Below are 72,089 nucleotides of genomic sequence, written 5' to 3'. Positions count from 1 at the left end.
TATTCACATCCATATATCCACATCTACATGCATACATCCATTATCACGTCCTCATTCATACATCCACATCCACATACATACATACATCCACATCCACATACATACATACATCTACATCCACATTCCCATTCACATCTATACATCCACATCTACATCCACATTCATATACATCCACATCCACATCCACATTCATATTCACATCCATATATCCACATCTACATGCATACATCCATTATTACGTCCTCATTCATACATCCACATCCACATACATACATACATCCACATCCACATACATACATACATCTACATCCACATTCCCATTCACATCTATACATCCACATCTACATCCACATTCATATACAACCACATCCACATTCCCATTCACATCTATACATTCACATCTACATCCACATATATACATACATCCACATCCACATTCCCATTCACATCTATACATCCACATCTACATCCACATTCACATCTATGCATATACATCTTCATGCATACATCCATTTTCACATTCATACATCTACTTTCACATTCATACATCCATACTCCCATCTCCACATCCACACATCCACATACATACATCCATTTCCACATTCATACATCCACTTTCACATTCATACATCCATACTCCCATCTCCACATCCACACATCCACATACATACATCCATTTCCACATTCCCATTCATGTAACCCCATATGTCTTCACATCTAATCTTTTACATCACATCCATTCTCGCCCTATCACAACCCATATACATCCTATTCTATCACATACACTTCTTACCTCATCCCATACACATCTTATCACATCTTAATTCATCTTATCACCTCTTATCACTTCTTATACACCTCTTATCACATCCTATCACATCTCATATCTTATTTATAGAATACAAGAGAATTCTTATATTTGATATAAGATCTCTTTACACATTTACTTATGCATAAATTTCATTTAAGGAGATTAATACTTCCGAAGAAAAATCAATCTTTTATGCATCTTCCTATGCATAAATTCATGAAAATGACACTTTTGAATTAAAATTCAATCTTTTATGCATCTTCCTATGCATAAATTCAATTTAGATGAGAATGACACTTTTGAATTAAAAATCATTTTTTTAATGCATCTTCTTATGCATAAAGTCAATTTGGTAGGAATTACACTTTTAGAAATAAAGAATTTCTCTTATGCATCTAAGTTATGCATAAAATCCATTTATGATGAAAATCACACTTTTAGTATAAAAAGAATATCTTTTATGCATACCTCCATGCATGAAATCCAATTATGATAAAAGTAACACTTTTATAATAAAATAATCAACTTTTATGCATACCTCTATGCATGAAATTCAATTATGATAAAAGTCACACTTTTATATAAAAATTTTCCTTTATGCATACTTCTATGCATGAAAATTAAAAATGATAAAAGTAACACTTTTGATATAAAAAATTTTCTTTATGCATACTTCTATGCATGAAAATTAAAAATGATAAAAGTAACACTTTTGATATAAAAATTTTTCTTTTATGCATACTTCTATGCATGAAAATTAAAAATGATAAAAGTAACACTTTTGATATAAAAATTTTTCTTTTATGCATACTTCTATGCATGAAATAAAAATGGTAAAAATAACACTTTTGATATAAAAACTTATCCTTTATGCATGATATTAAATTTTAATTTCTCCATGATTATAATGAAATTCTTTCAATTAATCTAGGATGATAATTCCTAGAATATGGTAGGAAGTCCTCTTTTTATACTTTGAATGAAATTATTTTATGCATAATTTTTATAAAAATTTTGCCATAGCTCCGCTGCTATGACTGATAAATCTCAATTTTTCTAAGGGATAAAGCTTATCATTAAGGAAATAATTAAAATAATCTCTAATTGGATCCTTAATCCATAATGGATTGAATCATCAATATACATAAACTAAAAGCATAGAAAAAAGCCATTAATTTGGCCTCAAGCATAGCTTAATCTTGGGTTAAGGAAAAGCTTTATGAAAAGCTTGATTTGGATTGAGAATGGGTCATGAGTATGACCATTTCTTAAGTGAGAGAGAGAATTTACATAAAAATCATTAGAATTTAAACATAAATGAAAATTAACCTCAATAGCATTTATTAAATAACTCTTCACTACTATTCACCAATAAACTTTTAAAAACAACATACCAATTAAGCTTCTCAAGCTTGAGAGGGGTTGAGAAGAGAGAAACATTAAGAAATTATAGAAAGATCAATATTCACTAATTACCTTACAACTTGCTTGATTCTTTGTTCACGGTAGAGGCCCCCAACCAATCAATTGGTTAAGTATGTTGATGGAGCCACTAATGGGGATTGAAGAAAGAGGGAAGCTCCAAAAACTAGTGAATTATTAAATGAATTCACAGTTCTTGGCTTAGGTGGAGTAGAGTAACGATGCATAAACACTATCCATTTTTCAACAAGGGGGAGGCTTCTATTTATAGGAAAAATTGAGCTTCTAACCAAACAAACTGATTCTAGAATTTTCTAAATCAGTTTGGTCAATATTTGACCATTTTTAGGTCAGTTAAGCTAACTTTTTGGAACTAGACTTAAATGAGGAGAGAGGAGAGATGAAATATCTCAATTTTTATGAGTTTAAAACTCATTCAAGCATGTGAAATATGCACCTCCTTTAAAGAACTCTCTTTCCTTACATATGTGTCATAATGGAATCATTTTAATATTGCTCATAGTTTTTTACTAATAAACCTTGTACATTTTCAACTCTTCATCTTATGTGAAATATGCACATCCTTTAAAGAACTCCCCTTCCTTACATATGTGTCATAATGGAATCATTTTAATATTGCTCATAGTTTTTTACTAATAAACCTTGTACATTTTCAACTCTTCATCTTATGTGAGCATTTAAGGGACTCCCCTTCCTTACATATGTGTCATAATAAAATCATTATTCCCAAAATATCTCATATTTTTAATATTGCTCATAGTTTTTTACTAATAAACCTTGTACATTTTCAACTCTTCATCTTATGTGAAATATGCACCTCCTTTAAAGAATTCCCCTTCCTTACATATGTGTCATAATGGAATCATTTTAATATTGCTCATAGTTTTTTTACTAATAAACCTTGTACATTTTCAACTCTTCACCTTATGTGAGCATTTACTCATTTTTGGGTATCTTCTTTTTACAAATTTGGATTTATCTCTTCCCTACACATGGATTGATGCTATTGGCCCATAGGAACCTTAATTGGACCATAGTCTAAAGATTTCTGAAAATCTAGACCCTTAGACTAAGGTTCTTTATACCTATTTCCAATTAATTCCAATTGCACATTGGAAAATTCTTTTTGAATTTCTGTTTCAAGGGAACTCATCTGAATTATAAGAGATATTTTTCTATCCAAAAATATTCAAAATCTGAATATTCTCTCTCTAGAATAATTTTCCTCTCTCTAGGCTAAAATAGTTAGCAACAGGGTCTTTATATTTCTGAAGAGGGTTGATTACAGGGAAAGATACTAGACATCAAAAAGGGGGTTGGGAGAGGAATCTTACATTGCGGAAAGCTTCGAACTTCTCACGAGGAAGCGCCTTTGTGAAAAGATCGGCGAGGTTGTCCTGTGTTGGCACATAGGCCAAGCTGATCTCTCCTGCTGAGAGTCTCTCCGAGGTCTCTCCCTAACATAGTGATAATGCACCTCAATGTGCTTTGTGCGAGCATGAAAAACTGGGTTTCTCGCAACTGCCAATGCACTCTGACTGTCAGTGAAGATAGAGGTGGCAGACTCCTGTCCAACACCCAAGTCAGCCATAAGCCGTCTGAGCCACACACACTCAACCGTAGCTATGAAAGCTGCCCTGTACTCAGCTTCACAACTAGAAGTGGCCACAGTAGGTTGCTTCTTGCTCAACCAAGATATGCATGAGCTACCGAGCATGAAACAAAAACCACTTGTGGACACTCTTGTGTCATAGCAACCAGCCCAATCTGAGTCCGAAAAAGCATGTAAATCTGGCGGCAACGATCCCCCCTTGGGATAAAACAACCCAAGATGTATGGTGCCACTCAAGTAGCGAAAGATGCGTTTAACTGCCTTCCAATGCTGAGACCCTGGGCTATGCATAAACTTGCTCACCTGTGAGACTGCAAACTGAATGTCCGGCCTCATAATGCATACATAAATGAGGCAACCAATAGCTGTCTGATAGAGTGTGACATCAAAGTGATCTCCAACATCATGAAGACTCAACTTCAAACCTATCTCCATTGGAGTAGCAATAGGCTTGCAGTCTTCAAGGCCAAATCTCCGCAACAATGTCTCAATATACTTTGTCTGACACAAAGCAATACCTCCATCACACTGCTTAAATTGTATCCCCAAATAATGATGCAAATGCCCCAAATCTGACATCTCAAAAGAGGCATTCAAATCAGTCTTAAAATCAGCAATATGACTCTCATTTGGTCCTGTGAGCAGCATGTCATCGACATAGAGAGCAATGATTAGATGTACACCATCCACACGTTTAACATACAAAGTGCTTTTTGTTGGACTATTCTGAAACCCATTTGCAGTCAAATATGCATGTATCTTTTCATACCAAGCTCGTGGAGCTTGCTTTAAACCATATAAAGCCTTTTTCAACCTGCACACTTTGTTTTCCTGCCCTCTTTGAACAAAACCACGAGGCTGCGATACATACACCTCCTCATGCAAATCTCCATTCAAGAACGCAGTCTTTATGTCCAGCTGATGTACATTCCAACCATTATGAGCTGCCAATGCACAAATGCTACGAATGGTAGTCATACGACAAGTGGGAGCAAAGGTCTCATCAAAATCAATGCCCTTTTCTTGAGCATAACCCTTTGCAACAACAAGTCTAGCCTTATAGCGATCAACACTGCCATCTGGCTTTCGTTTCAACTTAAAAACCCACTTACATCCAATGGCCTTCTTACCAATAGGCAAATCACACAAAGACCATGTACCATTCTTCATTATAGCATCATATTCACTTTGCATTGCAGCCAGCCAATTTTTTAATTTTTGTGCCTCATCAAATGAAAGAGGTTCTTCCTCTTCACACATACTAGACACAGCCAAAGCATAACAATCTGATGCATAAGAGGCATGCTGAAAACCTGAACGAGTACGACTAGTCATAGGTGCATCAATCTTACTATCACGCAAGGTTTGCACCAGCCATTTAGGCATACCTCTAGCCTGCTCATTTTCAGCCCTATCCTCATGAATTACATCCTGTAAATCTGCATCAGAAATAGGCTGATTTATGATGTCGTTTGAAATCTGCATAGGCTGAATATTTGCCTCATTAGGACTTACATTTGAATTCCCACCTGTAAACAGAGGCAACAATGTATCAAATATAGCCCGTGAGCTCACACCTGTCTCTTTGGTACATGATAACAAAGGCTGCACAGCATCTTCCACAAAAACAACATCTCGACTAATCAAGATACGCTTAGACTGCGGATGATACAATCTGTAACCCTTGCTCTCAGCACTGTAGCCAACAAAAATGCATTTGACAGCCTTATCATCCAATTTTCTGCGTTGTTGCACAGGCACTAAAGCATAGGCCAAGCAACCAAAGACACGCAAGTGACCAATAGAAGGCTTCTTGCCATGCCAAGCTTTATATGGAGTAATAGACTGCAAGGCCTTAGTGGGACACCTGTTGAGTACATATGCAGCACACATGACAGCCTCAAGCCAAAACGCATGTGGCAAAGCTTGGCTCTTGACCATACATCGTGCCATCTCCATAAGTGACCTGTTTTTCCTCTCAGTAACACCATTTTGCTGAGGGGTATATGGCACTGTACATTGGTGTTTTATCCCACGACTAGCTAGAAATGCATCAAACTCTTTAGACATGTACTCCCCCCCTCGATCAGAACGGAGGGTGCCCACACTACAATTGGATACATTTTCAACCATAAGAAAAAACTATTTGAAGCACAAAAACACTTCGGACTTTGCCTTCAGTGGATATACCCATGCATGCCTTCAGTAATCATCAATGAAAGTCACGAAGTACAAGTGTTTACCAAATGACGGAGTTTGCATAGGCCCACATACATCACTATGTACAAGTTGCAATTTGCGAGTGGCCCGCACAGAACCATCCTTTGGAAACGCAGAACGCTGCATTTTGCCCAAAATACAGCCTTCACAAACATGTTTCAATGGTGCCTCAAGAGGGGGCAATGAAGCAACCATATCAAATTTCTGCAAACGCAGCAAACTAGCAAAGTTCAGATGACCAAAACGAGCATGCCATAGTTTTGCATCTGAAACTGCCTTTTCATCAGAAACTGCATTTGCTGAATCTTCCACACACTTGTCATAAGAATTGAGCCTATACAGCCCACGAAACAAGGTGCCAGATACAATAATCGTATCACCAGAAGTCAAATCATGAACAGTACATCTGTCATCCACAAATTTGACTACAAGTCCAAGTCTAGCAAGCGCAGAGACAGACAATAGATTCTTCTTTATCCCTGGCACATACAAAGCATCTGAAAGTGTGAAAGCGCTGCCATTTGTAGCAGTAAAGCATAATTTTACCAATGCCCTTCACTGGGTAAGAAGCATTATTGGCACATGTGACAGTATTCCCATTAGGGACAGCCTCAAGAGAAGTGAACATATCACGATGCGAGGTAATGTGCTTTGTAGCACCACTGTCAAAATACCATACATGAGAGTCAACAGAAACTGCCAAACATACATCATGTATAGATGGGTCATACTGGCAATACACGCTAAACGCCCATTCTGTATCCTGCACAACATTTGCAGAATCTGCATTTGTAGAAGCATCCGCTATTGTGGCTGCATTTGACTCTTTCTGCTTTGCCTCTTTAGCCTTTAGCTTAGGGCAATTCTTAATGACATGATCATTTACCTTACAATAGTTGCACCTGGTCTTTTTCTTGCCTTTATCAAGAGCCTTCTCAGACTTATTGTTGCTACCTGTGGAAGGAGAAGAAGTTGCAGACCTACTAATAGGAGAAGAAACAGTGGAAGGGGCTGCCTTACCACTTCTTCTCTGCTGCTGGGCAGCAATAAATGCTTGATCAACTGCACACTGCCTGGCCCTGTTTTGCCTGAACTGCGCTTCTTGCAAGAGCTTGTTGACTAAAGTATCATACTTGACAGCATCAGGTCTGTCCTCATTAAGAAGTCTCCACGTGGAAGCAAAAGTCTGATATGTCTCAGGTAAAGCATCAAGAACAGTCTGCACAAGAGAATGATCAGGAATAATCTCACCTGCAGAAATCAACTGTTCTTTGAGATCTTTAATCTCAGCAAGAAAAACATTCATGTCATCATCTTCTTGCATAATTTTCAATTCTAGCTCTTTATGCAGGTAAGCGATTTTTACCTCGTTACGACCTGCATACAAACTAGCTAGAATATCCCAAGCCTGTTTTGTAGTTTTAGCTGAATGAATATATGGGGTGATGTTATGTTTGACAGAAAGTGCAATCAAGGCATGAGCATGCGCATCTTTACCATCCCAACGAGCTTGTTCAGCAGTGGGTAAAACAGCAGCAATAGTAGAGCTGCTAGAACCTGCAACATCCTCAACAGATCCTACATCCACAGAACCTGGACGTACATCCATACCCTGCACAATGTTCCACACTCCTTTTGCAACCAAAACATGCTGCATCATGTATGCCCAAAGTGGGTAGTTGCTATCTCCATCCAATTTGTCATCAGCAGATAACATGCGAAATACATCATTGCTGTTATCAGCCATGGCCACTGACTGAAACTGATGCAAAAGCTACCTGTAATGAAGCAAAGACTGAACAGAAAACAACTCGTGCTATGTAGCACGGTCCACAATAGAGTACGTATGCCTGTTTTGCAGAAAACTGCACTGTCGAAATTTCTGCAGAAAATGACGAAAACACCTGTGCAGAACTTGAAATGCAAAAACGGAGCCCGAAATGACCTCAGATGCGATTTCTGAGAACGCAATGCCCTTCGGGCTCATTTGCAGAGTATAGGGACCTAGAAGCGCTTGTGAAAGCTCACCTCAATCGGAGAACATGAGTTGGAGGGTGCTGACGGTGTAGCCCTGGGAGCCGATGCCTGCTCTGATACCAATTGTTGGAATTAGGGTTGCAGGAAAGCACACAAAGCTTGGAGAAGCAGAAGCAAGAATGCACACAACACAAAGTGTATTAGATTGTGTCAATGTACAAAAGATAAGATAGCCCTAGAAGGATGGGCGTATATACAAGCTGGGGGAAAAAACCTCCTAAAGAGGGAAAAAGTGCCCCGGTGATCCTAAGTGTGTTCACACACATCACTGCCTATATATATATGGCAACACTTCCAAGCTCTATTTTGCAAAACTCTCTCTTTTTTTTTCGAACCTTCAAATTGCCAAAGCCCGCATCAAGCGATAGAAGCATTCCAAATCTTTTGGACCACTTATTTTCGCTTAGTTCGGGCTCTGCCATATAAAGACTTCCAAGCATTCTTCAGAATTGTTCCAGCGTTTTTCTCAAATATCACAATGAGTAAAAGTGTTGAGGGACGACATGAACTTGTTGAAGAAAGCCCAAGTGAAAGACTCTTGAATGCTATTTTGCAAGATGGTCATGACATGAAGGTATACGTAGATGCAGTGGAGATATTCAATCCAAGGTTTGTTCTTGGAGATGTTTTGATGAAGCTTAAGGACATTCTTGAAGAGGAGTACAAACAATTTGAAATGTCAATTGAAGCTCATTGTTTTCATATCGGAGACAATGATTTTTGTCACCTTACCGATTTTACTCAGCTGTCAGTGGAGAAAGCCAAAGTTACAAAGAGGTTCAGTAGATTTTCAAATAGAATCTCTTTCACATGCCCTTCATCCATTTCTTGTCCAATTCATAAAAAGCCTTGTAACCTTATCCCCAAAGATGTCTCCTTTCTTTTCTCTCTATTTTTGAGAGCAGAAATACAAGATAAAGAGCAAGAATCAGAAATTGATGCAGAGAAGGAGGAAGAAAACTTAAATGTCACCACAGTCTCAAAGCTAGTTAAAAGTGAGATTTTAGAAGAGGAAGAAATTGATGTTCAAGCTGAGGAGAAAGAAAGTGCAAATCTTGATGTTGCTGAATTTAGGGCTTTCACTGTTACTGAAGAGCCCTTAGAGGAAGCAAGCATATCTAAATCCTCTGTTACTGTTCCAAGCCTTCCTTTCTTCTATATCAATGAAAAAGATTTTATTCCTTTGTCCTATCTTCAATGTCTCTTCAATATCAGGGAAGACTACTATATTGCAGCAATTTCAGAAGCTTGTGAGGTGACCAAAGACTTTATTGATACAGAAGTAGAGTTAAAGGAAGAGTTTTTGGCACTTGATTTGCAAACATCTGACCACTCATTTATCCCTGCTCCTGATGCACTTGCCTTGTGCCTTAAAAGAGTGGATGAGGAGAAACCTTCCCTTAGAGATGAGGATTTTGAGAACAGGCTTATTGAGTTAGGTGTAGAGTCTTTTGGCAGAGATTTCAAGCTTCAGGTAGATTCTGATAAAGTGGAAAGGGTTGGCTCATGCAACTTGATGAAAGACAAAGTAGTAAGTGAGGATGAGTTGCAGAAGGTAGTTTCCTTTTAATCTTTTGGAAAATGTTATTGTGATTGTAATTTTTTTAAAGTGAGGTTTTTATCTTGCAGATTGAATTGCTTGATAAGGATGATTTTCTAGGAAGAGCTAAAGGCAGCAGAGTGAAAGCTACAGAGACTAGGTCAAGAAGGCCTTCATCTGCTCTCATGCACGACTTACCTACATTGGATAAGGCTGTGTTTTGTGCATTCCACATGAACTTCTCTGAAGATGCTGAGTTGCCAATATTTTCCTTGAAGGTGTTGTCAAGGTTCATGGGATACACTCCCCTTCAAATAAATGCTAACAAGGTCTTGCTTCTAGAGAGAGCTGCTGCTCTTAGAATCTTTGGATATGCTGCAGGTTTCAATGCCTCAAGAGCAGGATACTTTGTTTGCTACTCTAGCTATGCAGCTGCAGCTGAGGAGTCAGATATCAATCTTCTTGGAGGTTATAGAAGGAGAAAATTTTTGAGATACAGAGGTGACATGCCAAATAGTCCCAAGAGAATCAAAAACTAATGTACACACAATATTTTGCAAGGACTGATTATAATTCAGCAAATATTTTGTAAGAGGTACAAATGTGTTAGTAAATCATTAGTCTCTATCTTGAGGTGTTTGTGTAGTTTCAGATTGCTGGTTCTTTGATCTCATCCTTTGTAATTGCCTCTCCTATAGAACCAATTGAATAATTCTTCAAGTGCATTGCTTCTTCTTTGACCACCTCCTCTTCTGGTACATCTGAAAAAGGAAGTTCTCGCTTGATAGTGAGACTTTTCCATTCCTTGTGTGTTCCATGTTGCAAGGGGTCCTTCTATAGCAAAATATGGTCCACCAAATTCCTTTTTGCATCTTTCTATGCATAGAAAACATTTTTAATAAGAATAAGACTTTTATAATTAAAAAAATTTCCTTTCTCCATCTTTCTATGCATAGAAATCAAATTTAATAAGAATAACACTTTTGTAATAAAAAAATTCCTTTATGCATCTTTCTATGCATAAACATCAAATTTAATAAGAATAACACTTTTGTAATAAAAAAATTCCTTTATGCATCTTTCTATGCATAAAAATCAAATTTAACAAGAATTTCACTTTTGTAATAAAAAATTTCTTTATGCGTCTTTCTATGCATAAAAATAAAATTTAATAAGAATAACACTTTTGTAATAAAAAATTCCTTTATGCATCTTTCTATGCATAGAAATCAATTTTAATAAGAATAACACTTTTATAATTAAAAAAATTCCTTTATGCATCTTTCTATGCATAGAAATAAAATTTAATAAGAATAACACTTCTATAATTAAAAAATTCATTTATGCATCTTCTATGCATAAAAAATAAATTTAATAAGAATAACACTTTTGTAATAAAAAAATCCTTTATGCATAGAAATCAAATAAAATAACTAATATCAGTGATATCCATGCATATCCATATATACATGGAGTAATTAGAATATTTCTTTTAGATCCAAAAATGGTGGGAATTACTCTTTTGGAATAACATAAAAACAAACTTTCTTTTCACAAAATTTTAGAAAATTTTTCCAGAACCTCCTTTGTATGGCTGACCATTTCTCATTTTTATCTTTCTTTATTTAACTTAATTAACCCAATTTAGAATTATAGAACTCTAATCTACACAATTTTCTAAATTCAAGAGAGTAAACAATAAGAAGAGTTTAATTAATCACTTAGTTAATCTTTCTAAGATTAAGAAAGGTTGGAATGTAAAGAAGATAAGGGGGTTGCCTTTCATCAAAGGCATAGCATTTGAATTTAATTCAAATGCAAACATTTGCAAAACATAAAAATCAAGAAAATCATAGATTTTTCATTAAAAATTCGTAAACAAAGTAAGAAAATTAGCTTACATGGAGGAGGGATACATGTCCAAAGAATTTGAAGGCTTTTTTGTAAGATCTCCTTTGGCTTGAAGGATTGAGGGTTCTACTCTTGTTTGAAGCAAGAGTGGCCACCAATTCACTTTGGAGAGGATTAGGCCAAAAACAATTGAATTATTAAAAAATTCAATGGATAGGAGTAGAGTAACAGTGCATAAACACCATTAAGCTTTTAAAAAAGGGGAGGCTTCTATTTATAGGAAAAAGTGAGCCTCTAACCAAGAAAACTGATTCTAGAATTTTCCAGATCAGTTTGGTCAATTTTTGACCATTTTGGGTCAATTCAGCTTACTTTTTGGATCTAGTTTTGAAACAGGAGAGAGGAGAGATGAAAATATCTCATTTTATTGATTAAAAATTGGAGATAATGATGAGAAAAAGGAGCCTACTGTTACCATATTATAGTAGTGATGTGTGTGAACACACTTAGGACCGCCGGGGCACTTTTTCCCTCACTAGGAGGTTTTTTCCCCCGTGCATTGTATATACGCCCATTATCTTCTAGGGCTTGTTATCTTTCATTTTTGGCACTCATAATACACTACTGTGTTGTGCTCAAGCTTCCTCATCTTCTTGAAGTTGTGTGTGCATTCCTGCAACCCTAATTCCAACAATTGGTATCAGAGCAGGCTTCCTCCTCCCGGGCAGCATCACCGGCACCTGCCGCTTCATCTCCTCCGATTGCAACGAGGTTTCACGAGCGTCTGCAGGTTAGTATATGCCGTGGGATAGCCCGTAGGGCTCGGTCGTTTCAGAATTTTGATCTGAAGTCATTTCGCCCTCCGTTTTTGCATTCCAAGTACTGCGCAGGCAAAATCGTCCTACTGTGCAGATTTTCTATCAAGATTAAAATCTGCAGGACAGGTGCCCATTCGTCTGTTTTGGGCTGTGCTATATAGCACAGGTCGATTTTATACAGGTTTACCTCTTGCAGACAGCATTTACATCTAGTAGTACAGTCATTGGCCATGGCTGACAACAATGATGTATTCCGCATGTTGGCTGCTGAGGATAAGTTGGATGGCACCAACTATCCATTGTGGGCATATATGATGCGACATGTATTGGTAGCAAAGGGGTTATGGAATATTGTGCAGGGTATTGATGCACGTCCTATTGTGGCTGGGAATGCTGCAAACACATCAGAAACAGGTACTGTTGATGATGGTGCAGGCACAAGTGCTGTAGCAGCTGTTCGGGAACCACCACTTTCAGCAGAGCAGATTCGTTGGGATGGTAGAGATGCGCAGGCTCATGCCTTGATTGCGCTGTCTGTCAAACGTACCATTATCCCACATATTCGCTCCTGCAGGACTTCTAAGGATGCTTGGGATGTACTTGCCACATTGTATCAGGCAAGAAATGAGGCTCGTGTTGCTTACCTCCGAAAACAGTTGGAGAATGAGCATATGAACGAAGGTGATTCTATGGATAGCTTTTTGACAAAGATCAAGGATTTCAAAGAGCAGCTCATTTCTGCAGATGAAATCCTGTCAGACAGTTCACTTGTGCAGACTGTTTTGAATGGTCTACCAGATTCTTATCAGGGTTTTGCTTCCACTCTTCGCTTGATGATGAAAGGCAATCCCAATGCCTTATCATTTGAGGAGTTAGTTTCTGTTTTGCTGCAAGAAGACCAGTCAAGGCAAAACAGGAATAGTATGCGTGTCGCAGATCAAGCTTTCGGTGCTAGTCAGAGAAGCGGGAAAGGTAAAGCTGGCTTTTCTTCTAGTAAGCAGAAATCTGCAAATGCTGTGCAACCAAAGAAGGAAGACAAAGATGAGAAGAAAGGTGACAAACAGAAGACATTTTGCAAGTACTGTAAGGGAAATGATCATGTCATCAAAGCGTGTCCTAAGCTGGCTGCGAAAGAGGCTAAGAAGAAAGAGGCTGGTATGGCTGTTGCAGATGCCTCTCCTTCTAACAATGAATCTGCTAATGTTGTGCTAGATACAGAATGGGCATTCAATGCGCAGTGCAGTTATGACCCATCTTTGCATGACACATGTATGTCTGCAGTAGATTCAGATGTATGGTACTTTGACAGTGGTGCCACTAAGCATATCACCTCGCAGCGCAGTTTATTCACTTTCCTTGAGTCTGCTCCCACAGGGAATACTGTCACTTGTGCCAATAACTCCTCTTATCCCGTTAAAGGAGTTGGACAGATTGTGCTGAATGTTGCAAATGGCAACACCTTTACACTTTTTGATGCATTGTATGTGCCAGGGATCAAAAAGAATCTGCTGTCAGTCTCCGCATTTGCCAAAACAGGTTTGGTTGTAAAATTTGTGGATGACAGATGTACTGTTCATGATCTCTCTTGTGGTGACATCATTGTAGCATCTGGTTCACTATGTCGAGGGCTGTATAAGCTCAATATGGATGGCAAATGGGTAGAGGATTCAGCATGTGCTATTATGGATACGCAGGCTATTTCAAATGCAAAACTGTGGCATGCACGTTTTGGTCATCTGAATTTTGCAAGTTTGCTGCGCCTGCAGAAATCTGAAATGGTGTCTTCTTTGCCTAAGCTTGAGGCACCTGTCAAGCATGTTTGTGAGGGCTGCATATTGGGTAAAATGCAGCGTGCTTCCTTTCCCAAAGATGGATCAGTGAGAGCTGAACGCAGATTGCAGCTTGTTCACAGTGATGTTTGTGGTCCCATGCAAACTCCATCATTTGGAAACTACCTTTACTTCGTGACTTTCATTGATGATTTTACCAGGCATGCATGGGTATATCCTTTGAAGGCAAAGTCCGAAGTGTTTTTGTGCTTCAAACAGTTTTTGGTTATGGCTGAAAATGTGTCAGAAAGTAAGATGGGCACCCTCCGTTCAGATCGAGGGGGGGAGTATATGTCTTCAGAATTTAATGCATTTCTGGCTGAGCGTGGGATAAAACACCAATGTACAGTGCCGTATACACCACAGCAAAATGGTGTGGCTGAGAGAAAAAACAGGTCTCTCATGGAAATGGCAAGATGTATGGTTAAGAGTCAAAGTCTACCACATGGTTTTTGGCTTGAGGCTGTCATGTGTGCCACTTATGTACTAAACAGGTGTCCCACCAAAGCATTACAGGTTGTCACTCCATATGAGGCATGGCATGGCCGCAAGCCATCTGTTGGCCATTTACGTGTTTTTGGTTGCCTGGCATATGCATTAGTGCCTGTGCAACATCGCAGAAAATTGGATGACAAAGCTGTCAAATGTATTTTTGTTGGATATAGTGCTGAGAGCAAAGGCTATCGTTTGTATCATCCACAGACAAAGCGCATTTTGGTTAGCCGTGATGTTGTATTTGTGGAAGATGCAGTTCAGCCCTTGGTTTCATGTACTAAGGAGACAGATATCAGCTCACGTGATGTCTATGATACATTGTTGCCTCTTTTCAGTGGTGCACAGTCAAGTGCAATACCTCATGAGGCAGTTTTTCAGCCTATGCAGGTTTTAAATGATGGCACAGATCAGCCTATATCTGATGCAGATGTGCATGATGCACTTGAGGATGAGAGACAAGAGATTGAGGGCTCTAGGAATATGCCTAGATGGCTGGTGCAGACTTTGCGTGACAGCAAGTTGGATGCCCCTTTGTCTAGTCGCACTCGTTCTGGCTCTCATGGTGCCTCTTATGCGTCAGATTGTTATGCATTGGCTGTTTCTAGTATGTGCGATGAAAGTGAGCCTGTTTCATTTGATGAGGCACAAAGTTCAGAAAATTGGATGGCTGCTATGCAAGCAGAATACGATGCTATTATGAAGAATGGTACATGGTCTTTATGTGACTTGCCCCCTGGCAAGAAGGCCATTGGCACTAAGTGGGTATACAAATTGAAGCGTAAGCCTGATGGCACAGTGGATCGCCATAAGGCTAGGCTTGTTGCAAAAGGTTATGCTCAAGAGAAGGGCATTGATTTTGATGAGACTTTTGCTCCCACATGTCGTATGACCACTGTTCGTAGCATCTGTGCATTAGCAGCTCATAATGGTTGGAATGTACATCAGCTGGACATAAAGACTGCGTTCTTAAATGGAGATTTGCATGAGGAGGTGTATGTATCGCAGCCTCGTGGTTTTGTTCAAAGAGGGCAGGAAAACAAAGTGTGCAGGTTAAAAAAGGCTTTATATGGTTTAAAGCAAGCTCCACGAGCTTGGTATGAAAAAATACATGCATATTTGACTGCACATGGGTTTCAGAATAGTCCAACAGAAAGCACTTTGTATGTTAAACGTGTGGATGGTGTACATCTAATCATTGCTCTCTATGTCGATGACATGCTGCTCACAGGACCAAATGAGAGTCATATTGCTGATTTTAAGGCTGATTTGAATGCCTCTTTTGAGATGTCAGATTTGGGGCATTTGCATCATTATTTGGGGATACAATTTAAGCAGTGTGATGGAGGTATTGCTTTGTGTCAGACAAAGTATATTGAAACATTGTTGCGGAGATTTGGCCTTGAAGACTGCAAGCCTATTGCTACTCCAATGGAGACAGGTTTGAAGTTGAGTCTTCATGATGCTGGAGATCACTTTGATGTCACACTCTATCAGACAGCTGTTGGTTGCCTCATTTATGTATGCATTACGAGGCCAGACATTCAGTTTGCAGTCTCACAGGTGAGCAGATTTATGCATAGCCCAGGCATTAAGCATTGGCAGGCAGTGAAGCGTATCTTTCGCTATTTGAGTGGTACTCGGCATCTTGGGTTGTTTTATCCCAAGGGGGGATCATTGCCGCCAGATTTACATGTTTTTTCAGATTCTGACTGGGCTGGTTGTTATGACACACGCGTGTCCACGAGTGGTTTTTGCTTCATGCTTGGAAGCTCATGCATATCATGGTTGAGCAAGAAGCAGCCTACTGTGGCCACTTCTAGTTGTGAAGCTGAGTACAGGGCAGCTTTCACAGCTACGGTTGAGTGTGTGTGGCTCAGACGCCTTATGGCTGATTTGGGTGTTGGGCAGCCATCTGCCACCACCATCTTCACTGACAGTCAGAGCGCATTGGCAGTTGCGCGGAACCCAGTGTTCCATGCTCGTACGAAGCACATTGAGGTGCACTACCATTATGTCAGGGAGAGACTCTCTGCAGGAGAGATCAGTTTGGCTTATGTGCCAACACAGGATAACCTTGCAGACCTTTTCACAAAGGCTCTGCCTCGTGAGAAGTTCGAAGCTTTTCGCAAAGCTTTGGGCTTACTCCCTTTTGTGGATTCGTCCACATAGCTAGACACTTCCCTATACATGAGTGCTAGCTCTTGTTCACCGCATCACTCCAGGGGGGATTTGTTACCATATTATAGTAGTGATGTGTGTGAACACACTTAGGACCGCCGGGGCACTTTTTCCCTCACTAGGAGGTTTTTTCCCCCGTGCATTGTATATACGCCCATTATCTTCTAGGGCTTGTTATCTTTCATTTTTGGCACTCATAATACACTACTGTGTTGTGCTCAAGCTTCCTCATCTTCTTGAAGTTGTGTGTGCATTCCTGCAACCCTAATTCCAACACCTACTTCATGAGGGGAGATCCCCACTCTCAGAGAGGTGTCAAAATTAAGTTTTTTTAATTCTTTTCTTTGGTCCTTAGTCCACTCTTCATCTTATGTGAGGATTTACTCATTTTTGGGGGGTTTTTCTTTTATTCTTCAATTTATCTCCTCCCTACATTTGGATTAATCTTATTGGTCCATAGGAACCTTAATTGGACCATAATCCAAAATTTTCAAAAAAATCTTGACCCTTAGGCTAAGGTCTTTTGTGCACATTTTAATTTATTTCTAATGCACCTTAGGAATTTCTTTTTAAACTTCTGTTTCAAGGGAATTTATTTTAATAAGAAGGGATATTTTTCCATCCAAAGATATCTAAAAATTGAATTACCTCTCTCTAGAATATTTTCTCTCTCTAGGCCAAAACAGGTAGAAACAAGATCTTTTATTATTTTGAAAAGGGGATTGATTACAGGGGAAGAAACTGGACATCTTGAGGGGTAGGGAGGAATCTTACAGGACCTTTCCTAGTCACTGAGATAACACCACAAGGCACAGTGCGCATCAAAATGTTTGATGGTGTAGAAATGGTTGGTTATTTTAATGGTATGAAATTTTATACGCTACTATGGCCTCTCACTGAGACTACCTTAAGAGCCATCCATGATAATGAAAAAATAGTGCAAGAAAGACCATGAGGATATGAAAAAATCTACACAACAAGAGGCCAAAGCAAGGCAAGCCAAGCTTTGGCAAAGATACATCATGGTCAATATGGTCCAAGTGGTCAACCTTGAAGAAGAATAATGGGAAGTGAAGCCAGGTGGGTTGTGGTTAGGAATGACCACCCCAACGAGCTTTGTCCCAAAAATTAGCTCTTGTCAATATAGGTTCTAGTTACAATTTAATGTCCCATGAAACATGGTGTTCCCTTGGGGAACCCTCACTAAAAGAGACCTTCGCTATCATTACAATAGCGGCATCATAGCATGTTCATTGCCTAGGCACAGTTACACTTTTATTCCACATTGGAAATAATCCTTGGAAGGGAAGTTCTATGTTATGCCTGTAGGAATGATACGTGAAGAAATACTCCTCGAAAGGGGTTGGATGGGACATAATAGGTGCAACATCAATTGGGATGCACAGACGGCAACCTTACAGTTGGCCTTTGGAAGTTACTGTCCTTATGATAGATGAAGAACCAGTCCCCACTGCTCCCTCATCATTCCGACCACATTAATGCCTCTCACACCCTCCCCACCACCACCACACCCGACATCAACCCACTCTCACATTGCCACCTCACAAGTTGCTGCCCTACAAACGCAAACTAACGAGATTCACATTAATAGCATAACTAACCAAACTCTACTGGGTTTGCCATCTCGCCATTGGGTACCTAAAAATCTTCTCATAGCATAAGGTTATATGAGGGAAAATCTATATTGTGGATTCCCCAATGATCCAACCCTCCCCTTCGTCCATAGGCACCCAAAGCTCCTAGTCCCCCACATAGGCAACACCAAATTTGACAACCACAAGCCTACAGGGTATAGGACAAACGTAGGCCTAAACTCAAATCCTCAATCAAACCCTCAACTGTATCTAAGACCAACTCCTCGGTGGATCCCCAAACCTCTCCTACAAGCCCAACAATTCTACGAGGGCAATCATCATATTTAGATCCCCAAATCTCCCCAACCATAACTTCCACCCCATGTAGCTCAGTAGTCCTCTGCCTCTTAATGAAAACCAAAGGTGACCTCCACCATAAAAATTTCCCAAGAAAAAGGGAAGCAGAAGCTTCACAGTGACACTATAACCCCTATTCTTCCCCTAACAGAGCCACCTAATGATATACCCTCAACTTCAGCAACTCCCCCACCTATCATTGTGAGACTACAATGGAGTACTACAATACCATCGCCAACTCCTTCAGCCCGAGGTACTTCCTTAACACCCACCTTGGAATCCCACAAGGAAGTAATACCCCCCACCTTTCCATCGCCAAATTGGAATCAATTTCTCACCTTAGCAAATTGGGCACGCGATCAGTACAAAACCCGCAATGGGGTGGTGACATCATAGCCTTTGCTTTAGGTGCCCAAAAAGAAAATGCCACGGGCATACCAAATTTTCCATGGTTATACTCTTTACAGGTTCTGAAATTCCACGGGCGTTGCCTAGACCGTTCCATCCTCCACCAAATGACACGCCCATTCGTTATTCGCCCGACCGTACCAAATTTTAATCAAAGGCCCCACCTGTTCAAAGTTTTCCATGACCATTCCTTTTTTATTTTACTAGCGAACGGTAGTTCCCTTCTCCATTTCAAAAGCCCGTATACCTGTTTGCTCTTGTTCCCCAATTGTCGCGTCGTTTGCTGGCGTTGTCGCGCGCCCATTTGTTTTCATTATCAATTAGTTGATGTAGCCATTCACTTGACACCCCGTGGTCGTTTATTTCAACTGCCACAGCTGTTCGTTGAAAATGCCACGATTGTACCCTTCTGCACAACCTATAAATATAGGCCCCACACCCCCTCATTTCCTCACTTTTAGCTCTTCCTCTAGACAAACTCTTGCCAAATTTTCTCTTGAGCTTTTACACCCTCCTACCAGCCAGCACCATGTCTGATACTTCCGACCTCTATAGGGAGGTCCTCCATCACACCTCCATTAGAAGAAAGTGACCGGCAGCAGTAGGAGGCCGCTTTGAGGAGTATGCCCGACACCCCACACAAAAATCTCATCTAGGGGAGGCTCTCATGAAGCAGGTCAATGGCTACATTGTGCATTTGCTCATTAAGATCCACCATAAGGTGGAGAGAAAGCTACTATATTTTGCAAGGCCATGCTATAGGGCTATTGCCTCTGACCCCACAATTGCACAAAAGTTGGAGCAGCTAGGTCTAGGTAGATTGCCTTCTTTGGATCCATGGGAACCGGACCTTTATAACAACTTGTACTTTATAGAAACCTATGATGCCAATCTTCATATAGGAAAAGTTTTGGATAATGACGGCCAGCAACACACGGTCCAGGTCAGTGTGGATCTCATTAGAGAGGCCCTAGCACTCCCCCACATGGACAAGCCTATGTCAGGCTCATGAATGCACCCAAACTGACTAGGGGAGTATATAGAGGCATCCCAAACAAGGATGGAGTGGAGTGGCTAGCATCACTCAGCACGATCTGATCATACCAGCTAGGGCATTGTAGTTTTTTCTCACCGCCGCCGCCGCCGCAAGATGGATCGATCGATTAAATAGGTGCAGCATGACCACATTAGCATGGGTGCACCAAGACCAAATGGTCAATTGGGCCAATTACCTTTTTAGCTGCATGCATTATGTTCCAACCCACAGGGGAAGTTGGCAACGGCCACCTTATTAACACAGGTGCTCTATTATGCGATTGGGTGAGAGGAGTTGCCACATGCCATTCAGCTTAGCAACCCTGATGCTACCACTATATCTCTGCTCCAGCCACCTTCTCCCCAGTCCCCTCCACCGACAAAGAGGGAACCCTAAGAGCCACTAACCAGTGAATAGGTCCCTCCACCACCCAATCCACGCCCTACACAGGAGGAGCTGGTATAGGGGCAAAAGTAACTAGAAAGGCCGCGGAGGAGGAAGAGAATCAAAAGCAAGACTTCTTTAACCGAAATCTATTTGAGACACCACCTCCGGACCGCTTCACCGCCGCCGATATCCCCTCATTCACAGAGGCTGGACCTTCTTCCCCCCATATTCACCAAAATACTATAAACACCCTCCGTTGTGGGCGCACTCAGGAAGTTTCCGCTCCAGGCAAGCTTACGCCGACGTGCCGAACTTTGCACTGGGATTTTCGCATATGGCTAGAGAGCTTATCACGCAGATGATGGATTGCATCTATCGTCAATAAGAGGTGGCACAAGTTTCACAGAGGGATATGCTGTTGGCTAAGGCACAAGAGCGCCAGTGTTTGAAGATTTACCAGACAAACTTGCTTTACATGCAACTTCAGGGCAAGTTTGATGAGAAGACACATCAGCTTGGGCATGCCCTCACCTGCATCACGAACCTCGAGCAGTAACTCAACTAGGCCCATGAAGCTGCTCAATAGACACACCACGAGCTGAGGGTCGTTTTGAGAGCCTCAGCCAAGATGCCCATAATTGAGCCAAGGTTGCGGTGGGGAGGAAGCCCTTGACCACCTTAGAAAGATTTTTTGAGACACAGGGAGATTTCAAAATCCACCATCCAATAGATGGAAGAGCACCTTGGTGAACCTGAAGCTTGGGCAGCACAACCCCCTTCCACCCCCTCTGGTCCCTCCTCCAGCACACTCGATTACAAGGTGGATTCTCTAATGGACACAGCCAAACAACGGAGCTCCCCATCCTAACACTCCCCCCACAAACCACATACCAACTCATTGACCTCCACTTCCAGAGCATCCGACTAAACCTCCTACATCACAACCTCTACCTAGATGAGCCCCTTTCCTGCCATAGTTACACTTACCTCCTCACCAAGGTCCCCATTTTGAGCATCACCCTCATCCCCCATTTATTTTTTCAAGGCCTTCTTTCCTTCCACCACCCCCACGATTTCTATGAGCTCCCCCAACACCCTCTCAAAGACATTTTAACAGGCTAGTGCCAACTACTCCGCTTTGGCTTCCCTCCCGACCCACTCAGCTCATCGACCTCTCCATTCTAGATGGCCTCTGCCCCTATCCTTACCCCTCCCAGATTTCTACACAAGAGGAATTACATTATTTATAGGATGTCGGATGGCACGTGGTCAATAACGCCAAACTCTCCCTCCGTGTGGATGATCTTCCTCCGTACTCCATCGAGGGCCATCTCATCCTCTACTACACATGCCATGAGCAGCTACAAGTCATGGCCGCCACTGGCATCTACCAGTTTGACGCCACTGGCATCTACCAGTTTGACGACACTCGCATCGCCTTCCTTCCTTCTCGAGTTCACCTCCAAAGAAGCTGCCTGACCAAAGCTTTCTTTCATGCACGGCCCCGCAGATGCCGCTGAAGCAAGCCCGACCCCTGACAACTATGATAGCGAGCGACAATGATGGCCAGTGTAGTCTACCACCCCCACCACCACGATCTTCCTCTCCTCCACCACCCGTTTCCTCTTCCGCCCATACCAACAACCAACCCCCACCATCTCCACCCCATTTTGGCACATCCACCCTCCCACTCTTCCATTTACAACCTTCTTCTCCACCCATCCATTTTCCCACCCCACCTCCATCGCCCACACCACCCTCATCGCCCTTCTTTTCCCTCCAGCTAGGAATGCACACTGCATTCCATGATATCCCATCCACCTCCACTAAACCCCCACCCCTATTCAATGCAAGCCTCACCACTGGAGCCTCCACCTTGACAACCCCTCCACCCCCATCGGTGACATCAAAACAAAGGGCCCACCCTCAAGCAAATTTTTAGCTACTATGAGTGCATCATGTGGATGCTCGCCTAACGCCTACATACCTTTGAAGATATGATGGACACCTCCTTCAGGACAAGTTACAAGGTCTTCCATCGATCTCCCCTTCTCCAATCTCGCACTAAGACTTCATCCAAACTTATTGGATCTACTATAGATAGATCCGACCAGCTCTAAGGACGGACCTGTATTAAGGACCGAGGTATGTTAACCACTCCGGTTAACATTACCTTTTGCGTGACTACACTCTTTGTAATCTATCTTTTGTAACTGCGCAATGCGCTGATTGTATATGAGAAATGGGATGATCGAGCTTATGTCCTGTAATGCCTTGTACATAGAGCTAGAGAAACTAGGAAGAGTAGTTTTGGGCCCCCAATTGTAAATGGGTGGTCGGACATTGTAATTATGAGCTCTTGTATATAAGTCATTTTATGGAATATAAAAAGGGACAATCCCATTTGTCTCATTAGAGCTTACCTCTTCTCTCTCTCTCTCACTTGAGTTTGTGGATACATGCTATCTTGTGTTATTTCTTTCTTGCATGTTTGATTGTCGGTGTATGTAAGGGATGGTAATGTTCTCCTTTCTCTTCTTCTCTATCCTCTCTTTGGCTAGCTACCAAGTCCCTTTTGCATGCTAGTTACATGAGGTGAAGGTTTAGCTCTCCATAGCTTCCTTCCCTCTTGCTCTCCACCTAGCCTTTGGATCTCTTCTTGGGTGACACAAGAAGAGGTGTAGTGACCCCCTAGCAGCTTCACATTGAGGAGTTAAACCTCTTAGGGTTGGCCAAGTGCGACTCTCCGGAATCAACCCTTACATGCATATCTCTTATCTTCTCTTTCCCTCTTGTGTGAAAGGTAGTATGCTTTCCTTAACAAGACGTATTGGGATGAAGAAGAGGTCATTCATGACACACAAGATTGGGATCATATGTTATTATCTTTTTATTCCAATCTAAACTCTAGGCTTGATGAGCTAGATAATGAGATTAGAAATTTTCATGATTTTTAATTTAGTAAAAATAATGGTTAATTCTTTTAGCTTGATTATGAGTAGGAGAAATCGCATTAACTCATTCTAAATTGAAAGACGATCATACCAACCATTTTAGAAATGAGGAATGGTTATTTTATGTTAATTAAGAGAAATAATCATAACTATGCTTATAATTATGGCTATAATTATGCTATGTATGCATAATTTAATTTTAAGTCTAAAAGAGGAGTTTCTATCATATTTTCATTACAAGTTTTCAATTCAATTAGAAAATTGAATATTATCAGTAATTGCAGTGATGCTATGGCAAAATGTTTCAAAAAAAAGATAAATCTTAATTTTATGCATATTTTGAGTAAATAAAAAGAGGAATTCCTATCATATTCGAGGTTTAGATAATTTATTAAAAAAGAATGATTTTTATCAAATTCATGAAAAATACTTTTTTAGTATTTATACATAAATATTTAATTAAGAGAAAAGAGGAATTTTTGATAAATTTATTTTTATGCATAATAATTTAGATGTAAAAAGAGGAATTCCCACGATATTCATGATCCAAACAATTAAATGTTAAAAGAGGAATTTTTGGCATAATTCAAAAAAATGAGTATTTATCAAAAGTAGAATTCTTAGTATTATCATTTTTTTAAGAAATATGAGTAAAATTGATTTTGTAAATCCCATGAATCTTTTATTCAAAAAGAAGAATATTGAATATATCTTATTTTGAGAAAATTGAGAAAGAATGTGAAAATATCCATCGAGGAAACTTGGAAAATTCTTAATCAAGAAAAGGGAATCTGAAATCCTGGGAGGATCAAGGATCCAATACGTAAACAAAAATGTAGAATTAGTCTTCATAATGAAGCTTAAGGAATGAAAACACAATACGTAAATGCTCTTTCTGAGTTTTTACTATATAAAATTCTGATAAGGTTCATTTTTCCTTTTTAAGCCTTCAACAACACTCTGATACGTAGATTTAATGGGATCGAGAAAAAGTTACCTTCAACTAAGCCAAGCAATTGGCAAAAACTTAGAAAAGTTCTATTAGTATATCGAAAGTAGAGTAACCGTACTGAATGGATGTGATGTGATGTGATGTGGATCTGAATAGATGTAAATGGATGTGATGTGATGTGATGTGATGTGGATCTGAATAGATTTAAATGGATGTGATGTGATGTGATGTGATGTGGATCTGAGTAGATGTAAATGGATTTGATGTGATGTGGATCTGAATAGATGTAAATGGATGTGATGTAATGTGATGTGATGTGGATCTAAATAGATGAAAATGGATGTGGTGTGATGTGATGTGGATCTGAATAGATGTAAATGGATGTGATGTGATGTGATATGGATGGATGTGATATGATGTAAATGGAGGTGATAAGATGTGATGTGGATGGATGTGAATGGATGTGATAAGATGTGGATGGATTTGAATGGATGTGATGTGATGCGGATGGATGTAATGTGATGTGGATGGATGTGAATGGATGTGATGTGATGTAAATGGAGGTGATAAGATGTGATGTGGATGGATGTGAATGGATGTGATGAGATGTGGATGGATGTGATGTGATGCAGATGGATGTGATGAGATGTGGATGGATGTGAATGGATGTGATGAGATGTGAATGGATGTGAGGTGATGTGAATGGATGTGATGTGATGTGGATGGATGTGAATGGATATGATGTGATGTGAATGGATGTGATGTGATGTAATGTGGATGGATGTGAATGGACGTGATGTGATGTGAATGGATCTGAATGGATGTGAATGGACGTGATGTGATGTGAATGGATCTGAATGGATGTGAATAGATATAATGTGAGGTGAATGGATCTGAATGGGTGTGAATGGGTGTGAGATGGGAGTTATTGGAAACTATAATTGTATATGAAACTTGTTTTTAAAAGGTTGTTTTATGTCAAGAATGTTGGAAAGCATTTTGACTATCTTGTAGATTAAGGTCGTGAGAGGACCGAAGTGGTGATAAGGTTGCAACAACCAACTGACCACGGAGAGTCAATGAAGGACTTCTCGCATGGCAAGATCGTTCGAGGTCTTGACCAGCCTTGATTTGCTTAAATGGTGAGCTTCCAGTACGGTGGATGAGGGACCAAGGAAGCGGCCTATGAGTGAAGCGCTAGGTGACCTCCAAAGGAGCCTAGAGGGTGTTGACCATACGGTGCTCGGGCTCTGGAGGGTCACCAAACATACCCACGTGTGCGTCGGGGAAGAAAAATGAGTTGGAGTTGTTTTATGAACACAAGCATGGATCTGATTGATTGACCTTGCTGGTCTCCAACAGATGAGTTCATAACCCTTTTATATGGATTTTGTTGATTGATCTAGCTGATCTTCAAGAGCCCATCTGGATTTTTATATGATTATATTCCCGTGTACTATGAGCTAGGAACTATTGAAAAGGCCCCTGGTGAGCAGGTGGCGAGCGTTTTGGTTGCCAATGATGCCATAGGTACACCGATGAAGGAATGATTGGAAATTGGAATTCAAGCTAGATATTTTGGAGGATTATGATCAGTGATACTATGGTTTCATTAAAAGATTGTTTTAAAGACATTTAAATCTATGAAAAAGGCAATTTCATATTGGGTATGTAAGTGGTATGACTATCTTGAATTTGGAGATTGGATGGGGTTAGGCTGGACTGATGGATCCCTAAAATGAGACTCAATTCTGTTAGGTTACGATAGTTAAAGTAATTCACGGATAATCCTTGTTCTACAGAAAAGAATGAATGGATGTGCCTCTTAACGGGGAACAAAGCGTTGGTCTCTATTATCCAAGTGCAAGTTCCTACCTTGACCCGGCCATGTGACCTGCGGGTTCGGTCGGAATGAAAAAGGGTAATTTACGGCACTTGACTACGTTAGAATATTTTTTCTTGGAGGAATCGCCTATGCTTTCTGGGTGAGGGAAGTCTTTCCGAGTTCGTCGATTTTGGAAGAACTGAGAGATTAGTCTCTTGTCCAAATATTTGTGGGCGAGGCTCCGAGTGGGAAACTCTGTCCTATGCAAGAAGTGCTACTTCTGCTACTAGCACCCCCGAATTCATTGCATGAAGGGGGTAGGGATCTTTCAGCCGCCGCTATCAGAACGAATTGGCTAAAGTTGATCAACCAAGAACCAAGAAATGTCAAAAAATTATGAGTTACCAATAAAAGATTGTAATTATGTGATGAAATTCATACAAATTGATATTCAGAATGAAGATTCATAAATTGGGAATCAGGTCTTCAGATGGAAGTACCGGAATGGTGTGGAATCCTTGACTTGCTTGAGGCCTAGATATAATGGTATTTACCTTATAGTTCCAAGGACCGTGATTACCCGTATATACCGTGGGTATAATTGCAGCTCTTTACTGGCAATATATATACGAGTAAATCTAAGACCTTGAAGTTATAAGCAAAAATGCTATCTAGATGGTAAATTCGAATGCTGGTTGATATGATTTTAGAATTCTAGTTGAGAATTAATGAATTGATTTGGATTCTGATTGAAAGATGATGATTTCTGAATTCTGGTTGGAAGAAGATGAGTTGAATAAAGCCACAATGAGGATGAATCGAGTGAATCCCAATGATGATGTTAGTAACTGGAAGACAATTATGACTTTCAGCAGATCACTATGAGATTAGTGGATTGTGCTGATAGATTGTTCGCAGTTGGACCGTTGACCCAGTGGACCTAATTAGTGGATTGTGCTGATAGATTGTTCGCAGTTGCACCGTTGACCCAGTGGACCTAATTAAGGAATGACAAATTGAGAACTTGCATAATTGAAATTCCTGTGGGGAATGTTTAGATGGAATTTTCGGTATGATGGACCATTATTGTGTTAAAAATATGAATGAACTATTCTGTGATAATGAATTTTCGGTATGATGGACCATTATTGTGTTAAAAATATGAATGAACTATTCTGTGATAATGAGTTCTGTATATTCTTCTTGTAGAAGGGATCTTTATCCCAGGATTTTGTAAGGGTTGACCAGACTTTACGAAACCCTAGAATTAGTTGGATCTAAATTTGGATTTGAATTCTAAATAAAGTGGTCTTTTCACCTGAGTGTCGTGGTTAATTTGGAATAAGGGACTTAATAAGAATTTTCGTATTGATAGGATCATGGATCAAGGTCGTCGTGGTAGGAATGTTAACCCCCAAATCGATGAGAAAGAGCTCGACCCAGATGTTCATAAAAGTCTTCATATATCGCAGCTTGGACCTTTCAAGGGTGAAGGGGAAAACTTGGGTGTGGCTGTGGAGAAGTGGATTGAAGCAATGGAAAAATACTTCGATGTCACCGGATACAATGAGAAGAGTAAAATGGCTCTTGCAAGGTTGAAGATAGTAGAAACAAGTAGAGTGGCATGGAGAAACCACTGTGAGACAAACCATCGGATCAGAACACCCAGACACGGAATGATCTCACGATTTACCTAAGGAAGATATTCTGTCCTCCCGGCTTTTTGGAAACCAAGATGAATGAGTTCTTAGCGTTAACCCACGGGAGCAGAACTATTGAAGAATATCACCAGGTGTTCGCTCTCCTCCTCAAGTACTTGCCCACCGCTGGACGAAGAACAACTGATGTGGCCAGGTTCATTCGAGGAATGAATGAACCTTTGGATACCTTGGTGAAGAATTCTAAGCCAGTTTCCATGGCTAAAGTAGTGCGGATGGCGAAGGATTTCGCCAAGGCCTTTGTTGTCAAGGTTCCGTCGAAGCCAACACCATCATCCTTCAAAAGATTTCTAGATCCAGAAGGTGATTCCAACTTTCCATCGCCTAAGAGACAGCAAGGTCAAACTCAGGATATGGGAAGTTCCAGAATGGAAGAAAGGTCTTTTTCCCAGAACACAATCCCCCAGGAATTCAGCTTCAGAAGTTCCACCCTTGAACAAGGAATTTAAATGCTTCTACTATTAAGGATACGGACATCGCAATATGGATTGACCAACTCCTTTTGGATCAAGGTTTTTGGGGCACGGAAGTCAGGGACCAAGATTCCTCCTTCCAGAGTAATCACGTTCCTTTCTGTCAAAATCAGGGAAATCCCAAAGGGAGACCCTCTAACCAACCCTTAGTTTCAATGCAAAGTAATGCAAGACCTCACTCTAAGAATTGGGAAAATCAAAGAGAAAAGTTCCCACCAAAAACCAACCGTCCACTTCCAAGGCAGTAACGCTGAAAGTGATAGAAGAAGAAAGTGATGAAAGAGATTATTCTCCAGTTGTTGCGAGATGAGGACATCTCGAGTTTTTTAAGTGGGGTAGGATGTAAGATTCCTCCCTCCAGATTTTGAGATGTAAAGGTGTAAGAACCTCCCCCTCTGTCTCTCATAATCATCCCCCCTTCAGAAATGGAAAAAGATCTTGTTTTACCCTATTTTAGCTTAGAGAGAAAATGTATAGAGAGAGGTAATTCAAAATTGAGATATCATTGGATACAAAAATTCTCCTAATGTCTAAAATGGACTCCCCTCAAACAGAAGTTCAAAATGAACTTTCCAATGTGCATTAGGAATTAATTGAATATGTGAATAAGAGACCTTAGCCTAAGGGGTCCACATTTTTAGAATTTTTTTGGATTAAGGTCCAAATAAGGTTTCAAAGGGCCAATAGGATTAAACCAAGTATTCGAATGAGATAAATACAAGGAATAAAAGCAAATAGTCCAAAAATGAGTAAATGCTTACATAAGATGAAGAGTTGACTGAGTACAAGGTTTATTAGTTAAAAACTAAGGTATATTAGTTAAAAAATGAGATATTTAGGTGAAATGATGCATTTTTGACACCTCAGTAAGGTGGGAAACCCACTTGATCTAGGTGCCTTCTTCATCATCATTGCTTGGGTTTTTTAATTCAAAAAAATGTGGTATTTTTATCTCTCCTCTCTTCTCATGCAAACTAGATCAAAAAAATGTGGTATTTTTATCTCTCCTCTCTTCTCATGCAAACTAGATCAAAAAGGGAGCCAAACTGATCCAAAGCTTGTCTAAATTGGGTCAAATTGACACTGGAAGGCTCGAGAACCCAGTTGGACTTGGTTAGTGGCCTCCCTCACCTTCTTTAAATACACTCTCATTCCTTTGTATTTTCATCCTGGAGCTATACCATGCTAGTATTATCCTCAAAATTAGTATATTTCTATTATCCCTTTATTTCACCTCTTCTCTTGGGAGCTTTGGAGCTTCTCTCTCCTCCAACCTCTCTTGGAGATTTCTCTCTCTCTCTCTCTCTCTCTCTCTCTCTTGGTGGCCAAGGACTTGCTTGGGGGCTTCACTTCTAGCCAAATAATCAAGCCAACCTCTCTTTGAGATTTCTCTCTCTCTCTCTCTCTCTCTCTTGGTGGCCAAGGACTTGCTTGGGGGCTTCACTTCTAGCCAAATAATCAAGCCAAATACAAAGGTAATCCTATTTTAATGGTTTTTTTTTCAATTATCTCAATGACTTTCTTCTTCTCAACACCTCTCAAGCTTGAGAAGCTTTCAAAGCAATGGTTTTTTCTTCAAATCAAGCTTTCCAAAGATTCATAATGTCTTATTAGATTTATGTTAATCTTTATGCTTAATTATAATATTTTCTTTAAGAAAATCTCTCTTAAAAAGATTAATCATCTTTATGGGCTAGATCCTTAGTAAAAGGATTATTTTCAATGATAATCTCTTTATTCCAATCTAAACTCTAGGCTTGATGAGCTAGAGAATGAGATTAGAAATTTTCATGATTTTTAATTTAGTAAAAATGATGGTTAATTCTTTTTAGCTTGATTATGAGTAGGAGAAATCGCATTAACTCATTCTAAATTGAAAGAGGATTATACCAACCATTTTAGAAATGAGGAATGATTATTTTAGTTTAATTAAGAGAAATAATCATAACTATGCTTATAATTATGACTATAATTATGCTATGTATGCATAATTTAATTTCAAGTCTAAAGGGGAGTTTCTATCATATTTTCATTACAAGTTTTCAATTCAATTAGAAAACTAAATATTATCAGTAATTGCAGCATTGAAGCTATGGCAAAATGTTTCAGAAAAAAAAAAGATAAATCTTAATTTTATACATATTTTGAATAAAGCAAAAAGAGGAATTCCTATCATATTCTAGGTTCAGATAATTTATGCAAAAAGAATGATTTTTATTATATTCATGAAAAATATATTTTTAATATTTATGCATAAATATTTAATTAAGAGAAAAGAGAAATTTTTGATAAATTTATTTTTATGCATAAGAATTTAGATGTAAAAAGAGGAATTCCCACGATATTCGTGATCCAAACAATTAAATGTTAAAAGAGGAATTTTTGGCATAGTTAGAATTTTGAGTATTATCATTTTCTTAAGAAATATGGGTAAATTTGATTTTGTAAATCCCATGAATCTTTTATTCAAAAAGAAGAATATTGAATATATCTTATTTTGAGAAATTTGAGAAAGAATGTGAAAATATCCATTGAGAAAATTTGGAAAATTCTTAATCAAGAAAAGGGAATCTGGAATCCTGGGAGGATCGAGGATCCAATAAGTAAACAAAAATGTAGAATTAGTCTTCATTAATGAAGCTTAAGGAATGAAAACACAATACATAAATGCTCTTTCTGAGTTTTTACCTTAAAATTCTTATAAGGTTCATTTTTCCTTTTTAAACCTTCAACAACACTCTGATAGGTAGATTTAATGGGATCGAGAAAAAGTTACCTTCAACTAAGCCAAGCAATTGGTAGAAACTTAGAAAAGTTCTATCAGTAATCGAAAGTAGAGTAACCGTACTGAATGGATGTGATGTGATCTGAATAGATGTAAATGGATGTGATGTGGATCTGAATAGATGTAAATAGATGTGATGTGATGTGATGTGGATCTGAATAGATGTAAATGGATGTGATGTGATGTGATGTGGATCTGAGTAGATGTAAATGGATGTGATGTGATGTGGATTTGAATAGATGTAAATGGATGTGATGTGATGTGATGTAAATGGAGGTGATAAGATATGATGTGGATGGATGTGGATGAATGTGAATGGATGCGGATGGATGTGAATGGATGTGATGAGATGTGGATGAATGTGATGAGATGTGGATGAATGTGAATGGATGTGATGTGATGTGGGTGGATGTGATGTGATGTGGATGAATGTGAATGGATGTGATGAGATGTGGATGAATGTGAATGGATGTTATGTGATGTAAATGGAGGTGATAAGATGTGATGTGGATGGATGTGAATGCATGTGATGAGATGTGGATGGATGTGATGAGATGTTGATGGATGTGAATGGATGTGATGTGATGCAGATGGATGTGAATGGATGTGAATGGATGTGATGAGATGTGGATGGATATGAATGAATGGATGTGATGTGGATGGATGTGAATGGATGTGATGTGATGTGATGTGGATGGATGTGAATGGACACGTGATGTGATGTGAATGGATCTGAATGGATGTGAATAGATGTGATGTGAGGTGAATGGATCTGAATGGGTGTGAATAGATGTAATGTGAGATGAAAGGATCTAAATGGATGTGCTATGATGTGAGTGGATGTAGATTGGATGAGAATGGATGTAGGACGATGGGAATGGATATGAATAGATGTGGAATGTGCGATGTGAATTAATGTAGAAGAATGTGGAATAATGAGAAATGACGTGGAACGATGTGGACAAATGGGAGTTGTTGGAAACTGTAATTGTATATGAAACTTGTTTTTAAAAGACTATGTTATGTCAAGAATGTTGGGAAGCATTTTGACTATCTTGTAGTTTAAGGTCGTGTGAGGACCTAAGCGATAAGGTTGCAACAACCACCTGACGGAGAGTCAATGAAGGACGTCTCGCGTGGCAAGATCGTTCGAGGTCTTGACCAGACTCGTTTCGATTAAAATGGTGAGCTGTGGATGAGGGACCAAGGAATCGGCCTATGAGTTAAGCGCTAGGTGACCTGCGAAGGAGCCTAGAGGGTGCTGACCAGAAACTTTAGTAGTTAACTTAGGTTTATGGTCATATAGCTTAGGTCATAGGGTTCAACTATAAAAGGGTCTCATGGACCCTCATTTTTAACCTTTTGATACTTTTGATCATATGACTCTTGGAATGTATATTGGAGCCTAGAGCTACCATACCTTGGCTTATGGAAGGCTATTTCCATCCTTTGGCAAAAGGTGAAATCACTTAGGCATTATGTGTGATTCTTGCTGATTGCATGCTAATCAACATAATGACCCAAATCTCATCTTATGGTCACTCCATTATTTCAGGTAAAGATGAGGTTGCCCAACTTGGTCATGGCCTTGTCCTATTCTCCGTTTTTGGGTCATTTGCTACATGAATGCATCTAGCTACTCCACTTGTTGTCCTGAAGAGGACTCTTTTCCCTTTCCTTTTAGATAACGTGCTTGTGGTTTTGAAGAAAGAAAGCTTCAGAAGTTCCCTCATGCAATTCTCAGGATCAAGTTCCCTTGAAATTCCATGGCACTTATACACAGCATTGCTAAAAGGAGGTATGCCCCAGAGCATATAGGGAGTTGTGTAGGGCACATCTTCAAGGCTCTCTAGGAATCGACCGGTTAGTCTTTCGTCATAGAACTTGTCTCTATCGTTACATCAAGAGTGAGTCAAGATATCTCACCCGGATGATATAGTCCCAAATGGATTCTCCCTCTTTTTATCTTACATTGTGTAACTATTCAATCAGACTCCATCGAGTTCCTTGTCTAGAATACCTGACTTTGAAAGCCTCTTTCAAGGCATAAAAGGTAGCCTTGTCTTCCACCTTTAGCCTAATCAAAACTGATGTCCTGCTTTCCCATCAAGGATGACGCTGAAGGTGCTTACCTTAACCTGATTGTCCACATGGCCAAATGCCACACAAATCTAGTTGAACATCTCCAGATTGTTGAGATTTTAGGTGACATGTGAGCTAGAGAGAAGAGTGGATACTTATCCCACATTGATGTACAAGAACAAGAGTGTACCTCCTTATATAAAAGGGGGCCATTTCAAGTAATGAAACATGAAGCAAAGAGTCAAGCATTGGAGCACATAATGAGTAAGTCTTGCATCTGGTTCTCTTAAGTTCTTGTTTAATCTTAAGCATGTTTTTGTTTTATCCTCCGTAGTTATAGCTTGAGCTTGATCCATGCTTTGTGACATGGTATCAGAGCTAGGCTGGCTCTAGCTATGGTACGGTAATTCTTGCATGTAGGTCTTCTTCTCTTGGAAGTGGTGCCAAGAAGAGAAGCACCACTAACAAGAAGAAGAAGAGGTGGAATTAGGAAGCATCATTGGTTGATAGTGTTAAACCATTACTATGCCATTTCCCAAGTTGCTTTAGATTCAATATTTCCACATCCTGCAAAGCGTTAATCTCCACAGACACTAGTTTTTTTTCTCTACAGTTTGCGCATTCCTATCCGCAAATCCATCCGCAATGGATGCCATGGATTGGTGAACCCAGTTTATAATAGCTGCTGCTGCCGACCTTCAACAAGAGAGTCTAAAGCTTTACTTTGCTACTAAAAAGAGAGTCTAAAGCTTTACTTTGTTTAGAGTCTGCAAGTCTTCTTCTAGACTTCATGCCGTCATCCAACCATAACCATGACTTGAGCTACGAGAGCTGCTAAAGGTATCCGCTGCCATCAACAACTGAGAGCAGCATCCATCGGTGCACAAAAATTGTCAACAAGTGGGAGCATCATTTATCGGTGCACAACAGTCTGATGAGATCACCCGGAACCATCTCCGATCGGTGCGCATCTTCGCTCTCCGCGCACAACAATTCGCCACGTTGCCTCATAACCTCCATGTTTCTTTTTATGTTTGGAAATTTTAGATAAGGTTATAAACCTTAGCCAAATCTCAAAGGTGTGTTCAAAGATCTCATTCTCATTAGCCTTACACTTTGGTGTTCATACCTTTTTTTTTCCTCTATTGGGTACAAAGCATTATCATAAACAATTTCTCTCTTACATATTGTAAAAAGGGCTAGACACTCCTAAGCACTAAAATCAAGGCTCAAGGTAAGGCCCCCTTCTCATCATGGAGCATGTACAAGTCATCTCAAGATTTAATGGTAATGCGTTTTACACGTGGCAAAGCAAGACCATGTACTTACTTATGCATAAGGGGCTTTGACACCTAATTGAGGATGAACAAATGGAGGTTGAGCCACTTCAAAACAACAAAGCATTGGGCCTTATCGCTCAAAATCTTGATGATGATGTGATTAGTCACATTTCTAGCATCAAGGATGCTAAATTGGCATGGTAAGAACTCAACAAGATTTTTGGCACCGACTCAAAGAGACGAAAGATCATCCTTCTCATGCAGTTTTATAAGCTCGACAAGAAGGAGACCGAAACCATGGCACAACACATCAGTAAAGAAGGTATCAAGCATCAACTCAGTGCATTAAAGAAAGTCATTGAGGAAGATGAATCTGTTGCTGTATTGTTAAAAAGTGTTAACAAAGAACCTTCTGAATCACTTGTTGCTACACTTAAAAATGTTCCCAACATTAAAATTCAGGATGTAGAGTCATCTCTACTCGAACAAGAATCAAAATTCAAGGATAAAGAACCATTTAAATCACATTCAAGTGGTCAAGCACTGTATACAAAGGGTGGGAGATATCAAAGGAAAAATCAATCAACATCTCAACTTCCAAGATGTAATCACTGTGGCAAGCTTGATCACATCTTTGAAAATTGTTGTTTCAAAAACAAACCAAAAAGAATTTGTAGTGCTTATGGAAAGATTGGGCACTTGGAAGAACATTGCTACTCCAAACAAAATCAAGAAAACAACTATGAGGAAGATGGTCACTTTGTGGCAGAAAATGATGTCTCTATCTCCAAATATCTTTTCTAAAAACTTTGTATGTCCTGCCCTATGGCACCGATAATGTAGCCAAGGTGGAAGAAATAGCCAAAACTTGTAACCCTACTCTTAGAGGAGACCTCTATACCTCAAAGATAGGTTAAGTCTCTATCAAGGGGGGGACCTCACTCCTAGAGATGACCTCTAGGCCTCAAAGATAGGTCAAGGCACCATCAAGGGGAGGTGTTGAGATTTAAGGTGACATGTGCGGCTAGAGAGAAGACTTATCCCACATTAATGTACAAACATAAGAGTGTACCTCCTTATATAAAAGGGGGGCATTTCAAGAAGCAATGAAACGTGAAGCAACGAGTCAAGCATAGGAGCACATATTGAGTAAGTCTTGAATTTGGTTATCTCTGAAGTTCTTATTTAATCTTAAGCATGTTTTTGTTTAAGTTTGGAGATGTGGGCTAGTTTATTTCTTTTTGGTCTTTCCCATTGCAACAACAGCTGTGCAGGTGCTAATGATGCTATTCTTAAAGATACCCCCTCCCTATTTCCATGGCTATTCTCAAGATTTTTGGTGTCAGTCTTGCCATGTTTGGGGTATAATAAGTGGGGAGCTAGGCCTGGAGGATTGTATACCATCTATGGACCATGCCTCAGTGGTGTCGGGTTGGTGTGTGCTTTGTAAGGATCTGCATGATATTAGGGATACACTCTGTGAGGTAGATAGTGGATGTACATGTGTATTGTGTGCTGGTTGGAATGTTCCAAGTGGGCTCTTTCCCTTTGGTAAGAGTCTCTAGACTTTGGTGGGCTAGCTCTTGACCTAGGCTTGGTGCTCACCTTTGATCCTAGTATGAATCTACCATTCACTGGTAGTTAGCATGGCTCCCTAGACTATCAGAGCATTGTGTATTGGGTTACTAGGGCCCTACCCCACCTCTGGTCTAGGATCTAATAGAGGTGTGACAGTTCTCTCTGGTTGATGATTCATGCATGTGTGCCTAGGATGAGGCTCTTTTGATTGTGTGTTTCCTAGGATAAAGTTTCTCAGTCTTGAGGCAAGACTCGTTTGTGAATGTGCACAGAATCTTGGGTCTTGTTCATGAGTCAATGGTCTGCCTATGCACTGGTGGGGAAGACCAATCCTCTTGTCTCTAGGTCGGGGGGGGGGGGGGGGGGGGGGAGTAGTGTGTCCCATGCTTGGATGTTCTTTGCTTTCACTAATGCTATCAAGTACTAACACCATTTAACTCTACGATGTGTTGACTGAAAGGTTAGATCTCACAAGTGATTATGAGTAGGATTGTTTAGTGTTGTCAAAAAAATGGATATTTCGCACCAATTTCATGAGCATAGGTGCATGTATATGTGTGTTAACCACATATTGGTTAACACATTCCCTATGACAACTATGTCTGCACACTTATGTAATAGGCACCCGTGCTATATTGTAAATCCCATTATTTGATATGAGGGAAATGCCCTAAAGACTCTCCCAAGTATTGAGCTTCACAGGACAGACAAGAGGACCTTGGTCAGTTGGCCAAACCATAGAGAAAATCCTTGTAACTATGTTTTGGGTGCCCCGGGTCACTTACCCCTTGGCGGCCTAGTGGGAAAATGCTTGGAACTATAAAAGCCAATTTATCTTATTTGTAACTCATTATCCTATTTGTGCAATAGAAGTGGAGTGTTCTCTCTCTCTCTCCCTCTCTCTTGCAACTCTAATATAGCATGTATGGTGTGCTTAGGATTAGGGTTTGGAAGTGATTAGTACTAATCACTTATTCCCTCTTGCTTCCTCTCTCTCTCTCTCTCTCTCTCTCTCTCTCTCTCTCTCTCTCTCTCTCTCTCTCGTGATAAGGCTAGCCAACGCAATCCTCTTCCGTGGAGATCCCACATGATCTTTGCGGGAGAGCTTGCATCACCCATTGGATTAGAGCAACCACCTTGGTGTGACAACGAGTGCGGTAGGATGGCGGTGACGAGTGGCTATGGTGGAGATCTTGAGCCATGCTCGAGCTCGACGGATAGGCAACTTCCCATGACATGTTAGGGTAGGATTTCCTTAACATCTTTGGCACCGTGCTGCCAAGGAACCCTACCCTAGTGTGTTGTGGGAAGTTGCCTATCCATCAAGCTTGAGCATGGCTCAAGAGCTCGACCTTAGCCGCTTGTCACCACCATCCTCCTGAACTCGTTGTCACACCAAGGCAGTTGCTCCAATCTAATGGGTGGTGCAAGCTCTCTGCAGATTGTGTGGGATCTCTACAGAAGAGGATCACGTTGGTTAGCCTAATCGAGAGAGAGAGAGAGAGAGAGGAAGCTAGAGGGAACAAGTGATTAGTACTAATCACTCCCAAACCCTAACCCTAAGCACACCACACATTCTAGATTATAGAGTTTCAAGAGAGAGGGAGAGAGAGAACACACCACACATTCTAGATTAGAGTTTCAAGAGAGAGGGAGAGAGAGAACACTCCACTTCTATTGCACAAGTGTGGGAGAATGAGTTACAAACAAGAGAAATTGGCTTTTATGGCTCCAAGCCTTTTCCCACTAGGTTGCTCGGGAGTAGGTGACCCGGGGCACCCTAAAACACAGTTATACAAGACTTTTCTCTATGGTTTAGCCAACTAACCAATTGACCAAGATCCTCTTATTTTTCCTTTGAAGCTCAATACTTGGGAGCATCTTTAGGGCATTTCCCTCATCAAATGATGGTATTTAGTATATATCATGGGCACCCATTACATAAGTGTGTGGACATAGTTGTCATAGGAATGTGTTAACCAATATGTGGCTAACATACTCCCCTTCCTGAAGTAGATCGCGTCCTTGTGATCAGTGAGGGGTTTTCAAGGCACGCGGGGAAGTATCACATTGGTTTGGTTCTCCTATCTCACCAGAAACAAGAGGGGAAGGGGAGTTAGTAAGATGGAAAGAAGTTAGTGGAGTACTGGTGATTAAGTATCGAGTGATTCTCATGGGCTCTTATGAGTTTGCTTTTTTGTATGTGACCAGTAGTACTCTCTTTTTTTATTTTTTTATTTTTTTTAAATCGCTTTTGCAGCAGTGGGACATCCTCATTAGAGGAGTCAGAGTACTTGAATGAGTAGACTAGCATGGAATACTTAATGACCAGTATCCGAGTGGTAGGTGGTATGATTAAAGAGGAGTTAGTAAAACAATGGGGTTAGTAAGCAAGTGGCGAGGGGGGAATTTTGGAGGGAAAAGGAGGCAACATGCATGGAAACTTATTACACTCCGAGATGTTGTATGTCGATGGTAATGTTAATGAATCTCTAGCATCTTTCTCAAGACACCTTGATGGGTATCCTGGCTCCCGTGGTGGATGTTGAGTCATCAGGTTGCGATGTTCTCTCTTTTTTTCTTTTTATGCTTTGTTGTCTTCTATCAATGGAGCTCTGGGATCCTATGTGGATAGGAGTGGTAGTTGATGTCAAGGATCCATAGGTGTTGAGCCGAAGAAGAAGTTTTGCACATAGGACAGAGCCCAATGAGATTTGCAGGTGTTGTGCATGGGCAAGCAAAAAAGGTATGCACGTGGTCCTGATCACCTAGAGACTCTCTTTTTTTGGCATGTGTTTATTGGTCAGCACCCCTAAAGAGGGTTTTGTATTTTGAGTGGCCCATGTGGCTAGAGTTGTGAGCTTACCTTTGAGTTTATCTTTGAGTGGTTGGATAAGCTCAGTCATGTGTAGCATTTCCCCTTGGTTTGGTGAGACGAAGTCAAGGGGCGGGGTGGAGCTTAATGTGACTAAGGCTTCGTGGGTTGAAAGGGTTGGGTGAATTGAGCTTTGGAGTGCCCCTGGGTTGGGTGTGGGCAAGTTCGGATCATTTTTTAGAGAATGAGGAAACTTGCTTGCCCTTTGATCGCCAAACCATCTTTGTCAATTGGACAAGTACTGGCATGGTGGGTGTGGTTTGGGAAAATTGCTGAGGGGTATGCCTTGGGAGCCAAATGATGGAATTGCCATCATGGAAGCCTTGGGCTTCTAAGAGACATTTGGGCACCCAACGCTGCCGAGTCATGAAGTTTCGTGTGGTTAGCAAGGCTTTTGGCTTTTTTTTCAATGAGGCTTTGAGCTATGAAGTGGTTGTCAACGTAGAGAAGAGGCTTTTGATTGTGGTTTGGGGAGCCTCAAGTGTGTGTTGCCTTCATGGAAGCCTGGAGCTTGGAGCACATTGTTAGGCACCCAACGCTGTTGGCTTTGTTGTTCTTGGGGTTGCCGAACTCGTGGTTGTGGGACCTTTTGTCGCTTGTGGATTCTGGGAGAGTGGTTGTGGTGGATGAGAGCACAAGCAGAATTGCTTGGGAAACCAGAGGTGAGTTTTGCCTTCATACTAGCCTTGTGCTCGTATAGGTGGTCGGGGACTAGCCAACATTAAAGATTTGTCTTTGGGTTAGTGTTTGTTGGCTTAGTGGATTTTTGCGCTAGGGTTTTAGAGATGGCCATCTAGGGATCTATAGTTCTATGTAGCCATCGTAGAATCCCTAAGCGGCTGGAAGATTCATGGGCACCCACCATTGGTTGTCATAATAAAGATATGAGGGCGGGGTGCTTGTTGCAGTGTGGGTTGTTGAGGATGTAGAGTTGAGTGGCAATGTCGACGATGAGACTTGTTTGTCTCATTGGTGGGTGGTGTTAACAGTGGCCAATCGACCAGCTTAGGTGAGGCATGGGGTGGGGGAATAGGGGAGACTGGCGGTGATGAGGAGGGGGCATGAGGGGGAAGGGCAGTCGAGGGTGAGGATGTGTGGATGATTTCCTCTTGAGGACACAAGAGGACGGTGGCCTTTTTGTCGTTGATTTCCATAGTGACTGTTTCTTCATTCTAATTGATTTGGCAGGTGAGTGGCATCAATCCACTCTTTTCCAATGATAATCTAGCCTTGGATTGCTCCTGCATCTATAACATGAAATTTGCACTTCAATTGGTTATTTCCAATAGATATTTTAGGAATGAAAGACCCAACACTCATTAAACGCATTTCATTTGAAATTTGAATATAAGTGTTTTCTTTTGTTAGTGTGGGTTTTATGAGAGCTTTCCATGCCTTCAAGAATATGAGATTGGTGCGGAACATAGGATATATGTGGGCTTGCCAACATTGTAGACCATTCTCAGTCAAGAGTCCAATCCATATTCTTGATGGGTTGAATTATGGTGGTAGTTTATGGTGGTAGTTTATGGGGAGTGGAAGACTTACCAAATATTGTGGGGGGTGAGGGAGTACCCTTTGTGGAAGTAGTTGGTGGGGGCAGAGGATCAGAGTCGATGCACTCCCCATCCGAGAGGATCACTGTTACCTTGCCCTGGGGAAGCTAGAGGGTAGCTGTGTTGTTAGTGGAGTTAATTGTACTTGTAGCGTTCTTGACCCAACTTCCTCGAAGGATGACTACTTCTTTTGTTTCACCTGTGGGAACCACATAAAACTTACAAGCCAATGGGTTAGCTACATTATGTACAGTTTATGTAAAATAACCAAGGCTTTGCATGTGTTCTCCACACTAGGTAATTGAACTTTGGTTCTTTTGTTTCACCTGTGGGAACCACATAAAACTTACAAGCCAATGGGTTAGCTACATTATGTACAGTTTATGTAAAATAACCAAGGCTTTGCATGTGTTCTCCACACTAGGTAATTGAACTTTGGCATGTGCAATTTTAAGAGAGGATTCTCCCAGACAGACCCATGTTTTCCATGGAAAAATATTATGGCTATCTATGGGAGACATCAAGGCATGTTTTCTTTGCATGTTTCTACCAAAGGGAAAATCTATCTTGACCCGAAGGGTGGTTGTTTCAAGTTGTGGAGCTACACCTACACTCAGGGTGTTAAGCGAGGCAATGGATTTGAAGGTTCTTGAAGGGTCTAGCCGAGCACGAATTGTGTGCCGAGTTTGCAACCTGGGTCTCAAGTGTAGCAAGGATTTTAATCCAATCATAGTCACCTTTGTCACTATTGACAGAAGCAACCATGCATGGCACCCACACATCATCAAGGGCTTGATGACAAGAATCACAAATAAAGCAATCATTCTTGTCATCAAGGGCTTGATGAACAAGAATCACAAATAAAGAAATCATTCTTGTCATCAAGGGCTTGATGACAAGAATCACAAATAAAGCGATCATTGCTCCTAGCAGTTGGTCATAGAGTCTTCAGCAAAGGGAGAGTTGGTCATGGGATGTGAGTGCCAGGTATATAAATTGACCTTAAGCGTTTGAGACTGTTTGCGGAGGTAGACATGATGCAGGTCCCAATCATGGATTAGTGAGGTTTGTCTCATGAAGGGTCCACCTAAGATGGCATTATAAGAAGCATTACGAAAGTCCATGATCACAAATGTGAGCTGGAATGTCATGTCACAGACTTTGACCTTCAAGTCATGCACTAGGCCCATGGGTTTTGCAAAGTTCCCGTTTGCAAGCTTGATCACCAATTTGGTGGGATCAAGGCCCCATTTTTCCCATTAAGTTTGTGTGAGGATTCTTACATCAGCACCTCCATCCAGGATGCCTTTGACCACATGTCCATTATAAGAAATGGGCAATGCTGTGTTTATGTCATCACCTTCAAAGTATTCTCCGAGTGCATTGGTGCGAATTGTTGGTGCACCTTTGGGTTGTGGGTGGTGGTGATGGAATAAGTTTCGATGATGGGGCTTAGATTCATTTAAGGAATTTGGAGCTTTCTCCTCCACATAAGCCTTTAGTTTGTGTTCCATCTAATCCCAAAGGTCATTCCATAAATTTGGACTACCTTTTAACAAGGTTCCAATGGGCATGTGGATTTGGGAGGAAAGGAAGGCAAAGAGGCCGGCCAGGTTGCATTGATGAGTAGGGGCTTCTTGAGGGGTGGGGCCTTAATCATAGGGTGGACCAGCAATAGTATATGGAAGTTCAATTTGGTCCGTATTTTACAGGTGTGGAGGTCGAGAGGTGTTTGCAGTAGGAGGATAAAATACCTTAGCAAATTTGGTGTGTGGACCTCATGAGTCTCTGTTGGACTCTGTGGCAATGTTCTCATCAAGTTGTTCGATGTGAATAGGGGATTCAGGCTTAGCCATTTGTGGAATAGACATTGGAGGATGAGGAGGCACAGGAGGGGCAAAATCATCGTTTGTCAACATCATGCTAGCGAATGGCTCGTCCTCGGCCTTGAGCGTTTGCGCGAGCTCTTGCCTTACCTAGTGCCGAAGTTGAGGTTCAATGGGGGATGGTGCACACTCAGGTATGGGGTCAAAGGTTACAAAAACGAGTGGCGGTTCAAGTTGAGCCTGTTATTGCTTTACCAGCGCTTGGGCCTCTTGAAGATGTTGCTTCTCAAGGATGGCATTGGGATATGTGGCCCACCGTTTTTCCCATTTGGTGAGTTTTTGGTGGGCTGCATGAGGGAGTGGTAGCTCAACACGATCATTGCTCCCAGAGGAGAATGATGTGGCTTTGTGTTGAGCCCGTGTGGATGCTAACCCAATCGTCACCATGGCCAGCATGCTTAGAGCATTGTTTCTTTTGGGATGTGGCCTTCTTTAGCTTGGCCTGCAAACTGTGTAATGACATTCAATGGGATAGTGGATATCTTCCGATGTTGAACACTCAAGACATTGAGGGATGGAATGAGAAATTGATTGCAAAGGGAAATCCTTATAGTAATGGACAATTCCACAGCCATGAGATTGTGGTTGCGTTCGGGCGGACATTTCTTTTGCGCGTATTCCTCTACTCTATGGTGTTTATGGTAGAGCAAACACAAAAGAGGTGGTTTCCCTACGGGGGCACCTATAGTGTGCACAAGTGGTTTAGGGTCCATGTGAGGCACCGACAAAGGGAAATGAGGTGTTAGGGGTGCCTCAGGGAGGGCAGAGTGCATGGGCTCCACAGGTTATGAGCTAGGAACTATTGAAAAGACCCCTGAGTGAACAGGTGGTGAGCATTCAAGTTGCCAATGATGCCATTGGTACACTGACGAAGGAATGATTGGAAATCAAAATTCAAGCTATCCCTAAAATGAGACTTAATTCTGTTAAGTTACGATAGTTGAAGTAAATCCCGGATAACCCTTGTTCTATCGACGGCTGTGCCTCTTGTGATGAGGAAAGAAGTGTTGGACTCTATGATCCAAGTGCAAGTCTCTTCCTTGATCTGACCATGAGACTTACGGGTTCGGTTGGATCAGTTTGGTTAGTGATGACCTTGACTACGTTAGAATAAAATATCCTAGAGGAATCACCTATGTCTGCTGGGCGAGGGAAGTTTTTCTAGGTTTAGTTTTGGAAGAATCAAGGGATTAGTCTCTTGTCCAGATATCCGTGGGGCCCCAAGTGAGAGGCTCTGCCCTGTGCAAGAAGTGCTACTTCGGCTACTAGCACCTCGAAATTCGTTGCACGGAGGGGGCAGGGATCTTTCAGCTGGTATCAGAGCAAATTGGCTAAAGTGGATCAATCAAGAAGAAAGAAATGTCAAAAATTTATGAAGTACCAGAAGTAAAAGATTGTAATTGTGTGATGAAATTCATACAAACTGATATTCAGAATGAAGATTCATAAATTGGAAATTGGGTCTTCAGATGGAAGTACCGCAAATGGATGACAAATTGAGAACTTGCATAACTGAAATTCTCGTGGAGGAATGTTCAGATGAAATTTTTGGTCTGATGGACCATTATTGTGTTAAGGATATGAATGATATGTTATGAATAATATGTTCTCTGATAATGAGTTGTGTGTTCTTCTTGTAGAAGGGATCTTTATCCCAAGATTCTGCATGGGTTGACCAAACTATAAGGAACCCCAGAATCAGTTGGATCTTAAGGTGAAAGAGTTTATCCTCCAGCTACGAGATGAGGACATCTCGCGTTCTTTAAGTGGCCGGGATAGGATGTAAGATTCCTCCCTCCAGCTTTTGAGGAGTAAAGGCATGAGAAACTCCCCTTCTATTCTTGAAATTATTCCCCTCTATGAAATAGAAGAAAGATCTTGTTTTATCCTGTTTTGGCCCAGAGAGAGATAATCCAAAATTGAGATATCTTTAGATATAAAAATCTTCCTAGTGTCTAAAATGGATTCCCCTAAAACAAAAGTTCAAAATGAACTTTCCAATGTGCATTTGGAATTAATTGAAAATGTGTATAAGGGACCTTAGCCTAAGGGTCTATATTTTTAGAAATTTTTGGATTATGGTCCAATTAAGGTTCCAATGGGCCAATTAGATTAATCCAACTGTTGGGATGAGATAAATCCAAGAGAATAAAAGAAAATATCTAAAAATGAGTAAATACTCACATAAGATGAAAAGTTGACTGAGTACAAGGTTTATTAGTTAAAAATTATGAGATATTACTAAAAAAAATGAGATATTTTGGAATAATGATGCATTTTTGACACCTTGGTAAGGAGAGGGGAACTCTTGAGGTAGGTACCTATTTCACATGTGTGGAAGGGTTTTTAATTCAAAAAAATTGTGATATTTTTATCTCTCCTCTCTCCTGGATCAAACCAAATCAAAAAGGGAGCCAAACTGGTCCAAATCTTGTCCAAATTGAGTCAACCTGAACGTGGAAAATTCTAGAACCTAGTTGGACTTGGTTAGTAGCATCCCTCACCTATAAATAGACCCTCAGCCATTTGTTAAAAAATATTGGAGCTATATTATGCTAGTATTATATTAAAATAATCATATTTTCTACTATCCCTTAAATTTTCCTCTCTTGGGAGCTTGGAGCTTTCTCTCTCTACAACTCTTAGAGTTGCTCTTCTCCTCTTGATGGACCAATTGATTGGTCGGGGGCTTCACTGCTAATAAAGAATCAAGCCAAACTTGGAGGTAAAATCAATTTTTATGGTTTTTTCCAATTTATCTCAACGACTTTCTTCTTCTCAATCCCTCTCAAGCTTGAGAAGCTTTCTAAATAATTGTTTTAATTCAAATTAAGCTTTCTCTTAAAGTCTTAATGCTTAATTATAAGATTCCTCCTCAGCTTAAATAATGAATAAGCTTTTACCTCAATCCCCTGTAATCATTCCCTATTTCTGAATACAAGAAAATATTATTTTTTCTTGTTTTTATCTAGAGAGAGAAGAATAATTCTAGAGAGAGATAATTCAATATTGAGATATTATTGGAAATAAAAATTTTACAAATATCAAAAATATATTTTCCTAAAATAGAAGTTCAAAATAAATTCTTTAAGGTGCATTAGGAATCAATTAAAAATGATTTAAAAGACCTTAGCCTAAGGGTCAAGATTTTAAAAAATTTCTGGATTATGGTCCAATTAAGGTTCCAATAGGCAATAGGATTAATCCAAGTGTCGAGATGAGATAAATCCAATGAATAAAATAAAATACCCAAAAATGAGTAAATGCTCACATAAGATGAAAATATGTGGTTAACCATGTCGAGTGACAGTGCAGAATTACACTCTACAAGACAAGGAAATGTTTTTCCTCTGAGACGTGAACGGTCGTTCGTTCACAGAGGAACAGACGTTTGCTACTAGTGAAGGTATGGGTATGGCTTAGAAAGAGCTACAGTCGTACGTTGATGTAGGTACGGTCATGAATTGAGAACAAGAACGGGATTTTTCTTGTCAAGAAATGAGCATTCGTGAGTCAAAAGGATACGATCATGGATAGACAGAGCAATAGGAATTCCTTGCTAGAGGAATAGTCATTCTCTTAGGAAAAGTATGGTTGTGACCTGTGTCAGTAAAAAGATTTTCTAGTGGGTAGAATGGGTGTTCACTTGGGAAAGTGCAAACATCCACTTGTCATCAGGGAACAGATGTACATCTGTGAAGGTATGATGTATGCTTTACAATGATCTAATAAATGCTTACAATGATCTAATAATATCTTGACTTCAAATCAATCTTTATGAATATCTAGGCTCCATGCAAGCAGTCTATTAGCTTATCTAATGTGGAAATAGGATACTTATTCTTGATACTAAGATGATTTAACCCACCATAATCAATATATAATTTGAGATTTTAATCCTTCTTCTTTTGGAAACGAATTGGCGTACCCCAAGGAGATACAGTGGGCTGAAAAATTTCTTTCTCTAAGAGTTTTCTCAATTATCCCTTGAGCTCGATTTCTTCTCGATTAGCCAATGCCCACAACAAATCCTTTCTCAAAGAGTTACCTTAATTATTCCTTGAGCTCAATTGCTTCTGATTGGCCATCTTGTAACCTCTTTTCATAGTTGGTTGGGCTTTGAGAATCAACTCTATCTTATGATCAACTTCACGAGTCGAGGGAACTTTCTTTAAGAAATATATTAGTATATCTTTATGGTTCGTTTATATATGACTCTTTTCGTGAAGGATTTATCTTCCTTTACAACTTCACGTATTGAGGAAATTTTAGTTATTTTTTTATGAAATATGTTAGCATACTCACTTAGCCATTCTAATTTCTTTGTATCTGACTCTTCTTCTTGAAGGATTGATCTTTGTAACATAAATTTCCTTCTTTGTATCTGACTCTTTTCTTCTTGAAGGATTGATCTTTATAACATAAATTTCCTTCTTTGTCTAAGTATTGATCTTTTCCCGAAGGATTGATCTTTGCATGAAGGATTGACCTTTACAATATAAATTGCCTTTTTGAGTCCCTTCAATAACTTTAATGCCTTAACAAGTTGTAGGGTGGGAGCTCTAGTTTACTAGGGAAATCTCTTGCACCTTGTTCGTGTTAAGATTGATAAAGGAGACAAACACTTTATGACAATGAATATATCATCTTTGTTCTGCATGAGCCAATCCATACCAAGGATCCCACCATACACACCGAAGGATGACTCTGAATTTAAATTTTGTCATGTTCTCATCGAAGGAGAACCGAGGCTACATTCTTTTCTCATGGAATGAGAAAAGAACTTTTTCACTTGCCAATTTTAATACATTGGTTTACAATTATCCTAGTAAATTACTAACTTACATAAGCATCCAGGTAGAATGAAAGAATGAGTGCTACCTAAATCAACTAAAATCTTAAAATCTTTACCTTGGAAATTGGTAGTGGTTTGAATTACTACTAAGAAGTGTCAGTTTCTAAACCTATTACTCAACCATGACATGGGTTCTTCCTTTCTCTTCCTCCTCCTAGTTAGCTACTATCACGGCATTAGAAAAAGTTGACTGAGTTAGAACTAGTCCCCTCCAATTTCTCAAAATCTAAGGTGGAGGTTCCTAAATTACTCTAGGCTAAAATCACAAGCCTCTGAATATGAGACCTTGGGACAGGGGGGAGCCGGATAGGTGATAACAACTGGTGCATTTGGGAAATAATTTATCAAATATCCTAGTTAAAGCACCTACACTCTTTCCTGAGTTAGAATTACAAAATTTCACCTCTAGGCCCACTAGCTTCAGACACTTGGTTCCAAGCTTGACCCCTATTCCTCTTTGACTTGAACATGCCAAAATGTGAAGGAGATCTCTTTAGGGAAGTTTAAAAAAAGGGCTTTTGCTGAGCCACCTCTCTAGGAAAGGCTTGCACAAAATCCTTAACCATCTTGAGATTGCTTCAGCTATTATAGATGAGGGATTTGCATTCTTTACTAATTTTTCCAAAGGAGGATCTATTCTTCTTACAAAGTCATGGATAAGAGAATCATCATCCATTACTAGAGCGTATCTGATAAGACTCCCATAAGACTGGTGTGATACACCTCAATATGTTTTCTAGTCTAGAAACTCATTCATCTTCCCCTCTTGAAGCCTAGGTGGAAAAAATCTCTCATGAAGTTAATTTTTCATGTCCTCGCACCTCAGCTAGTCTTTATTAACATGGTTAGATTCAAGATAAATCCTCCAACTACTTGGGGCCACACTAGTAGTATTTAATCTATTAAGAGCCATCTTACTCCTATCATTATACCTTGTAATATCAAAGTACTCATCCATAGAGTCTATTTAGTTTAACACTACCTCTCCGACATTGTTACCTTTGCCTTGGAAGGGTCCTAGATGAGATCTATAAAGTGCTCCTTTATTGCCATTATCTAATGGATCTATTTACGAGTATAACAATTTGAGCTTAACTCCCATGCCTCATGATTCTTCTAACATGAAAGACTTTTATCAATTTAATATCTTGGCAATGATTACGCTACAAGAAAAAGATGTCTTATTTCCTCAAAATTTTTATTACATGACCATAGAAAAACATCAATCTTGGAATCTAAAAAGCTGAAAACGATGATATTGACCTACAATTATAAACTTTTTGTGGGAAAGATATAGACTCATATGCATATCTAGGGTAAAAAGATTTCTACCACAAATTTTTTTCTCCTTTAGAAAATCTAAGATTTTCAAAGTCATGGCCATGCTCAAATTGGAGAAATATAATGGAAGATAATCTTTGTCTATCACTAAAATATACTTTTCTTTGTCTTTATCCCACTAATGATGTTACATAAACAAAGACTAATAAGCCTAGTACTTGAAATAAAATTCTCCACACAATAACCAAGATAAAAAATTATATAGCCATCACTCTATCATTGGATGAATTCTTAAAAGCTACTCGGATTGATTATCTCTCTAAGGAAGAAGGTAAGTTTATCAATTTTACAAATTTAAATAGAAAATCATTACAAACAAAAGAAGAAGGAAACATCATATATTTATTATATCAATTATTTTTGTACAAAATTTTAATATGGCAAAAATGGTTAGATTCTTGAACACACGGATTGTCTATAGGCATAGCTAGTGATGAACCCTATCTAGAAAACATGGGGGTACTTCAATCCTATGAGCTAGAATATAGAAAAAAAGAACACTATAGGCTCTATGGTAAAATTCTAAGATAACACCGTAAAGGTCCATAAAGTTTGAACTTTGAGACTATGCCAATGTGAATTAAAATCATCGCAAGTAAATGTTCTCTGACTACATCTCATTGCTAAACATGGCACTGATCATGTGGCCATAATACTATTGCTATCTTTGGACAATACAAGTAGGGGAGTAGATCTCCTTGTAATGTCTAGAAAAAGAGCAGTTCTCTCCTCTATTCATAGAGTGGATCCGGAGTGGACAAGAGATACTAGAAAGTTGAATGCAATCCTATCCTCCTCAAGAGATACTAGAAAGTTGAATGCAATCCTATCCACCTCAAGAGATACTAGAAATTTGAATGCAATCCTATCCTCCTCAAGAGATAACCCAGAATCCCAAAGCGGTAAGATTGGATCATCCACATTGGGCAATCTGAAAGCAATCTGAAAAGAAACATAGTAAAATAGTGTAAGTTCCATTTTCGAAAGGTAAACCACACTCTTATACCAACCCTTACTTTTCAATAACTCTGTAAATCTACAGCAGTAGGCAACAAAATATTACCATAATAGTAGATCATCCCACAATAATAGATGGCTACATAAGATGCTAATGAGACGTGGGATTTGGTGGCTTTTCCTAGGTAAAAGAACATAACTAGAAATAATGGTGGGTCTCTAAAGTCAAGCAAAATTCAGATGGTTCTATTAGCATATATAAGGCATAATTGGTTAACAAGGGATATTACACATAGATATATGGAATTGACTATGAGAAGATATTTATCTTGTTTTCTAGGACATTAACTGAGGAATCATGGTAACTATGAGAGTAGTCATTGCTATGGTTATAGAGCTAAGTGTAGTATTTACATCAAATGGATGTAAAAATCCATTTCTACATGGTGAATTATAGGAGGAAATTTACATGATGTAGGCAACAACTAAGATATGAGGATCATGCACACCCATATTTTTTGTAGGTTTGTGTAAAGCCTTGTATAGCTTGAAGTAGGCACCAAGAATATAGTCATATAATGTAGGGGAGTATTGTGCCACTATTAAATTTCAGATATCCAATGCTGATTTCTCACTTTATGGGAGAAATATTGGCAGGGGGATTTTGCTGATGGTCATCTATGTTGATGACTTAATTATCATAGGTGACAATGATGATGTAATTCATAACGTGAAGATACTTCTTGAAAAGAAGTTTTTAATGCAAGATTTTGATGGATTACCATACCTACTAGTAGGTATAGAGGTGATTAGGTTACATGATGGGATTTGGCTTTTATATCCAAGTATGGATAACAAGATGTATGCTAATCTTAGTGCCATTGGAGTAGAAAACATGAGGTTTTCTTTGCAAATATAGGCAATCTCTTGGAGGACCCTAGTATGTATAAGCATATAGTAGTAGGTAGTTTGATTTACATGACTATCAAATAAGACATATTATTTTAGCTATTCAGTTGGATTTGTGTTTCATTTTATGTAAACCTTGAGGAAGCCACATTTAGATGTAGCTACTAGGGGGATAATCAAGTGCATATAGGGCCCACAATACATTATGAAATTTTCTATGAGGCTAGCATGGTACACAGATGCAAATTGGGATGGTTGTGTCTCGGACGAGATATTTACTAGAAGCTTTATGTTCTCTTTTGGCAGTGCTACCATTAGCTAGAGCAGGAAGAAGTATCCCATGGTTTCTTTGTAGAGTACAAAGGATGAGTATTAGGGTACTCCTATGGCAATATGTGAGGTAGCTTGGTTGCACAAGATACTTGAAGATATGGGTAAGCCCATGGATAAGGTAATTATTATTTATTTTGACAACATGAAAATATAAATTTATCCAGTAATCCAATGTATTATGCTAGGATAAAGCACATTAAAGTGTATTATCATTGTATATGTTTGAGAATGTTCTAGTAGGTAATGTGTATTTGATTTATATCAACATAGAGGAACATCTCCATGAAGGTAGTGGGTGTGTAGAGAAGCTTGAGAGGTTTAGAAGCCTACTTGGAGTGCATGATATGGAGTTGGGATGGAGGAGAGTGTTGAGATACTGATCTCAACAACTAATGTGGATATGGATGATACATCAAGATGTCATTTGCAGACTTATGCCCCTAGCATGGTTGGTGAGATTATGGTTGACATGTTGCCAATGGCTTATAGAGGATGTATAAAAACCACTTTGGTTTCCTAGAGTTATGGCATAGTTATAGAACCAGCCCATATAGTCACATTTCCACCATGGACTATGTATGTTTGCGTAGTTGAATATTTTACTAGAGAGAATGTACTCTTATATTTATGCATGGTTGTAGAGAAGTGAAGAAGAAATAAGAAACTTAGCCATCCATCTCTCCCTTGTGAACTTGTCTAGTCTTATGTGTGTGTGAAGAATTTTCTTGCAAGGAGCTGAAGATCACCCTTTCCCTACATTATTGTCAGCTATTTACCGTTGACCCCTACAAATGCTAGTAGCAAGTGTGAATGCACTTGTCTACTCTTTTTGTGTGTTTGTGTGTGTGTGTGAAAAAGTTTTCTTACAAGGAGCTTAAGATCAACCTTTTCCCCACATTCTTGTAAACTATGATCACTAACCTACAAACACTGGAAGCCAAGTGTGGATGCGCTTTCATTTATCTTATCCCCTCATTCATGGCTTTTGTTACTTATGACAACTTTGTATTCTATGTTAGTTGTTCGACTATATAGTTGTGTCCTCACTAGACTTAAGCAATTATGTTATGGCCCGCTTGACTTGCTTGTAACTCTACATATTTCATGTTTGGTTGACTCAGCCACCTCTATGGGATGCCTATGTGTATGTGCATTTTCAATGGCTGTGTGTAAGTGCATTTTCTATGGCTAGCTCAACTTGAGGCTTAATGGCATCCACATGAGCTTCTTATATATATTCTTAGAGATGGGTAACCACATCCTAAGGGCTCTTGAGCAATTGTTCCTTTTTATCCTTAGCAATTTCCAAGTTGAGAATGGATTTTGTTTAAATTATTTCTCTTCATTTTTTGAGATTAGTGGCCTATTTTCTAAGTGTGACCTCTAATTTCTCCTTTAGTGTTGCATGAGATCTACGGGGCCCCTTTCAACAACAATTGAGATATTTTTTCATGTTTTACTGAGCTTTTGCTAGTGTTGCATGAGATCTAGGTGGCCCTTTTCAAGTGAGATATTTTTTTGATGTTTTACTTAACTTTCCTATAGTAGTTGGCTTTCTTTGATTTTTAGCTGCATTTGTATTTCTTGTACTTCTGTCTTGTGGGGTTTGATATTTTCTCCTTTGGATCAAACTTTGAGCTTATCAGGTTGTTATCATCTTCAAACATCTTGGTTTTATTATGTTCCACTCCTTGGATGACCTTTGTGAGCTCCAATTCCTTTGCCTTAAGAGAGTTCATAAGTCTTGCAATCATGCATTGTGCAATTTCTAAGTCCATGAGATATGATGATAGAATATCATCCCATATAAATAAGTCATGCAATGTGTTTAATACCTTGTAGCATTAAAGTTAATACAACTTTCATGACCTCTACAGGTAGCTTGTCCCGCCAGTAGAGGTGTGTGAAGGGAGGGTTCACCATCCTTAAAGTGAATAGACCTCTATAGTAGCTAACGCATTATGGGAAGGTTTGACATCATAAAACCTTCATGTGATAATTTGAATTGTCTTCTTCTCTTGCATTCTAATTTATCATCTAAGGTTTCTATTTCTCTATCATGCTTTCATGAGGTACTAGTGGTAATAGTCTCAGTTAAATATAATAGGGGTGGACATAGGGGCTATGAGCTTAATTTTCTCCTCAACTTTTTGTACTAACTCACTTGCTTCCCTGCCTTTTGTGCTTGGAAAAGGCATTATTAAACTTGTAGATACATGCATAGTTTTTGCAATCTGTATACTTTTTGTGTGTAATTATGCTTATAAGGCCCTCCTCTCTATCACCTCCCCCTACTCCCAGTATGGCCTCCTCATTCTCTACCACCATATCTACTGCCAGTTGGAGGTCATCTCGCTACCACCGCCATCATCCAATTCAATAGCTCACACATTGCCTTCCCCTATGACATAACCCTTCTTGAGGAGGCTCACAAGGCAAATTATTTCTTCTTCTTGAAATGCCCGATATGTAAGACCTTGCCAATGACAATGATGTGACAAGACGACAATGGCATGGTGATGGCCAAGACCCCCCACCCAAGAAACTCCCCCTTGTTGAGATTCAAGCTCGATGTTAGCTTGTGCCAGTTGCACTATGTGCTGGCATGTTAGGTAGTAACATGTGTGAGACATAAATGACCACGTCCAGCTGGTCATAGTGTGTGGACATTAGCCAGGGTTAGCTGTGCATGGACACAACACATGTAGTGTGTTGTAGATTATGGATTATGGTTTTATGCATTGTGTGAGAAGGGACATGGCTTCCCTCTATGGTTAGGGTTTGCTTAATACATTAGGGTTTGCTCTTGTGTGTCTGTCTCCTCTCCCTCTACCTATTTTTCATCATGGTATCAGATCCTAGTGCTCTCTATTAGGGTTTATGAGTGAGTGAGAGAAGAGGGAGAAGAAGCTGTGAAAAAAGCTGTGAAGCTTGCCATTGGAGCTATGAAGCCTGGAGCACACCAATTTTCATCAAATCTGAGAGCTTGGCCTACTGGGTAAGGACTACTAACATCCTTGAGCGGATTGCAGGTGTAAAAACACAAACAACAATAGATTTGAGTTGCCCAAAGTAAAGGAAAAATTTTTGTTTTGCAAGCTCTCCATTAAAGCTTGAGTGTGGTGAATGTATGAGGAAAATGGTTGCAAATCTGACAAAGAATCATGTATCTGGCAAATGGGAATCTATTGGCAACTCATGTGCAAGCCCTACATTGAATTTGGAGCAAAGTTGATGCATATTAGTGAGTGGAAATTCACTGTTTTGAAGCCCTCACAAAAATAGAGAAGTGAGGTCCATTGTTGATGAAATTGGAGCTGGCCTCTTGCAAAAATCAAGCAATTGGTGGATCACATATATCATCAATAGCCACTATTGACTCTCCAAATCTCCTCTACAGTAGGCGACACAGCCTGTAGGGAAGAAACAGAGTAAATTTTTCATTATTTTGAAAAGTGGAGGTCAAATGCTAGTTTGGTGATTGATTAAATTCAAAATTTGCTAAGCAATTTTGTGGTACACACACTTGAGAAGGTTTCTATGTGGTTGGTTGAAGCAATTATGCTTTATGGAGCTGATTATGAGTTGATTAAATAGGCTGTCTATAGTGATTAGTGAAACAAAGGGTCATTAATAAGCTAATTACTCTCTCGACTTTTATAATTGGTCTAATTCCTTTTACATGGAGTTAGTAGACATCATTGCTAAGCTAATGAATTCCTAGTCTCTCAATTTGGACAAGAATCAAAGGAAAGCACTTTTACTACTAGTTTTTCTTGGTTTTACTGTTTTTTCTCAAAACAGAGAAGGGGATTTGATAATTTTGGTATGTACGCACCTTGGTTGGTGTTGATATGCAACATTGAGCTTGTTTAGGTGTCAATGCAAGTTATCCACACTTGATTGAACCACTAAATATTGCAATTTGAAGCCTTGGTGTGGAAAACGTGCCAGAACAGGGTACTTTGGACTGCATATGCCAGTTCAATTTGAATGCAATCAGAGTGATTTTCTACATCAACAGCAGTGAAGTTCGTTTGAACATATGAAGCCTATGGATGTGAAAGGCTATATAGAGACAGGAGATGATTCCCAACATGCTATCACACATGTTGGAAGTGTACCATAAATTGGTGATGCACAATGGTGAAACAAAGTCTATGGTTCCCAACATGCTATCACACATGTTGGAAGTGTACCATAAATTGGTGATGCACAATGGTGAAACAAAGTCTATGGTGGCAGATGTCTTATATGTGCCTTCTATTACAAAAAGTTTATAGGTCAAATGGTGGAACAGAGTTTACAGGTTCGTTTCAACAACGAGCATGGTTGCTTCGTTTGAGGATTTCAAAAATGGATGTAGAGTCATTGCCAAAGGCAAGAAAGAAGGAAGGTTATTTAAGTTGGGGATGCTGGGATTCCTGAGTTGAAATCAGCCATGTTCTCTAAAAGCCAAAATGTGGTCCAAGACATTGACATTTGGCATAAAAGGATTGGACATGTGAACATACAAAGGTTAAAGAACATGCAAGCAAGAGGCATTGTTAGTGGGCTGCATAGATTCAAGTATGATGGGAATATGCATGTCTGTGATGCTTGTTGTCAGTTTGGAAAAAGCAAGCAAGGTTTCCATTTCCTAAAGAAGGCAACATGAGTAGCAGGCCACTTAAGATAGTTCATAGTGATGTATGGGGTCCTGCACAAAACCCATCCATTAAAGGCAGCTTGTATTATGTGACATTCATTGATGATTTCAGCAGAATGACTTGGATTTACTTTCTCAGAGAGAAAAGTGAAGTGTTGGGAAAGTTTATGGACTTCAAAGCTTTTGCAGAGAAGCAATATGGCTCTTGGATAAAATGTTTGAGGACAGATGGAGGTGGTGAATACACTTCACATGCTTTTGAGAATTTCTTGAGAAAGCATGGCATAAGAAGGCAGTTAACTTGCAGGTATACACCTCACCACAAAATGGTGTTGCTGAGAGGAAAAATAGAGTCATTTGTGATGTGGCCAGGGCAATGCTCAATGAAAAGAGCATGCCAGATTATTATTGGGCAGAAGCGTGTGCCAGAGTGATGTATGTACTTAATAAGACACCCACAACAGCCATATATGGAAGTACGCCTGAGATGCGTCTTACAGGTTTTAGGCAGACATTGGACACCTCAAAGTGTTTGGTAGCATAGCTTATGTGCATGTGCCAGATGAGAGAAGGAAGAAGTTGGATCCTAAGGCAAAAAAGTGCATTTTTGTTGGGTATGCACAGGATCGCAAGGCATATAAATGTTACAATCCACAAACTAGGCAAGTGGTTATCTCATGAGATGTGGTGTTTGACGAACTTGCTAGTTTTGTCTACAAGGCAAAGGATGAGGGTGTCATTGATTCGGTTGATGCTGATGTGCATGTGAACTTTCCACAAGCAAGTTCTATTTCTATGTCTAGGCCAGCAGAGCCTGAGAGTAGCACTATACGTCCATGGTCAGGACACTTGAGACATGAGAGTGTGAGCACTGGGAGTAGTGCTCTGGATAAAGGAAAAAAGAAGGTTGAAGGAATTGTCATTACAGGTTATGAGCCGTGAAGTTCAGAAAGTTTAGATGAGGAACTTGGCATACCAGTTTTACGCACACCAGGTGCAAGGCAGGATAGATATGTGCCTCCACATGCTAGCGTGACAGGTGTTCAGAGTGATCCGCATGCATTGCGGAGATCCCAAAGGGTCAGGTATCCAGTTGACAGGTTGACATATCATGACTTTGCTATGCATTACGCATATATGATCTCTTTGGTGAAGTATGTGGAACCTACATGCTATACAGAAGCTATTGGGAAGCATGTATGGGAGAAGACAATGGATGTTGAGATGGACGCATTGGTTCATAATGAAACTTGGGATTTGGTTGCCTTACCACAAGGAAAAAATGTCATTGGTTGCAAATGGGTTTATAAGGTTAAATGCAAATTAGATGGTTCCATTGAGCGCCATAAAGCGCAGTTGGTAGCTAAGGGTTATGCACAAACCCAAGGCTTGGACTATGATGAAACATTTAGTCGAGTTGCAAAGATGGGAACAGTGAGAGCAGTCATTGCTATGGCTGAAGCAAATGGTTGGGAAATGCATCAAATGGATGTGAAAAATGCATTTCTAAATGGTGATTTACAAGAGGAAGTTTATATGGCACAGCCCCCAGAAGGATATGTACACCCGCCGAGGTACCCCACTCATGTATGCAGATTAAAGAAAGCATTATATGGTTTGAAGCAAGCACCTCGTGCTTGGAGTGATAAGATAAGCCGATACCTTATCTCCCTTGGATTTCAGGTTTCTTCAGCAGATTCTTCACTCTATGTGAAGAAAACAGATCATGGGATTGTCTTGCTTGTCATCTATGTGGATGACTTGATTGTCACAGGAGATCATGCTACAGATGTTATACATGTCAAGAAGGCATTGAGTGGGTAGTTTGATATGAAAGACTGGTGAATTGAGATATTTTCTTGGGATTGAAGTGATCAAAGACCATGCAGGGACATGGTTAGTGCAACGCCAATATGCATTGGATATGTTAGCAGAATATGGGATGACAGGGTGTAAGCCAATGAGTACACCTTTGGAGCAGAATGTAAAGCTGCGGGCTGATTTTGGTGAAGAGTTGGATGATCCATCTATGTATAGAAAGATGGTGGCAGTCTTATTTACATGACTATCACATGCCCGGATCTCAGTTATGTTGTGGGACTAGTAAGCCAATTTATGCAAAGCCCCAGAAAACCTCATTTGGATGTAGTGAGACGCATTATGCGCTATGTAAAGACCACTGCACATTATGGTCTTCTTTATGAGCATGGTAAAGGCTTGGATGTACGCGATTACACAGACACAGATTGGACAGGAAGCTCATATGACAGGAGGTCTACTAGTGGTTATGCCTTTACATTTGGAAGTGCAGTGATGAGTTGGAGTAGCAAGAAGCAACCTAATGTTGCTTTATCTAGTACCAGAGGTTGAATACAGGGGTGCAGCCATTGCTACATGTGAAGGAGTATGGTTAAAGAGTCTCTTATGATTTGGGTGAGCCTATTGACGGCAAGGTTGTCATTCATTGTGACAACATGAGCAGCAAGAATCCAATTTTTCATGCGCAGACCAAACATATAGAGGTCCACTATCATTTTGTTAGAGAGAAAGTGTTGGATGGTACAGTGGATTTGCAATATGTGAAGACTGAAGAGCAGGTGGCCGACATCTTTACAAAGCCACTTAGCACGGAGAAGTTCGAGTACTTCCGTACTATGTTGCGAGTACATGGGATGAGCTTGAGGAGGAGTGTTGAGAGCTTTGATAGCCCAAGCTCATCTACGTCTTCATCTATGGCAGTACATCATGAGCTTGAGAGAGGGGATGTTGAGATTCAAGCTCGATGTCAGCTTGTGCTAGTTGCACTATGTGCTGGCATGTTAGGTAGTAACATGTGTGAGACATAAATGACCACGTCCAGCTGGTCATAGTGTGTGTGACATAAATGACCACATCCAGCTGGTCATAGTGTGTGTGGACATTAGCTAGGGTTAGCTGTGTGTTGACACAACACATGTAGTGTGTTGTAGATTATGGATTATGGTTTTATGCATTGTGTGAGAAGGGACGTGGCTTCCCTCTATGGTTAGGGTTTGCTTAATACATTAGAGTTTGCTCATGTGTGTGTGTGTCTCCTCTCCCTCTACCTATTTTTCATCACCCCTGCCTCCCAATCTCCCCCACATCACCCTCCACCTCACCCACACTCCCACTACCATCCTAGCCCTAGTTCTTTACCTCCCCCCACTAGTGCCTGTCAACACTCCCGCCAAACCCCCACCCTCCACACCAAAGTCATATAGTGAGCAGCACTAGCTTTCCTTCTTTAACCTCTTCACCCACCACCCTACCCCTCTTTCCCTCACCTTATACAACCCTTGTTGAAATTTGTGGTGCTTATGCTAGATCAAGATGAGTGGAGGAGAGAGATCCAAAAAATACAAGAACAAATCTTATTTTTTAAGTTGCTTATGCATACAATTTGGCCTTTGCACACTACATATTGCCTTCTAGCTTCACCTTTAAATAGGTGAGCTAATGGACCATAAGTCCATTCACACACACACCCTTCTCCTACCCTTTTACATGACCTTAGTCTTTTAATACCCTCCCTTAATACCAACTATGAAAGAATTGGAATAGGTGGTATTGGACATAGGTTGCCTTTATAACATTAGGCGTACAAGGTTTAGGAATATAGATGTTGTTACATTGAGATTTAAAACAAGTGCTCAGTGGAGGTAGAGGTTGATACAAAGTTAGCCTCTCACTCTTTGTTAGGACATTTAGAAGTGATATGTCCCGTTTGTTTACACTTGTTACATTTCATCTTATTGGGATATTTGATCCAACAATTATTTGCAAAATGACCTACCTTTTTGCAATGGGTACACCTTACTTTGCTCACTTGATGTGACAAAGCTTGTTCAATATTCAATGGAGTGGTTGCACTTGAAGATTCAGCTCCTTCCTTTGGCCTCTTTTCTTCATCAAGACAAGATTGAATGACTCCTTCAAGGGTGGGATTAAGTATGTTCTTCAGGGTGGTGACTAAGGTGGGGTATACCTTCTTGACTGCTTTTAACAAAACAGCCACTGCATCATCTTCATCCATTCTCGCATTCACTCATGCAAGTTGAGCCATAAGGCCCTTCAAATGAGAGATAAAGGCTCCAATGCTGTCTCCCTCTTTGAGCTCCAAGCTGAAAAAATCAATTTTAAGTGGCTCATCCCATTTCTCCTTTGCAGTTGGAAGCTGGTCCACATGGAATAAGAGCCTCATCAAGATGGAGCATGATGATGGCTTGTGCCCTCTCATCATCTTCAATATCTTCAGCCTTGGTTCAATCAATAACCTTAGTGCCGGAGATGAATGGCCAAAAACCTTTGGACATCATCTTATACTTGACAAGAACTTGCCAAGTGTGGAAGCCCTCTCTTGTGAGAACTTCTTAATTTGGTTGTTTTCCTTTGACATTGGGTATTGAAGGGAGATTACAAGAGTGTTAATGGGCTAATTTATGAAGAAGAAAACCAGAAAATTTGTGATGTTTTGGCTTCAGTAGAAAGAGAATGGCTTATGAGAGTGCAACAACCCTTAATCAAGCCAAGGATGTTGCATAAAAAGAGATTAAGTTGATGAAGCTTATGGTTTAGCACTTAGGGTTTGTGTCCAACCACAAATTCTGATGGAGATGAGCTTCATTAGTGTCAAAGAACACTTTCTTTGGTGATTAAGATCACTATTAGTATTTAACAACACTATTAGTTCTTAAGAGCACATTTTTCTTTGTTGGATTAGTTGCATCATTAGTGTTTAATAACACTATTAAACAAAGTACTGATAATAGCTTCTAAGTATTTGAGAATTATCTCCTAAGACATACTTTGTTTAATAACACTATTAAACAAAGTACTGATACTAGCTTCTAAGTATCTGAGAATTATCTCCTGAGACATACTTATGTTTTCCATGTCCTCCCTAACTTCCTTAGGTGTTAACCACTCTGGTTAACATGACCTTTCACGCGGCTACTACGCCCCTTTTGTAACTTATCTTTTTGTAACCGCACAATGCGCTAATTGTATATGAGACATGGGATGACCAAGCTTACAGCATGTGTAACGTTAGTCATGAGGAATTGATGTACATAGAGCTAGTAAAACTAAGAATACTAGTTTTGGGCCCCCACTTGTAATTGGGTGGCATGACATTGTAAATATGAGCTCATGTATATAAGACATTTTATGAAATAGGAAAAGGGACAGTCCCATTTGTCTCACTTGAGTTTGCCTTCTCTCTCTCTTTCTCTCATTTGAGCTTATGGTTTCTTGCTTGCTTTGATTGTTGGTGTATGTAAGTAGGAATGATAATGCTCTCCTCTCTCTCCTTCTCTACCTTCTCTTTGCTATCTACTATGTCTTATTTGCATACTAGTGGCATGAGGTAGAGGTTGAGCTCTCCATAGCTCCTTCCCTCTTTCTCTCTACCTAGCATTGGATCTCTTCTTAGGTGACACAAGGAGAGTGTGGAGTGAGCCCCTAGCAACTTCACATTGAGGAGTTAACCCTCATAGAGTTGGCCACGTGCTATTCACTGGATTCAACTCTTGAATGCATCTTTCTCTTCTCTTTTCTCTTGTGTATGCAAGGTAGTATGTTATTCCTTAACATCTTTGGCACCGCTGCTAGGGAAGGATTTGGCTTAGGCCCCTCCACTCAATTCGTTTGCTAGAGCCTTGATTTAGCTCGGTTGTGTTGAGATATCGAGCTCGTCTAGTGAGGCAGTGGCCACTGATGACCCGCCTGGGGGATAGGCCCCACACTTACACCACTGGCATGGTTGGTGAGATCTTCGGTGATATGCGACCAGTGGGATGACAGGCTGTGTGACAGCCATTCTAGAGACTGGCATAGTTATAGCGCCAGCTCATTTAGTCGGGTTCACACTATAGAGAACCCGTGTATGTATTGGTTGAGTACCCTTTCATATTATGTGTACTATTATTCTTGTATATGGGGTGTTGAGTGTTGAGTAGAGAAGAAGATTTTCAGCCTCTCACCTTGTGTGTTCTCTATTAGGGTTTTGTGAGTGTGTGTGTGTGTGCTTGCAAGAGCTCAAGCTCTCTTCCCCCCTGCATCTTTTCATGGTATCAGAGCCTGGTTCGTGCTAAGGGCTGAGCTGCAAGCAAGAGAACCACAAGAAGCGGTACGAGGGTAAGAGCTTCAACTACTCTTCCCTATTGTGTTGGTGACTAAACCCTTGTCGAGAGCTCTACGGGAGGCACCGGCAAACGGTCTCTGATTGAGGAGCTTTCTTCGCGGGAGTAAAGCTATAAGGCAACTATACAGTCCTATCGGACTAAGATTTTCGGGCCAAAAACGCGTTTCGGGCGCGTCTGGACCTCCGTTTTTCAGAAAGCAGGCGATTTCGAGCACTGCGGGTAAGTCATCGATTCTCTGCAGAACTCTGTTTTAAGAACTGCAGGAAGACAGATTGACTGTGCAGACACTGTGGGTGCTGCAAAGAGGTCTACAGTTGCCATTGGGTGTATGTATGCACATTGAAGTCACTGGTTGTGACATTTGAGAGTACTACAGTACCGCTATGCAGGAAATACAGTAGTTTGTGCAGAAAAACCAGAGTGAAGTTTCTGGTAAAATTGTGTGTTTGGCAAGATGTCAAATGATGGGATAACTCAGATTGTGGCTGAGAAGCTTGACAAGAATAACTTCCATGCTTGGAGGTTCATGTTGACAAATTTCCTGATGGGAAAAGGCTATTGGGACTACATAGAAGGTGAGCATGAAGAGGCACCGGAGATACCGGATATAAATCCGACTGCTGCAGATGTGAAAGAGTTTAAAGACTGGAACCAAGGAGCCAGGAAGGTTATGTATTGGCTATCCATTAGTATACAGGACACCATGATTTGGCACATTCAGGATGCCAAGTCCCCCAAGGAGGCGTGGGACACCTTGGTAAAGCTTTATGAAACAAATACCAAGGCACGTAAGATACAGTTGAAGAATGAACTTCATACTGTGGAGAAAAAGAGCATGTCTGTGAATGACTATGCGCTGAAGATAAAGGGTATTGTGGAATCCCTTGCATCTATTGGTGTGTCAGTAGATGATGATGACAAGGTGGAAGTCTGTCTACGTGGTCTCGGGCCACAATACAAGGCGTTCAAGACGTCTATTTAGACTCGGGAAAATATTCCCAACTTTACAGATTTGGTGTCTATGCTGATTATCGAAGAGAAGAGCTTGGGTGAAGACCAACAGTCTTCACAAAGCAAAAACAGTTCAGAGCAACAGGCCTTCTACACGAGTTCAGGTAGAGGACGAGGTAGAGGAGGCCGTGGACGCGGTCAAGGAGGTGGCCGAACAGGTAATCAGAATTATGGTCAGCAGCAGCAGCAACAACAACAGTCCCAGAATCAACAACAACAACAACAACACGCAGGTGGAAGAGGCAAATTCAGAGGCAGGGGGAGTCAAAGAGGCCGTGGAAATTGGCAAAGGCAATATAATGATGCACGTGAATGCTATTATTATGGTAAGCCTGGACATGTGCAGGCAGAATGTTATAAGAAGCAGGCTGACATGCAAAATGGGAAAGTGCAGCAAAACAACTATGCATCCTCAAGCAGAAATAATGAGGATAATGAAAGGTTGTTTGTTATGCAGCATGTCGTGAATGCCATGTCTGAAAATGTTGATGCAGCACAAAAAGATAATGTATGGTATGTGGATTCAGGCGCTTCGAACCACATGACGAGTCATGGGGAGTGGTTCAAGGAGATGAAAAACCCGGAAAGACCAGGTTTTGTGGAAACAGGGGATGACACTGCTCATCCAATTGCCCACGTTGGAGATGTGCCATTGTCTATGCAGGATGGCAAAGTGAAGTACCTTGCAGATGTACTTCATGTACCGAACATAACAAAGAATCTGGTTTTAGTTAGCCAGATGATTGAGCAGGGTTTACAGGTTAGGTTTAACCCTGATGGGTGTTATGTTGAAGATTTCAAAGACAAGTGCAGGTTGGTTGCAAAAGGCAACAGAGTGGGCAGAATGTTTACGTTGAATGTAGACATGCCTGAAATGAGTGCTGCAATGTTTGCAAATGGTTCAGGGATTGTTGCAGACACAGACATTTGGCATAAAAGGATTGGACATGTAAATGTGCAGAGATTGAAGTCTATGCAGACAAAAGGAATTGTGACAGGGCTGCCAAAATTTAAAGTGGAAGGTATGCAGAAAATATGTGAAGCATGCCAATTTGGGAAGCAAACAAAGCATGTGTTTCCACGTAACAGATATGTGAGCAGAAATGCACTAGATCTTGTGCATTCAGATGTATGGGGTCCTACAAAGACCATATCTATGGGAGGCTGCAGGTACTATGTGACTTTCATTGATGACCACACAAGGAAAGTGTGGGTATATTTCATGAAGGAGAAGAGTGAGGTGTTCACTCACTTTCAGAATTTTAGAGTTTTGGTTGAAAAGCAAACAGGGAAATATGTAAAGTGCCTAAGGTCAGATGGAGGGGGGAGAGTACTTCTCCAATGAGTTCTCTGAATTTTTGAAGAAGAATGGTATTCGGAGACAGTTTACATGCAGATACACTCCGCAGCAAAATGGAGTTGCTGAGCGAAAAAACAGGCACATTGCTGAGATTCCGCGAGCATTGATGGAAGAGAAGAATATGCCGCATTGCTATTGGGCTGAGGCTGTTTCTACAGCAGTATACATCATGAACAGGACTCCAACTGCAGCCATACATGATGTAACTCCAGAGGAGAGGTTTACTGGCAAAAAAACCAGATTTGTCTCATCTGAAAGTTTTTGGATGCATTGCATATGTGCATGTGCCAGATGAGCTGAGAACTAAGCTGGATCCAAAAGCTGAAAAATGTGTGTTTATTGGATACTCCCTTGAGCAAAAGGGATACAGGTGTTATAACCCTGCTACACGTGAGTTGAGGGTAAGCAGGGATGTTGTCTTTGATGAGATGAGCAGCTGGTATGCTGCTGAAAAAGAAGCTGTCGGGGCTGATGTGAGTGGAAGTGTGGTTGCACAGAATGCAGGTCAACAATCACAGTCTTTGAGTGGACCAGGAGAGTCCTCATCTAGTGGGTCTGTTGATAGACCATGGAGTGGCAGGCTGCATCATAATACCAGTCCTGCAAATGTGATTACTACATCACGTAGAGGAAAAGAGAAAGTGGTTGAGCCCCTTGGTATGCCTGACATTTCTGCAGGGCATTCTCATGTTGATGGAGAGTCTAGTGGCTTAGATATGAGCCTTGATGAGGAGCTTGGGATCCCAGCTATGAGAACACCTGGTGTAAAGAAGGCTATGGAAGCCATGAATGAAAAGCTGTGAAGATCAGGGAGAGTGAAGAACCCTGTGCAGAGATTTACATATGATGGTTATGTGGCACATCACTATGCATATATGGCAAAGGTTGTGCAGGTTGTAGAGCCCACATGCATTGATGAGGCTGTTGGAAATGTGTGTTGGGAGAAAGCTATGGATGAGGAGATGGATGCACTATATGGAAATGAGACTTGGGATTTAGTGCAATTGCCTGAAGGCAAGAAAGCCATTGGATGCAAGTGGGTGTACAAAGTTAAACATAACAGTGATGGAAGCATAAACAGGTACAAGGCTAGATTGGTAGCCAAAGGATATGCGCAGACATATGGGATTGATTATGAGGAAACTTTCAGCCTAGTTGCCAAGATGGCAACGGTGAGAGTTGTGATAGCAGTGGCTGCGTCAAAGCAATGGTCTTTACATCAGATGGATGTAAAGAATGCATTCTTGCATGGGGATTTGCAAGAAGAGGTGTATATGTTGCAGCCACCTGGTTATGAGGATGTGGGTCACCCCGAGCATGTTTGCAGGTTGAAGAAAGCCTTGTATGGCTTAAAGCAAGCATCAAGAGCATGGTCTGACAAGATTTCTGAATATCTTGTCACTATTGGCTTTCATGTAGCCAATGCAGATTTCTCATTGTATGTGAGACATGGTGATAGAGGAGTTGTGCTTGTTGTCATCTATGTAGATGACTTGATCATTACGGGGGACCATGATGCAGAGATCTTTGATGTAAAGATCTTGCTAAGACAGAAGTTTGAGATGAAGGATCTGGGGGAGCTCAGATATTTCTTGGGCATTGAGGTGATTAGGTCACCACATGGTATTGGATTACTGCAGAGACAGTATGGCTTGGACATGTTGTCCAAGTATGGTATGACAGGCTGTAAGCCTATTTCTGTGCCATTGGATCAGAATGGCAAGTTGAGTGCAGATTCAGGAGAGATCTTGGAGGATCCTACTATGTACAGGAGCATAGTAGGAAGCTTGATCTACATGACGATCACCAGACCAGATTTGAGCTATGCTATTGGGTTGGTGAGTCAGTTTATGTAGGTTCCACGGAAACCGCATTTAGATGCAGTGAGACGCATACTGAGGTATGTGAGGTCTACTTTGCATTGTGGACTATTCTATGAGACTGGGATGACAGAGATATGTGTACATGGGTACACAGATGCTGATTGGGCTAGTAGTATCTCAGACAGAAGATCTACCAGTGGCTTCATGTTTTCTTTGGGAAGTGCTGCTGTGACTTGGAGCAGCAAGAAGTAGCCTACGGTTGCTCTATCTCGCGAGTACAGAGGCCGAGTACAGAGGAGCTGCTATGGCAGCATGTGAGGTAGCTTGGTTGAGAAAGCTACTTGCAGATTTGGGTCTATCAGTGGATAGACAAGTTGTCATTTTCTGTGACAACATTAGCAGTATACAGTTGGCCAGGAACCCAGTCTTTCATGCTCGTACGAAGCACATAGAGGTCCACTACCACTTCGTCAGAGAGAGAGTCTTGGCAGGAGACCTTGACCTTGTTTATGTCAGCACAGAGGATCAGGTAGCTGACATCTTCACCAAAGCATTGGGTACAGAGAAGCTCCGCAGATTCAGGGCTTCACTTGTTGGTGTACATGAGATGGAGTTGAGCTCGAGGGGGAGTGTTGAGATATCGAGCTCGTCTAGTGAGGCAGTGGCCACTGATGACCCGCCTGGGGGATAGGCCCCACACTTACACCACTGGCATGGTTGGTGAGATCTTCGGTGATATGCGGCCAGTGGGATGACAGGCTGTGTGACAGCCATTCTAGAGACTGGCATAGTTATAGCGCCAGCTCATTTAGTCGGGTTCACACTATAGAGAACCCGTGTATGTATTGGTTGAGTACCCTTTCATATTATGTGTACTATTATTCTTGTATATGGGGTGTTGAGTGTTGAGTAGAGAAGAAGAAGATTTTTAGCCTCTCACCTTGTGTGTTCTCTATTAGGGTTTTGTGAGTGTGTGTGTGTGCTTGCAAGAGCTCAAGCTCTCTTCCCCCTTGCATCTTTTCAGGTTGGAGTGCAAATCCATCAGTGGGTTGATTAACCTTGTTTTGTGTTGTTTTTTGATGATGATTACTTGGAGCTTGGGTTGTTAATCGAGCATTGGAGCATTCGATTCTTCACTGAGAGCGGGAGAAGCAAGTGAGTGCCCTTACCTTGCCCTTAACATTCAAGAAAATCTCAAATTTTTGTGTTTTTTCTTTATGTTTGCATTCTAGCTTAAACTTCAAAAACATTACAATTTGTTAGCTTAAATCATGCATTATAGGCATCAATAAGTAGCTATACATTCTGCGAACGGCCGTTCCTTCTCCCGTGAGAAGCGAACACCCATTCCCTTCACATTCTAAAAGCAAATGTTCGTTAGCTCCCAAGCATACGGCTATTTCATTTCAAAAATAATATTTTAAAAAATAATAATTATAATCATTCTTCTTAGAGGGGTTTGGTACTATAGTTCCATATTTCCATGCACCTACGATCGGGTAGACTAGTGCAAAATAACCCTCTCTTTGGCGAAGCAAAATCTTAGGAAGCTCCTTCACTGATAAGATCGGACCCATCTGTAAGATTTCTCCCTCTGGCTTTTGAGGTGTGCATGTGTAAGAACCTCCCCTTCTGATCTTATAATTATTCCCCTCTTTGAAATAAAAGAAAGATCCTGTTTTACCTTGTTTTAGCCTCTAGAGAGAGAAAATGTCTAGAGGGAGGTAATTCAAAATTAAGATATTTTTGGATATAAAAATCCTCCTAGTGTCTAAAATCGTTTCCCTTGAAACAGAAATTCAAAAAGAACTTTCCGATGTGCAATTAGAATTATTAAAAAATAGGTATAAAGGACCTTAGCCTAAGGGTCCAGATTTTCAAAAAAATTTGAATTATGCTCCAATTAAGGTTCCTATGGATCAAAAAGTTTAATCCAAATGTAGGGAGGAGATAAATTTAAGAATAAAAGAAAATCCCCCAAAAATGAGTAAATACTCACATAAGATGAAGAGTTGACTAAGGACAAGGTTTATTAGTTAAAAAAGAAGAGATATTTAGAGGAAATGATGCATTTTTGACACCTCGGTGTGGGGATCTCCCCTCATGAAGGAGGTGCCTATTTTGCATGTGTGGAAGAGTTTTAAACTCATAAATAATGAGATATTTTCATCTATCCTCTCTCTTGTTTCAACTAGATCCAAAAAGTAAGTTAAACTGACCCAAAAATGGTCAAAAATTGACCAAACTGATCTTGAAAAATTTTAGAATTAGTTTGCTTGGTTAGATTCTCATTTGTTCCTATAAATAGAAGCCTCTCCCTTTGTAAAAGGTTAATAGTGTTTATGCACTGTTACTCTACTCCTTCCCAAAGCCAAATACATTGAATTCACTTGATAATTCAATTGTTTTTTACTTAATCCTCTCCAAAGGAATGGCTACTCTTGAGCCAAACTTAATTTCTAATCTATGGTTTTCTAATTTCTTTGCTTTTTTAGTTGATTAAAGTGAATCTTGATGTTATGCCTTGATGGAAAGGCTACCCCCTTCTCTTCCTTAAGAATTCAGCCTTTCTTTATCCTAAAAAGTGTAACAAATAAATTGATTTAAACTTTTCTTATTGTTTACTCTTTAGAAAGTGAAAATTGAGTAGCCAAGCTGATGCTTTATGACTACATTATAATGCTCGTCATCATGAATTTGAGCAGGATGCGAGTGGATGAGATCTGATGCGGCTAAATGAGAAAAGATGTGATGAAATGGAAAATGATGTGATGAGAATGGGATTACATATGAAATAAATGAGAATTGATGTGGAACAATGTGGAAAGACGAGAGTTCGTTATAGAAATTGTATTTATGACCTGTTTTTAAATGACTGTTTTATGTCAAGAATGCTGGGGAAGCATTTTGACCATCTTGTGAATGAGGTCGTGGAGACCTAGTCTGATAAAGTTGCAACAGCTGACGTAGAGTCAATGGAGGATGTGTCGCGTGTAGCAAGGTCTTGACTAGCCTCGCTTTGATTAAAATGGTAAGCTTTCGGTATGGTGGATGAGGGACCAAGGAAGCGGCCTATGAGTGAAGCGCTAGGTCACCTGTGACCATACGGTGCTCGAGCTCTTGGTCGCCGAAGATACCCACACGTGCGCCATGGAAGATATTGGAACAAGGAGTAAGAGTTATTTTCTGAATTCGGGCATGAATCTGGTTGATTGACCTTGCTGGTCCTCAACGGACGAGTCCATGGCTCTTTTATATGGATCTGTTGGTTGATCTTGCTTATCTTCAACGGAGACTCCATTGGTTATGTGAATATATTGCTAGTTACTATGAGCTAGGCGAAAAGGCCCCTGGTGGGGTGAGCGTTCTGGTTGCCAATGATGCCATAGGTACACCGATGAAGGAAAAATTAGAAATTAGGATTCAACCGGATATTTTGGAGGATTATGATCAGTGACACTATGGTTTTAATAAATGATTGTTTTAAAGATAGCTCATTCTGTGAAAAAGGCAATTTCATATTGGGTGTGTAAGTGGTGTGACTAATTTTAAGTTTACATGAATATCCGGCTAGGGGGCTTGGGAACTCTTTTCCCTGGTACCCGGGACAAAACCTAACCAAATTATTAATTGGATCTCATCACTACAAGTGTTTTGCGGTTGGCTAACCCACAAGACTGGATGGGGATGGATCCCCTAAATTGAGACTCAACTCTGTGATGGTACGATAGATGAAGTAAATCCCGGACAAAAATTATTCTATGGAAAAGAATCAACGGCTGTGCCTCTCAATGAGGAAAAAAGCGTTGGTCTCTATGATCCTTGGGCAATCTTTTCCCTGATCTGACTATGGGACTCACGGGTTTGGTCAGATCAGTTTAGTTAGTTAAGGCTTTTGACTACGTTAGAGAAAAATTATCCTAGAGGAATCGCTCGTACTTTCCGAACAAGGGAAGTTTTTTCGAGTTTGGTTTTGGAAGAACCAATGGATTAGTCTCTTGTCCGGATATCCGTGTGGGCGAGGCCCCGAGTGAGGGACCCTGCCCTGTGTAAGAAGTGCTACTTGCACTGCTAGTACCCATGAATTTCGTTGCGCGGTGGGGACAAGGATCTCACAGCTGGTATCAGAGCAAATTGGCTAATGTGGATCAACCGAGAAGCCAAGAATGTCAAAAATTTATGTAGTAGCAGTAAAAGGTTGTAATTGTATGATGAAATTCATACAAATTAATATTCAGACTGAAATTCATAAATTAGTAATTGAGTCTTCAGATGGAAGTACCGCAATTGCATGGAATCCCTGACTTGCTTGAGACCTAGACATGATGGTATTTACCTTATAATTCCAAGGACCGTGACTACCCGTATATACCGAGGGTATAACTGCAGCTCTTTACTGGCAGTATATACGAGTAAATCTAAGACTTCAAATTATAAGCATAAATGCTATCTGGATGATGAATTCGAATGTGGTTGATATGATTTTTAAATTCTACTTGAGAACTAATGAGTTGATTTGGATTCTGATTGAAAAATGATGATTCCTGAATTTTGGTTGAAATGTAATAAGCTGAGCAAAACCACAATGAGGATGAATGGAACGAGTCCCTGTGATGATGTTTATTACTGGAATGACGTTAATGACTTCAGCAAATCACTATAATATTAGTGGATTGTGCTGTGACAGATTGCTGCTGTTAACACTTGACCCAGTGGATCAAGTTAAGGAATGTCAAATTAAAAATTTGTATAATTGAAAATTCCCATGGAGGACTATGCAGATAGAAATTTCGGTCTAATGGACCATTTTTGTGATAAGGATTTGAATGATATGATCTGAGTGAATTGTTATCTGATGATGAGTTCTATATAAGAGATCTTTATCCCAGGATTCTGTTGGGTTCACGAGACTATAAGGAACCCCAGAATCAATTGGATCCTAAGGGAAAGAGTTCTCCTCTAATTTTGCAAGATGAGGACATCTAGCGTTTTTTAAGTGGGGTAGGATGTAAGATTCCTCCCTCCAGCTTTTGAGGCATGCAGGTGTAAGAACCTCCCCTTCTGATCTTATAATTATTTCCCTCTCTGAAATAAACGAAAGATCGTGTTTTACCCTATTTTGGCCTACAGAGAGAAAATGTCTAGAGGGAGGTAATTCAAAATTGAGATATTTTTGGATATAAAAATCCTCCTAGTGTCTAAAATGGTTTCCCCTAAAACACAAATTCAAAAAGAACTTTCCAATGTGCAATTGGAATTATTAAAAAATAGGTATAAAGGACCTTAGCCTAAGGGTCCAGATTTTCAAAAAAAATTTGAATTATGCTCTAATCAAGGTTCCTATGGACCAATACGTTTAATCCAAATATAGGGAGTAGATAAATTGAAGAATAAAAGAAAATCTCCCAAAAATGAGTAAATGCTCACATAAGATGAAGAGTTGACTAAGGACAAGGTTTATTAGTTAAAAAAGAAGAGATATTTAGAGGAAATGATGCATTTTTGACACCTCAGTGTGGGGATCTCCCCTCATGAAGGAGGCGCCTATTTCACATGTGTGGAGGAATTTTAAACTCATAAATAATGAGATATTTTTATCTCTCCTCTCTCCTATTTCAACTAGATATTTTCATCTCTCCTCTCTCCTATTTCAACTAGATCTAAAAAGTAAGTTAAACTGACCCAAAAATGGTCAAAAATTGACCAAACTGGATTGGAAAATTTTAGAATCGGTTTGCTTGGTTAGAGGCTCATTTGTTCCTATAAATAAAAGCCTCCCCCTTTGTAAAAAGTTAATAGTGTTTATGCACTGTTACTCTACTCCTTCCCAGAGCCAAATACATTGAATTCACTTGATAATTTAATTGTTTTTTACTTAATCCTCTCCAAAGGATTTGGTGGCCACTCATGATCCAAACAAGAACCCTCAATCCCTCAAGCCAAAGGAAAGCTCACGAAACTCCATGTAAGCTAAAATTTTACTTTTTAATTTTTAATTTATAGTTTTCTGATTTCTTAGCTTTTTTAGTTGATTAAAGTGAATCTTGACGTTATGCATTGATGGAAAAGCTACCCCCTTCTCTTCCTTAAGAATTCAGCCTTTCTTT

Source organism: Cibotium barometz, chromosome 32, assembly GCF_041138505.1.
Source record: "Cibotium barometz isolate CiBa-2024 chromosome 32, ASM4113850v1, whole genome shotgun sequence".
NCBI classification, from domain to species: Eukaryota; Viridiplantae; Streptophyta; class Polypodiopsida; order Cyatheales; family Cibotiaceae; genus Cibotium; species Cibotium barometz.
This window is presented reverse-complemented; position numbering follows the sequence as displayed.